Source organism: Osmerus eperlanus, chromosome 8, assembly GCF_963692335.1.
Source record: "Osmerus eperlanus chromosome 8, fOsmEpe2.1, whole genome shotgun sequence".
NCBI lineage: Eukaryota > Metazoa > Chordata > Actinopteri > Osmeriformes > Osmeridae > Osmerus > Osmerus eperlanus.
Window position 1 is genome coordinate 13,757,734 of NC_085025.1, and position 70,912 is coordinate 13,828,645.

The 70,912-nt window shown below is 46.6% G+C and overlaps 4 protein-coding genes across 5 annotated transcripts in view; 1 reads left to right on the top strand and 3 right to left on the bottom strand.

Moving 5' to 3' along the window:
- Positions 1-6,365: 6,365 nt before the first annotated feature.
- On the bottom strand, positions 6,366-11,336 carry vgll2a (vestigial-like family member 2a). Of its 2 annotated transcripts, none has more exons than XM_062468425.1 (4): positions 10,996-11,336; positions 9,218-9,488; positions 7,913-8,377; positions 6,366-7,438 (listed from the first exon to the last, which is right to left on the bottom strand). In XM_062468425.1, the coding sequence occupies exons 1-4, from the start codon at positions 11,080-11,082 to the stop codon at positions 7,398-7,400; spliced, it is 864 nt and encodes a 287-aa protein (XP_062324409.1). In that variant the 5' UTR covers positions 11,083-11,336; the 3' UTR covers positions 6,366-7,397. The 2 variants fall into 2 exon arrangements, with proteins under 2 accessions (XP_062324409.1, XP_062324408.1); XM_062468424.1 differs by having other exon boundaries at positions 6,366-7,698; positions 10,996-11,335.
- Positions 11,337-36,381: 25,045 nt separating this feature from the next.
- On the bottom strand, positions 36,382-44,101 carry rfx6 (regulatory factor X, 6). The gene is made up of 19 exons (XM_062468122.1): positions 43,635-44,101; positions 42,829-42,982; positions 42,555-42,678; positions 42,383-42,444; positions 42,087-42,164; positions 41,869-41,896; positions 41,672-41,779; positions 41,489-41,566; positions 41,283-41,396; positions 41,122-41,171; positions 40,818-40,977; positions 40,189-40,330; positions 39,975-40,084; positions 39,760-39,877; positions 38,870-38,992; positions 38,089-38,289; positions 37,215-37,769; positions 36,838-37,035; positions 36,382-36,566 (listed from the first exon to the last, which is right to left on the bottom strand). The coding sequence occupies exons 1-19, from the start codon at positions 43,849-43,851 to the stop codon at positions 36,382-36,384; spliced, it is 2,805 nt and encodes a 934-aa protein (XP_062324106.1). The 5' UTR covers positions 43,852-44,101.
- A 515-nt stretch (positions 44,102-44,616) lies between these two features.
- Positions 44,617-52,352, top strand: tdrd15 (tudor domain containing 15). Its single transcript, XM_062468373.1, has 5 exons — positions 44,617-44,710; positions 45,844-45,897; positions 46,229-46,379; positions 46,778-52,169; positions 52,248-52,352. Exons 2-5 carry the CDS (start codon positions 45,866-45,868, stop codon positions 52,259-52,261), a joined length of 5,589 nt encoding a protein of 1,862 aa, XP_062324357.1. The 5' UTR covers positions 44,617-44,710; positions 45,844-45,865; the 3' UTR covers positions 52,262-52,352.
- A 1,281-nt stretch (positions 52,353-53,633) lies between these two features.
- LOC134025225 (afadin-like) overlaps positions 53,634-70,912 on the bottom strand; it is a gene marked incomplete at its 5' end in the record, with an annotated part of 17,709 nt that continues 430 nt past the window's right edge. Inside the window, 14 exon segments of the mRNA XM_062468124.1 lie at positions 53,634-55,369; positions 55,492-55,576; positions 58,513-58,858; positions 58,860-59,039; positions 60,174-60,308; positions 61,356-61,397; positions 62,273-62,452; positions 63,027-63,156; positions 63,377-64,263; positions 66,859-67,053; positions 67,959-68,050; positions 69,155-69,352; positions 69,648-69,766; positions 70,902-70,912. The exon segment at positions 70,902-70,912 is cut by the window's right edge and continues 63 nt beyond it. Of these exon segments, the coding sequence (XP_062324108.1) occupies positions 55,210-55,369; positions 55,492-55,576; positions 58,513-58,858; positions 58,860-59,039; positions 60,174-60,308; positions 61,356-61,397; positions 62,273-62,452; positions 63,027-63,156; positions 63,377-64,263; positions 66,859-67,053; positions 67,959-68,050; positions 69,155-69,352; positions 69,648-69,766; positions 70,902-70,912 (2,760 nt within the window).

The window sequence follows — 70,912 nt, forward strand, 5'->3', positions numbered from 1 at the left end:
CAATGCAAGGACAAATTATGTTAAATCAACTGGTCTAGAACTGGATAGACTATTACTAGTCACGACATGCCTTTTTGTTGTTTTGTGTCTAATTCATCAATGCATCTGTTACACAAAACTATATCTGTATAGCTCTGCCACAGGTCTATAACAACCATACATTAATATTTAATTGACCTCAATTCAGTGCTTTACTGGCAAACGTGGCACACAATTTATTACATCTTTTTTCAACCTAGCAAAAAATGCTATAACCAGCTCATAATGTTGATAATTGGTTATTACATTATCAGCCTTACCCTATGAGAACTTAAACAGATTGCCATTGTCTGTGTCAGTATAAACAAGAAACACATGATTTGCAGTTTCACAAATCCAATTGAACAGATACAAATGTCTAGATAATGGATTCTCAGGCTCATTATGTTCCTATCAAATCCTGTCTCTGTGGCCTCCCTCTAAAGACCGCCCCTTCATTTTCTCTTTCGAGTTAACGTTGATCCATCACCTATCAAGCCCCACCCTGGCCCCCTCCACCTGGGGAGAGGCCTGCCCATACAGGTGAGGGGCTCTCAGCACACCTCCGCTTCACACCTCACCAATCTCTTCTCATCCCCTTCTCTTTCTTCCTTTCTCTCTTTCCCCTCTCTTTATCCTTTCCTCTCCGTTTTACCGCTTGGCCTGTTGAGAGCTCCATTAAGAACTTACTTGGCCACCCCCCTTTCCTACCCCCGCTCCGCTCCGCCCCCCCCTCCCCTCCCCCAGCCTCGTCTTGTCCTACTGCCCTGCACCACCCTTCTCACATCCTTCTAAAGCCCCCCTAGATCCCCTCATCCTCCCATCATCTCACCTTTTCTTTCTTTTAACCCCCCCCCCCATTCTACTCTGACCTCTTATCTCTCTTTTCTTTCAACCCGCCTATGTTCTAAATCTACATACAGCAACTAGCAACCAGCCCCCCCCTTCCCCCTCCCCCTCCCAAATGCCCTAGCCCCCCCTCCCCCCAGGCATCGCTCTAATGGTGGGGGCTTACAGTGTCATCGGTGGTCCGGCCTCTCAGGACTGCCGGAGCAGGGTGTGTAGTGGGTGTCCTGTTACCTCTGCAACTGTCAAGGTAAGACTGTGTTTGTTTACCTTTTCCTCATGTCCGGATCTCCCTGCAGGGAAGTGAGGGGAGAGACAGAGAGAAAGAGAGAAAGACAGAGAGAGGGAACGAGAGAGAGAGCTGGTGAGAGAGAGGGAGAGAGACAGAGACTGTTGACATTAGGTAAAACTGACACTTAATCCTGGGATTGCCCCCCCCCCTTCCCAAACACCCCCCTCCAATACCCACCCCTCCACCCCCCAACCCCCTAGCTCTCTACATTCCACACCCACCACGGATGGACAGCACAGGTCAAAAGCTGTGAGAGAGAGGCGCTCTGCTCAGCCTCTTTCCTCTCTCCCCCTGTCTCTCAATTACATACACATACATATACACCATCTCAATATCTTGTGATACAGACAATATATCACTTGGGGTCTATCAGTGCCAGTAAGGATCTCATACTACAGCTTAACCAGACTCCTCATGGTTTAAAAAACCTAGCAGCTGCCCATCATCTTATTAATAAAGTGGCTTATTATTAATGGCAGCTACTTGTCACGCATTTAACACCTGCTTCCAGCAAGCTGCCAGAGACAGGCCTAGAGGAGGCCAAGTTTGACTGCTTAACATCTGGCTGGGACTGGACTGGGCTGGGGCTGAACTTCAGGTACTGGATTTGAAGTTCTAGGGAGGGCTGTGATGGTGGGGGTGGTAGAAATTGTGGTGGTGTACTGTACGGTTCACATACCATATGCTACATTATACTGTACACAGTACACCTCATCTCAAACAACATCAGTGTGATTTATGTGACCAGTTGTTAGATCTGACAAAATGTGCATATTTCGATTGAAAGGCTGTAGTATTGTTCACATCATCATCGGACGGCTCTCGTCACACACAGAACCCCCCACCCACCAAGTCAGAGAAACGTCAACACAAATCTACAAATGCCACTTCACAAATTATTTTTCATCCAGATGTTTCATTCTGCTTCAGCTCGGTTTGGCAAGAGAGGCTTGTTTGACGACAATTACAGCAGATTTTCCACTGGCTCCCTCCTGCCTTCTCTTTGAAATGTAATCTCTCCTTTTTTCTTTTCCTTTTCTCTCCTTTAATCTCTCCCATGTTGCGCTCGGTAACCGTCGATTCCGACAACAACATCAACTCCTTCTGTGATTTGTTGATGTGAGATGTCAGGGGTTTTGTTGACCAATGTATGTCCACCAAGGGGCTCTGGGCCCTGTGTGTTTGTGTGTAAACTCACTTCCACTTAGAGAGCGTGGTGTAGTAAGATGCTTAACACACACCAGGAGGGAAGGTGATTGTGATGGGGGGCAGAGTTTCCATGGTAGCACTGTCATGGGAGTCGCAAACGTTTGGTTTTGGTTGATGTCTTGATGACTAAGTAGTTAAGAGAAATCTCAAGGCGCGTTGCAATGTCTTTTTTTCCAACCCCACCCCAAAGCAATGGTGTGCATGCCTTGAGGTGTGTTTGGACAAGTTACCCCTGTCAAAACCTTTCTTTTTATAATAGCGAAGCGACATCCATTTGACCAGCTATGAAACACACGCAACCTTCACCCAAGCCCCTCCCTAACCCCCCTCCCCCCCACACCCACCTGCACAGTCCCAGGTGAGGAGGCCGCCCACCCCCCCATCGCCGGCCTTCATATTTGACTCCCGAAAGCTTTTACCCGCCGTGTAGCAGTGGCAGTTTGAAGTGAGTTTACCCCTCGCTCTTCATTGCCCCGGCCCTCCGGTACCTTCTCCCCCATTGTCCTCCCGTCCTTCAGATCTCCGCCCGGCAACAAGCCGGACCAGCCCTCCCTGTCACCCATCCATCTCCCTGGGCTTTCACAGCCTTTACATCTCCTGTTACTTCCTCTGTGGTGTCCCTGACTTCGCTTGGAAACGCTGTCTGTGTATGTGTGTGTGTGTGTGTCGTCCACTGTCCGGAGGAAGCGTAGCAAAGCCACTTAGAAATGTGTGGAATCCTGTGAACACAGGTAAAGGATTGGGTCTCTATTGTGCCGAGTGTTCCAGCCGGGTTGATCTGCCGACAGAAATGACGAGAGGAGGGAACCCGATATCCTCACTTAACATCTCCACTCTGCAGGCCTCATATAATAGATCAACTCTGCAGGTATGGAGGTGGGCTGGAAAAGAGTAAAAGTGGACCGGGCAGACACCACCAGACTCTCCCAGACACCCTGTCCCACTGACAGATGTTCAGTCCTGGCTATTTGTTCTAACCTGGCGTCTGTGCTTCAGAACATCAGTGTATAGATGAAGCTCTACCTGGGACAAGGGAGATGCTAACATTACAGTTCTCCTATATTGGCCCAAATGGGTGAACTGTTTTTTTTCGCTTCCCTCTGGAAAATGTGTGTCAAACACAAGTGTCTGTATCCCTTCCCCGCAACGTTTTCCATCTGTGAAGCGCATTGTGTTGCCTCCTGATATGAAATCCTGGTATAACTCAAGTTTGATTGATTAGTTGATAATATACTTCTACCTCTTGTAGTCTTTTGTTTCAGCTTCTCTCAGGGCTCATAGCAAGCGTTTCCTTTGCTATTATGTCGACCAATGTGAAAAATGCCGGTGGCGCTGGTGTGAGAATCGCCAACCATGTGAGTGATCTGCATGTCATGTCCAGCTGCCTCAACGCCCAGACATTAACATGGCTGGAAGTAGATAGGAGAGTATGACAAAAGAACAGACGGGCGAAAAAGAAAAAGAGACAGAGACAGAGACAGAGACAGAGACAGAGAGAGAGAGAGAGAGAGAGAGAGAGAGAGAGAGAGAGAGAGAGAGAGAGAGAGAGAGAGAGAGAGAGAGAGAGAGAGAGAGAGAGAGAGAGAGAGAGAGAGAAAGCAAGGGAAGGAGGAAGGGACAGCGCAAGGCTGTCTCTCTCAGTGCCACAGACACAGAGACAGCAGGTGGACGAGCCAGCAAGGTCAGCCAGCAACAGACAAACACACCAACAAACCCAGCAACCGCAAAGGCCATCGTGCCATGGAGCTAGGCAGTCAGGTGTTTACAACCCCACATGTACCTCCCGGGGGTAGCTGACTAGCCAGCCACGCACCTTGTTGACTGGCCGGCATGTTTCAGCAGCATGTTGTAATTCTGGAAACCCTGGTGGAGCTGGACGAGGGACGCTAAGTGGCCACAAACAGGCAGTTGTTAACTTGGGAGGAGCGGTGTGGAAGTGCTTGCATTTGAGGCCAGCTATTAAAGGGGAATAATGCTATGGTCGCTCTGCTCGATTTTAGACTTCCCAGAGGTCAAAAGTAGCTAGGAAATCCACCATGGCTCCATGGTGTGTGTTTGCAGTTGTAGGCGTGCTTATGGGGTGTTGGCTGGGTGGAGCAGGGATGATGGCGAGCTTGATTGGTCATGGCTTGAAGGTCACTCCAGCAGACAACTGCCAGGATGGGTGTGTGTGTGTGTGTGTGTGAGGGGGTGTGTTTGAGGGTAGGAGGAGTCATGCAACAGCTCAAACATATTGCATAAGATAAGTGGAGTGAAATAAATCACAATTCTTCACAGTGAGGATGGCTTTGAAGTGGAGAAAGCCCGCTTGTGAAGGAACGTCATCAAGAAGGAGTCAGAGCCTCATTCTAGAAACTTCTAGTAGTCAGTCAGTAGAACTCGAGCTAGGATACCATAGAAGTGGCTTCAGTGTACTGTCACAAGAATGTCATAGCTAAATTGTCGTTCTTTTACTATTCTTGCTTATAAAATATCAGATATAGAGAAAATACCACACTGCTTTGTGTCCCTGAATTCCAGCTCGGGAGGTAAAATCCTTATATGTCCCCCCTCTAACAGCAAAACCTTTTAATTAAGGCCAACAAACACCTTCTGACCGACCTCAGCCCTCTGTTGAACACATCAATTAACCTAAACACATTTGTTGGATTTAGAGCTGAATGAAATCTCTCCATGGTTGATACTAAAAAGGCTTCCATGAAAAGAGTCCTTTGTTTCTGCTCCCCTCCCTCACCCCCTGTTACCCCCCCCTACACACACATGGTCTCTTCCTCCACTCTTTTCCCATCCTTCATCACTCCAGTCAGAAGCTGATATTAATCTACAGCTGTCCAGAGCTCAAGTGATGCACACACACATGCACACGCACACAACCACACACACAAAAACACAAGGCTATCTGAGAAAGAGAACATATGGCAGCATGACACTTTCCTTCTTTTGTTTGACTTTTGTTGTGGTTTTCTCTCCTTTTTTGTCCCCCCTTTCCCTTTGCTCCCCCGCTCCCTCTCCCCACCTCTACAGCCCTCAAAGACGACCCATTCTCTCTCCTCTCCTACACTGTCCTCTTCTCTCCTACCCATCTCTCCTCAATGTGAGCCACAGCTCAGACTTAACACTGCACAGTTGTCTTCATTGTCGTCTTTTACCAACAAGTGGGATTAAAGGTGCAACGGTACACACACACACACGAAAAGGTCACGTCTTAAAACATTAGTAGTTCTTTAACCGCTTGAGATAGTGAATGCTTTAAGTTCACGGCCGTTCGTGCCGTGTAGTGGAGACAGAGTCAACCTGAGCCAACGATGAATGGAAATGAGTGCAGTCGATTCAACCCCATTCAGTCTCCACTAAACCCACGTCTTTCTGCAGCCGACAACACCCAGCCCAGGAGCAGCTGTGGTGGTACAGGCAGAGGGTATGGTGGAACAGGAATGAGGTTCTCTTTAGTTTCAATTTGTCAAGTTGAAATATTTCAATTAAGTCAATTCCTAAGTTTAACGTGGCCTGACATTGTATTTTAATGCTAGATGTAACACTTGACCATGTATAGATCATGACTATATGACCGTGTCAACAAGTTGGGCACAGTTTGGGAGACCTGAAATAAGTGTTTACTTTCTTAATATTTGCGACAACGCTGAAATACTATGCTTTTTCCTGCCAACCCAGTATTTAATAAACATGCTCAGTGCAATAGAAAATGTAGGAGGAACCCATGTCAATAAGAATATTACACCAGATATCTTTGAGGGAGACAAATTATGTGAAACAATTCAAACACGTATTCCTTTTGTTTTTGGGAGAGAAAGACAATCTAAATCAATTGGAAGGGGTGTGTTTTATAGAACACTACCTCCTGAATTGACTGAATCGAAATGGTACTGAGCCTGTCCATGAGTTATCGTTTGTTGTCGATTAAGACACACGGAATCCAGCTGGACATCTGAGTAACAGACGAAGGCACACACATTTACAACACATTTATACCGGGACTGTATCAAGAGAAAAGTCAATATATTAATATATTCACATACATATACATATACAGTACATACTATATCAAGGCTGAGAGACAGGGGGAGGTGGAAAGGGGGATGGGGGGCGACTTCCTACAGAGATTCATCATTTTACATTTTCAGTGGGGTGACAACAAAAGTCAGAGATCTCTCACACACACACATCCACTTGTTCACCACACACACACACACACACACGCACACACACACACACACACACACACACATGCTCTGACACAACACACGTACAGTATGTATCACAGTTCACTGCTGTTTCCCTGATCTCAAGTCCCAGCATTTGTTCAACCTCAGACAGCCTCCACGTCTTACACAGGCTGCTTTTATGAAACACAGAGCTCTTGGTCAAGCCCTCTGCGGTGTGCGTGTCGGTGTGTGTGGGTGGGTGTGTGTGTTTGTATGTGTGTGTGTCCGCGTGTGTGTGTGCCCATTGAGTTGAGGTTAACAGTTGCTGCTGACAGCTGTTTTGGGAGCCGTATAGATGGAGTCAAGTGGCTTCAAATAGCTGCTTCTGGCCTCGGTCACGTCAGAAACGCTCCTTTCTCCCTGTCCGTCCTCTGCCTTCTCTAGAAAACGCTCGACGGCCCCGGCCCCAGGCCCCGTCGAGCGCGTTCGTCAGTCTACGAAAGGTGTTACGGAAAAATCGAACCAGTTTCGTACTTTCACCGTGAAAAAAATGATTTCCTTGAGTAAAAATCTTTTTTTGGAGTTCTCGCTGGAGTTGAAGGGGAGTTCAACACAGTTCAAAGGGGGGGCAGGACCGTCTGACAGCAACACACCACTGAGTGTCCAGCTGTCGGCTGCCTGGTCAGGCCCCGGCAAAACCTCCGTCCCTCGACGCTCCTCGCTTGGCTGCGTCTCCAAACAAGAAACCAGTCTATGCCGTCTTCCATTCTCTCTCTTTGTCTCTTTCTCTTCAGCAGAGTCCCCCTTCTCTCTCCCTCTCTCTCTCTCTCTCTTTCTCTCCGGGCTGTGGATGAGAGCAGTGCGTGTTCTCAGCTCAGGAGGCTCCTGCCACAGTGGCTGTAGCGACGAGCTGCAAGTCAGACCACAACCTGTTACAGTAAAGCACTGTCTGTCTCTCGGTCTTCCTGCAAGTCTACAAGCCAGTCTGTGTGTCTGCCTGTCTGTCAGTCAGTCAGTCTGTATCTCAGCCAGTGGCCACGCATGACAGAACACAACAGCCGCTAGTAAGCATGGTAGAGAGAGCGAGAGAGAGAGAGAAAAAAGGAGGGAGGACAGTGGCAGACTTCTAAAACCAGTATAGGTCCTTGCTTTTATCTTGGGCCTGAAGACCTGAGAGGGAGAGGAAACAGGCAAAAACAGAGAAGAAGAAGAGAAGCGGAAGATTAGAAAGAGGGAAACAAACGTCTCTAACTGTCGAGGCAGACAGGGAGCTGAAGCAGAACAGGAAGGATCTGTGTATTTTCCTACTAGCAGTGAGGGTGAGACAGATGTAGAGAGAGCTAAACTGATCCTAGACCAGCTCCTGGGGTCGGCTTGTTGTTACCTGCGTCCACATTCAGACCCATCTCCGGCCCCGCCGCTGCGAAGGCCCCGGTCCAGGTGGCCCCTGCCTCGCTCTTCCCCAGGTCGCATGGCGACGCGCTGGCCGCCGGGCCGGGCGCGGGGGGCAGGCGGTGAGGCCGTACGGAGGGCACCAGCAGTGAGCTGTAGCGGGGGTCAAAGGGCGTGCCGTAGACCTCGTGCATGCCTGACCTCGGGTAGGTGGAACTCTGGGTGGCGATGGTGCCCCCTAGCGAGTAGGGGTGGTGGTGGTGGTGGTGGTGCGAGGGGTGCCAGGAGTCGGGAGAGGGCTGGTGGAGGTGGCTGTGTAGGGAGGCAGAGGAGTAGGGGTCCCCGTGGAAGGGCAGCTCTGAGTGGGGGGGTCCCAGGGGGGAGGACAGGCTGGGCTGGTAGGCACTGTTCCAGAAGGAGGGGGGGAAACTTCTCTGGCTCATGGGGAAGGAGCCATCTGTGGAGGAATTGAAACATCATACTGTCATTAAATCATCATCGCATTATCGATTCATTAAATCATCATCGCATTATCAAATCATTAAATCAGGCACGGCCATTTGTCAGACTTCCCCTTCGAAATCCTTTCTCCCAGAGGATATGGAAAACGTGATATCCATGGGTAACTTTTTTAGATGATTACAAGCGATGTAGCTTGTGTGACTAAACAACTGACTATCACTGAAAGTCACAGAATACAGTAAAATTTGTAGAATAACTTCTTGTTATATGTCTCATTGTCATGTATAACTCACGTTTCAGACACCTCTGCCACTAACTGAATTAAAGTGACATTACAACGTGGATTCAATTGTTAAATGCATGTCGTATGGAGTGGCAAGAAATTAAAGAGAAGAAACCAGAAAGCTAAGTTTTTCCAGGAACGGAGGACTGTTAATGCAACACACATTATCAATGTTGTCAACTGTCAGTTATGATTGGCTTGATTGGTTTTGTTGCTGTTTTCGTGCGGGCGAGAAAAACCGACAGCCAAAATCAACAGAAAGTCGAACATAGTAATTTGTTGAGCTTTTGATAGACCCTAAATAAAACAACATATAGGCTACGTAAAATTTGTCTGCAGTAAATAATCCCAAATAAAACTCATTTTTAAAAGCGTGTTTTACATTTAAAAGCATTTAGCGAAAGCATAAAACACACATTTATATTTGCCTACTCTTCAATTACTTGACATATTGTGCAGTGTTGTGCATGTTTATCCCTGCTGTCTGGGTGTGTTCCAGTGAGATTGAGTTTGGTCCTCTCCCCCCAAAATCTGTGATAATAATGATCGTACCTCGTGCAGTCTTGGTGGCAGAACCGGGCGCGTAGCTGCTGGGCTGGCTGAGCGCGCGGCTGAAGTGCTCATCGACTACCGAACTGATGTCACCGTGGAAGTACGTGAATAAGACGCATCTCGAGCTCAGGTACTCAGCCTCGGGCGGGTGCTCCTTTTCACGCGCGCAGTCCTCTTCCTTAATCGACGTTTGCCCAGGGAGGTTAGAGAACGAGCTGCTCGCGCTGACACTCTCTTGAGCCTCTTGCATTTTGGAGTAAAATGCCAGTTTCTGAAAAGAAAAAGAAAATCGGTAAATGAAAATGAAACAAAAAGCTTGTCCCAATTATGTAGCATACGTTTAATAACAAAATGCTAAATTACCTATTTTAGTTTGAACCTGTGCATTTCTATGCACAGCCATATATTGTGGCATCATTCCCCTTAAATGTCAATTATTTAAGAAATATCGTGATTGATTTACACGAAAATATAAATAAAAGCACTATAGCCTAGTCGGGTAAAAAAAAAAAAAACTTTCAGACGATTAGCAATAGGCTACCCACTTGAAGGATTATTGTAAAATGTAATGTTTATGTTTTGGTCTATACAGAGGTAGGCTTATGTATTTATTATTTCCAAGTCAAAGTCTACACAATTTAAATATACATCCTATTGATGTTTATTTATTTTTTACAATGAAGAAGTGAATAGCGACAGTCTCCCTGGTTCGGCATACAAACCGGTTAAACAGAAACGTTCGCACTATGTGAAATATGAAAGTCCGCTCTGTGTTCAAACGTATATGTACGTCTGGATATTGACTGCGAGAGGTTTTAAGAAAGTGGCAAACCCTTTAAGAGGGCCTTAACACAGTCCACAGTAGGCCTATCTGGGCCCCGTGTTTGTTCGGACACACAGACAAGCTGTACAACTGACTGGCCGGCCTGGAATAACACATTGCACTCCCCTAGAAGCAAGTCATTTAAAGGATTTAAAACGACATGTCGCCCAGATTACTGAGTTATTAGTTATGTAATAAGTTAGCTATCGTAGGCTTACTATAAGAATATATGCGCAAGTCATAATCATATTGAATTAAAATAGTTGAAAAATAAATAATAGCTGTTTAATAAGTTTCACAAAGTTCAACAAAGTTGTGAAACTTGAAATGGTTATTGTTATCCATGTTATTTCCCGAATAGTCTCGTTTAAAGATATAGGCTAGGCCTACTACAATTGTAATTTCTTCCATTCAGATTTGACATTTAAACATTTAGATAGGATATATCTTATCTAAATGTTTAAATAGGTTATAGCCTAATGATCTCAACATTAGTTATTTTTGCTAACGAACCATTTGCTCGGCTATGGCGGTGACAAAGAAACATAAAAATAAAACAATATTTTGTGGCAGTCGATGTAACTAATAAGATAGCTTACGTTAGGCTACGTTTTTATAACGTTTGAAAACCAAGGACGTAAAAGGGATAGGCTATTAATGAAGATATAATTACCTAAAACTGTTTAGAGGATTTCATTCTCAAAAAGAAACATTTGTATGAAGTTGTGAATTGTTCTGGAACTTTGTATCCTAATTGACACATCTCACGACTAAAATATATGGTTGACTATACTGCAAGTACGATATGACTCGGTCTATAGGAATGTTTCACGTGAATCGCGTACACTATTTAGACCAGTTAGCCCAATAATAGGGTTATTTGCACACACAGGTCAAACTTAACGTAACTCACAACTATTACTTAATGAAGTGGCCATGCAGTCTCGTAGCCTACCTGATGGTGATAGGGGCTATATGCAGCGGCGAAGTATGGCTGAGGCGGAGGACCATATACTTGATACATAACATCCAAACAGCTCATGGCGAAACCTGCGGAATCTCACGAAAAATAACTTGACGGAGGAAACAGACGATTCATTGGAAACGATCGATGTCTTCAAATGCGTTGGTGTTCAATCTTTTTTCAATCTACAAATGCAGCGAGTGAATGTTCTATTTTCTCAGCAGCTGCCGGTGCGCGTCCTCTCCTTGGTCTTTACGCACCGTCAGTGCGCCAGCGAACGCGGAGTGGACTGAAGTGAAGACATGAAAGATTTTGACGTCTCTGGACATAGACTGTAGTCGACCAATGAGCCGCTCTGCTGCTTCGCTCACCTCATCTAAAGAACCGCGGTGATTTCAACACTGTCATGCGATGCCTACGTATCTACAGCGGACGCTTGCCAAACTGTATGCATAGATGATGTGCCAGGTTAGGGATAGGGTTGCCTGAATTTAGCCTACATGGTCATGTTGCTCTTGCATCAGCTTTTTAATTCTTATGATCTAATTTCACAACAACGTTTTACAACAAACAAACTGAATAGACCAATAATCTGTAACCTCTTTATCCTCCTTTGAGCACAATGAGTCTCCAGAGTATAAAGCCGGTGGGGTAACTGGGTGAGAGATGAGCTGTTAATTGAGTCTGTAAACAGATCAAACCAGCCAATGAGAGGAATGTGGAGATACGGAGTGCCACAATCCCACAGTGGCCTGCCAGATTCCCTTTGTCGCAGGTCAAATAGTTCGGTCACAATCTCTGGTTAAAGGTCTCTACCTCTACAACGTGTAACGACCAACACCCAGACACCTGTTGGCAAGCCCAGGACACAGCGGGGGCAGTAAAACAAGAAAACAGTCAAATAGGAAAAAAATATATAGTGGCGAGCAACGATAGGTTAGGCATAATGGGAATGGTGAAGAGATCGGTTTTGTTGGTAGGAAGAAGCAGGGAGAGGTGAAATAGTGTCCACATACCTAAAAGTTGCTGCCCTGCCAACATATGTCTGTCACTCATATGATCTGTTTCTAATTTAGCATCTGACCAAGCACGCCTTGCTTTTTATTCCATAAACATAGTCACCCAGTGTCATACCGTCTATGATTACATTTAGTTTGGCGAAGTTAAAATGAATGATTGGTCCAGTCAGTGTCTTCACCACCATCGGAATGTCAATAGCCTGTTTACCATGTCACCACTGAAACGTTTTTTGATCATTCATGTGTTTATATCTCATCCAGATGATAAATCGTTTTCTTTCTCTAATAGCCCATAGACATGGCAAGAGTGTGTGCAACCATATACACATGGTTAGTGTCTGATATAGCTTTACCATCTAAATAGGGTCACAGTCTCAAATCTCAAAACATTTATTTGATGATCCTAATCAGCAAGTTTCAAAATAAGAGCTCCTGTGTGCATATGTACCAACTTGTGATGTCATGGTTTGACCATTTTGTAACTTCACAACTATTTTTCGTTGTTCTTCCGTAAACCTAATTCATAGAGCATCTGTACATAGACTGCTGGTCAGATAATCAGATGTACGGGGTCAGATGGCTGAGCGGTTAGGGAATCGGGCTATTAATCAGAAGGTTGCCGGTTTGATTCCCGGCGTGCAAAATTACACTGTGTCCTTGCGCAAGGCACTTCACCCTACTTCCCTCGGGGAATGTCCCTGTACTTACTGTAAGTCGCTCTGGATAAGAGCGTCTGCTAAATGACTAAATGTAAATGTACAGTTCACAAGAAGATTTAGTGTTAACTTGGGCCAAAAAGGTCACATTCCAAATGTTGTAATGAGTGGAAGGCCAACCCTCCTGTCACACGGCTTCACCCTGGCCTCTTACTCAACACTTCATAACCAGTACCACGTCGCACAAGACTCAGAGAAAACAACCAACGCTGGTAGCACAGGCATGGAAATCCTCTACGGTTCAAGTTGAACTTTATTGTCATTAGTGTCAAATTACTTTGAAAAACATGTGCTCTGGTTCTCTCTGCCTTAACACAAAGGACACCTTTGACCCCCCCCCCACACACACACACACCTCCCCAAAAACGATCTACACCGGCCACACTAGTCACTTTGACTTTGTAGCAGTCTGCTGTCCTGAGCAGTCAAGTTGCCAAACCACACTGTGATGCAGCCAAACAGAACACTCTCAGTGAAGCAGCAAAGTTCATGAGGGCCTTAGTACTCATGCCAAAACTCCTGAGATTCCTCAGAATACAGTGAATGCTGAACCTTTTTGAGGATGCATAGACGCATGTGTATACCAAAAAACACATAACCATCAACAATTTCAACGGATGACCCGTTGATGGAAATGGGAATGTGTTTTTCTCTGATCTTTCTGAAGTCAACAATGATTTATTTTGTCTTCTGGACATTGAGAGGTTGTTGTCACAGCACCATATGGATCGATCTTCCACATTCCTCCTATAGGGCTCCTCGTCACTGTCGCTTATTGGTCCAATCACTGTTGTGTCATCTGTACATATGAAAGATGCTAATGTTTGTCATTGGCCACGAGAAATATTATCTGGCACCACAGCGGTGAGTTGACAGACTATAGAGGTCTGAGACAGCAATCCTGAGGCGCCCTGGTGCCTCTGTAAGATCTAATATGAATGAGAGGGTTTAACCTACTCTCACAGTCTGGGGCCGGCCTGTCAGGAAATCAAACAGTCAGTTACACATAGAGTTGCCCAGACCCAGACCTCTGTATTTCAACACCAGTTTGGATGGTTCAAACAGAGCTGTAATCAATAAACAGTATTCGGTCCTTGGTGTTTTTCCTTTCAAGGTGTACTAAAGCAGTGTGCAGCGTGAGATAGCTTCATCTACAGATCTATTGGAACAGTAGGCCAAGTGTAATAGGTCAAGGGTAGCAGGAATGTTACATTTCATGTATGACATGTAGTTCAGGCATACATTTCCAGGCATTTAATAATAACAGAAGTCAAGGCACCAGGGGTCTCATTTATAAAACTGTGCGTAGGATTCTTACTTAAAGTGTACGTACGCAAAAAAGCACTTAAAATGGCGTATGCACACAAACATTCAGATTTATAAAACCGTGCGTACACACACCTACATTTACATTTAGTCATTTAGCAGACGCTCTTATCCAGAGCGACTTACAAGTAAGTACAGGGACATTCCCCCGAGACAAGCAGGGTGAAGTGCCCAACGTGTCCTTAGGGAGTCAGGTGGCTGAGCGGTGAGGGAGTCGGGCTAGTAATCCGAAGGTTGCCAGTTCGATTCCCGGTCATGCCAACTGACGTTGTGTCCTTGGGCAAGGCACTTCACCCTACTTGCCTCGGGGGAATGTCCCTGTACTTACTGTAAGTCGCTCTGGATAAGAGCGTCTGCTAAATGAGTAAATGTAAATGTAAACGTCAGTTGGCATGACAGGGAATCGAACTGGCAACCTTCGGATTACTAGCCCGATTCCCTCGCCACCTGACACCTGTACGCAATGTTCCCTTTATAAATCACAGATTACCCACAAGTGTGCGTACGTGAATCAGCATTGTACCCCGCCCTGAACACAACCATTTTTAACCATAAATAGTCAATGCAAAGCACCTCATGAATGCTAATCTAGTATCTCATCATGACCCTGGCATGCGATTGTTCCATAGCGCATGACAACTTCTCAGACACTATTAACCTATTGGTGGAACCCGAAAACTCCGAAAATTTGGCGGCCGGTAGATCACCAATTAAAAAAAACTGTGCGAGTGGCGTCAACTGTGCCAGTGATACCGCGAGTCGAGGTACAATTTGAAAACAAATCGTTTTGTTATGAACAGTAATCTATTAAAGTCTGTCGGGACCTTAACGACTGTATTTCCAGTTTTTGACATATGATGATATATGCACAGTATTAAATAAATATATTTCGTTATACACTGTATTCTGCAGTTATTTAAAGGTAGGATATGTGATGTTATCTGCATTCCATGCAGTCGGGCATTTCCCCCTCCTGCACTCCGGTAGTGGACATTATGATGGTGAGACAGCGTTGAATTTTGATTTAAAATTTTAGTTGATTGTACAAGGTATTTATGGAACAATTATCACTCTGTACAAGCTAAAATAATACTGCTGGATTAAATCTTCATGATAATTATGAAATCGAGTGAAAAAAACGTTTCTGAGGAAAACAAAATGCATAAATATCCTTCTTCCCACATTTACTTTCTGCAGTATGACAACAGTACGGTCATCTGCGTCGCCAATTCCAAATGTTTCCAAAATGTGCGTAGGCCTACGGGAGGGTCAGCGTTTGCGTGGAGGACCGCACATTCTCCCGTCAAGTTAGTTTTTTATAAATCATAACTTTTGCGTGGAAAGTGGCGTATACGCACATTTTCAGCCCCGTTTTGTGCGTACTCAAGCTTTATAAATGAGACCCCAGATCGTTTATCAATAAGGCAAGAGTGGTGGTTTCCTTTCAACACAGTGGAACCCCAAACAATGCCAGGGACATGTGAAACCTGAGGTACCCAAGTGTAACATGTTTTGAGGACATGAGATGGGATGTCGTCTGTCCCGGTAGCTTCACAAGCCTCAACCCAATAAGCCTCTGCCACCTGTCGATTAGCTTCATTGGTTGGGCACTGTGCTGCTGTGACTGGATTCACATTTCAAAGCTTCAAAGCGGACATAATGGACAAGTTCGTCTGGGAGAGAGGCAGAGGTGTTGGTGGCCACACTGGGCATAGATTTGTGGCCCATCATTGCCTGCAGCCCCCTCCACATGCACCGTCAGTCAGTCACTGGAGTCATTTTCCAGGTTGGCCTTATATTGTCTATTAGCGCCTTTGATGGCTCTCCCTAAGTCATACCTGGATTTATAGGATACTGAAGCAGAGGTATAGATACCCTGCCAAAGGGCACTGGTAACATACATAGATACCCCACTATAGGACACTGGTAACAAGCATATACCCCACTAAAGGACACTGGTAACAAGCATAGATACCCCACCACAAGAGACTGGCAGCACAGCATGTTTTCATAAAGTGGTGTACTGTACAGAACCTGACACTGCAGAGAAGGCACTACTTTATGGAATTGGAAAGTCAAGTTAGAAGGTTGTATTGTATGGTGAAAAACAGTAATGTTTCCACAGCTTGTTGACCTTGTGACTGGTTCACTGTAGACTCAGACAGCCTCAGCAATATCTTCTATGCGATCTTACTGTTGTTCTGAAGTTTGCAGACAGAGAATGAATCTTTTAAAAAGCAGTTTTTCTGTATTTATTGTTAAATTATTTTTATTGACTTACCGATGCAAGTCATACAGTGTACAATTGAAGTAAAAAAATAAATAAAAATCTTCGATTTTTCTTTTCTTTAACAAACATCCCTACTCAATTCACACCACATGCCCTTACCTTGAAAGTCCATAACGATACAAGTTCAAAACACAATGACAGTAATTCCATATGTTGTCAGAAAAATAAAGCACATTGTAAAATAGAAAAGGTCTTTTAAATGAATAGCCTTAAGTAACAGTGCATGCGATTGAATACAGATATTGAAAGGTGACACAATATTCCTCTCCTATGCAAGAAGGAGTGTTCGAAGGCTGTTAAAACAATCTGTCAAGCCATGCCATTTTATAGACAAGGTATACTAAGCCCATCCATCCATCCATCATCTGCCGCTTTTCCGGGGGTCGGGTCGAGGGGGCAGCAACCTAAGCAGGGAGGCCCAGACTTCCCTCTCCCCGGCCACTTCCACCAGCTCTTCCTGGTGGACCCCGAGGCGTTCCCAGGCCAGCCGAGAGACATAGTCCCTCCAGCGTGTCCTGGGTCTTCCCCGGGGCATCTTCCCAGTGAGCTCTGAGAGCTACTGAGCCCCTGTGAGTGAATTTTATCTTCTCAAGTTTACAAAAAATTTGAGGACTTTGATCGCTCTCCTGCCAATGTCCCTGGCCAGGACCCAGGTGAGGGGCTGCTGTTGATGTAGCTGACCACGTTTCCTGGTAGCCATTGGAGAAAGGACAGCAGGATGGGATTCATGCAGAGCCAGAATGTCTTCAGCGGACACTTCCTGCATGTGTTTTCTAGCAAAAGGCTGATGCATGCACAGGATGTTGACAAATGAATCCTCTGAAACGTCACATCGCAGAAGTAATTGGTAAGTTTTGAGCCCAATTCAGCCATGATAACTTTGTTATAGAAACAGTCTGTGCATCCAGTGTCATAAGACCTCATGTAATTGTGAAGTTACAGACTTTTGGGCAGAATCTATAGACATTTGTAATTTGGGGGGGTGCATGTGAAAAATATGGAAAATGGGCATGAACAAAGTGTCTGACTTGAAAATACCATAAATGGTCATTTCCAGACAGGATATGTTATGAAAACACATTATGAAGCACTTCATACAAATTCTCAAGTTCATTCACTCAAATGAATGTTTTTAATCATTTTAATAATAGCAATTGTATTAAGGATCAACTAAAGCTCTGTCTACTTCCTCTGTCCACTTCTTATTACTTCTTGATTTCTCTCTCTCTCCTCCCCATTTCACTGACACAACCTGAGTTCAATTCGATTTTAGTGAGGTTTTTGTGTCGAGTGGAGCCTTGGTGAAGAACATTACATCGGACTGTTGGAGTTGTGTCCAACGGGATTCTATTCAAGCCCCTGACGTTGTAAGCAGTGTAAGGGGCTGTTTTTGAAGTAAAAGTCCAACTATTTCTGACATCTCTGAACTGCTCCTACTGGAATTAAAAAAACATATTCATACCACATAATGTAAAGCCTTGATTTTCCTCCTTTTTCACTCCCTCTCTCTCCCTCCCTGTCTTTGGCGCTCCCTCGCTCTCCCTCCCTCCTCTGCATCTCTCCCCTCTCTTTCACGCTCTTCCTCATAGAAAAATGAACCGAAACCACAAGGTCTGACACGGAGAAAGGATTGGAAGAAAGTGTTCCTCTCTATGTTCGTGAATATCTGGCAGACGATGTCTTAAGGTGGCATAAGGCTTTCATAGGCTTTCATAAAGAATCTCGTCCTGAACGTTCTTTATTAACTTCTTAGACTCCAAACACACGGGTTCCATCCAAACGCTCTCTAATACTGGAGCCACAAATGTCAAACACCATTATCTCCCTTCCAAGTTTATAGAAAGTATTATTTTTCTTCAAGGACTAATAGGTGTTGTATATAATGTATCGCAATGGTGTGAGGCATTCTTGCAGACTGTAGATCTAATTATCTCTTTCAGTCTCTCTCTCTCACATATACACAATCAGATGTGCTGTTTGGCATCTGCAGACTCGGTCATGTCTGCAGAGACAGGTGGACCTGAACTGGAGGAACCACCACACTAATCAGACCAAAATGTGATCATTGAATACACCTGAAATGGTCATAGTCTCACCTCATCATCTCCCACTCTACTCCATATCTGTGTCACTTTTCTATTGAGTGTTTTTTTTTTTAACTGAAAGTATATTATTAATTGCCGTGGCGCGAGGGTTTCTTGCAAATTGTAGATTTAAATTTCTCCTCTTCCTCCTCCTTTGTACAGTTCCAATTTGTTTTTCTATTGTAGTACTTCAAGGTTTTTTTTATAGATGGAGATGCCACTGGTGAGTAACAAACCTCAGAGAATGTTTCCTTGAACCTACAAGGACTGTTATTTTTGTTAAACCACTTAATGCATCGATAATTATTTCAACCAGTGGCAGCACAAATGGGTATTGAACTGTCCAAAAGAATGAAGGCACCACTCTCCAATCCTCAGGATCCTGTTAAACGCATTTTAACCGTTCACGAATACGATTTGTCATTGTTTGTCTTTGAGGAAACAATCCCATAGTTCAATGCCGGATCTTTCTCCGCCACCATTACGGAACTACAACACAAACTAGCGCACGACAGCCACTCCCTCTGTTCGCTGATTGGCCGGTAGAAAATTAACCGGAGACATCTGACTTACCGGTACTTACCTCATGGCCAGACCTAGTACAGAAGCAAAATCTAAATTGAGCGGAAGTACGTAGGAGAGCAGAGCCAGGCTAACTTGTCTCTTCAAGAGAGTACATTTTCAATAAAGTACTTCAGTCCGGGTTAAAGGCTTATCTTATAAACCATATTGGCTTTATTATCTAGATGATATGACAAGTTGGGGGGATGACATACATTCATTTCACAGTATGAATTGAAATTGCTCATGTTTTGCATTGCATGCAATGTTTTGGATTGGTTATCTGAAATCAAACCCACTTTTCAAACCCACTTTCCACTCGGCTATAGGCTACCTGCTGCAGACTCGCCCAAGATCCTGCCGTCCTCCTCATTCCGTTTCCTCAGCGCGTCTCTTCACTTCCCACCCTCCGTCTCGTTTACGTTTCACCTTCCGTGCCTCTACCTGCAGCCGTCGCACACGGACAAGGGGCCCCTCCACAACCCATCCACTACCTGCTGCCCTTGTCCACCCCCCCCCCCGTCCCCCCCGTCCTCTTCTCCCACCTCCTCTCATGACCTTCTATTCTAAGTTGCCTGGAGACTGCCTGGAACTGTGCGGCACACCGGGCCTTTGTGTTCTCCTGTATCTGCGAGGTCTTTTGTCTGCCTCCCCCAGACGCACATAAACCCAGGCAGGGCTGCTGGCTTCTTTTCTGCCATTACGCTGAGAGACAGCCCTGCTCTGCTTGGGGTGGATGGCCTCCTTGAAGCTTCGTTGATTGAGATGTTCCACTGTTCCATTGTTCTGGGGCCCCCTCTCCCCCCCCCCCCTTCTACTATTCAACACAAGACTCTGACCTTGGGGTAGCGGGAACTACTTTTTCTTCAAACATGGTCAAAGTCTCATAATTCACAACAGTCAGGTGTGTATTTGTGTGTGTGTGTGTGAACGTGTGTCGTGAGTGTGCTTCGGCATACATTTTGATTTACATTTAGTCGACAAATGGATCTGAGAGAGCTCATCGAACCAGATGGAGCTCCTGTGTGTCTCGTGTGCGTCCCACCCCGCACACCGTCACGGTGTTTTGATTGTTTCGCCACGTCCAGTTTGCTGTTTGCTCCTGAATGGGAGGGACACGCAGCCTGACATGCTGATGTGTGTGCCGTTAACGAGCCAATCTAGGTGTCGCGTCTGGGTGAAGGGGGGGGGGGGACGGACGACTGAGGGGCGAGGAGCTTTTCATCACTAGGCACCGCGTCCCGCTCCTCCCCTCTCCTCCCCTCTCCGCCCCATGCTCCACGCTCACCTAAAGGCAGTAGCATTATATGAGCATTCAATTAAAGTCTTTGGAGATGGCAAAAAATGCACCGCATCAAAGAAGAAAGAGATAGAGAGAGGAGGGAAACGAAGAAAGAGGAGGAAGGGGGGGGGTTGGAGGACAGTCTTTTTCTCTCCAGCTGGACAGTGAAAGAGCCCCAAAAACGATTCTTAATGAGGCCAGATATGACGATGTGTTTAATTAGCGAGGGGGCTGAGAGGGGGACATCGAGAACTCGAGGTAGGAGGAAACAAAAGCGCCCGCTTATCCCTCTAAAGCAGACAGGCTAAAATGTGAGAAATGTTTTTCAAATGCCGGGGTTTGGTTTGCATAATGACCTGGTTAGCGGCGCCTGAATGGCTGACCTGTGTGACTTCCTGCCCGTGAGTTCCTCCCCTGTTCCTCGGCAACAGACTTGAGATGTGGTCCTCAACAGGTGCCTTGCATCCCACCCCTGGCAACCGAGCATCGCCCCCCTGTCCGCCCCGGCAACCAGGACACACACCCCCACCCCACCTTCCCAGAGTGCCTCTCTTTCAGCCCACTGGGTGTTCTACACTGGAAGATGAATTTGATTGAACATATCTACTGTAATTAGAAAGTCAGCCAGGCTCATCTACTGATCCGGTCTGTGCATCAAGGCTATCTCGGCTTCAGTAAATGTATTTTCTTGTTTGAACGCAGGGTCAGACTAAAAAGCGTGGTCTGCCAAAGGCCAGGTTGTAAACACTCATTTCTATTTGAGGGAAGACCCTCCTGGTCATCTATCCCCTTCTTAGAAACACATGGTAGTTAAACAACTGCTCTCCCCTTCAAACACACACACACGCACACACACACACACACACACACACACACACACACACACACACACACACAACACCCTTGTCCCATCCCAGTCTTCTATTGGTTTCCCCTCCCAGCTGTCTCCTGGGTTTCATGGCCGTTCCTAACTTGGTGCCTGTCCCCGGCTGCCGGGATCTGACCACATGACCCGCTGATTCATGGGGACGCCCATAGAGCTGTCACATGGGAGGCAGGTGTGGAGAAACTGGCTGGCCGCCTGCGCTGAGAAACAGCCTCTGACCTCATCCTGAAACATCGCAAGATGGCGGCGGCCCGGCTCTCTCAGGGCCCGGTCAGAGACATACAAGGGCTTTTCTAAATATTGATATGAAACCCGAGCAGGTGGAAAGGTGGAATCATATGAAGAGTTACGGCCTGTCGCGGTGAAGGGTGGCAGGGAGATATCGGGACGTTGTGACATTTGTCACTCTTATTCCAGAGTGCCGCTGCACAGACTGGAAAAAAACGCACTGCTCTCACACCAGCAGGGTTTATGGGTGGCGGTTTGATACAAAGTACCATTAGCAAGTAGAAGACAAGAGACTGCAGTGCCAAGGGTTACGTAAACGAACATACCCGATAATTTTAGTTGAGCTCCTGTCACTCTGTAGAAGCAAGGCTATTTAGATGTCTCGGTTCATCCAGTTAGCGCGTTAAGTAGAACTGAAATATTATTGCCTACGAAATATGAGTTTATAATGTACATTTCGGCTCGTCTCTTCATTTAATAGGCACGCCGCGGTTAAACAGCGGATTGCATGTTTACAAGCTGCGTGTGTTTTATTGAGACAGGTTGGAGCAAAGGAATGTGAGCCACGCAGAATCTGATCCCGCCAATGCAACCGCGTTTTAGCACTCATAACCACATTACTGCTGCGGGAGGCCGGGGAGAGAGAGAGACAGAGAAACAATTATCCCTTCTTCCGTCATTCCTGCAGTTAAAGCGTTAAGTTCCACACTGACACTTTCTCATCCTCTTTAGTTACCCCGGCTTTCCAGCCCCACCGTAAGATGAATGTCGCAGATGAACGCCAGGCCCGGCGTGCCTCATACGGGTCGCGTTATCTGGAACGGAGGAAGGGAGAATTAAAGCCTACTGAGCCTGACGACCACACAGACCCTTACACCCTGCCTCTGTAACTGAGAGAGAGAGAGCATGAGAGTCTGTTTGTGTGTGTATGGGGGTGTATAGGTGTGTGTGTGTGTGTGTGTGTGAGAGAGAGAGAGAGAGAGAGAGAGAGAGGGAGAGAGAGAGAGAGAGAGAGAGAGGGAGAAAGAGAGGGAGAGAGAGAGAGAGAGAGAGAGAGAGATAGAGAGAGAGAGAGAGAGAGAGAGAGAGAGAGGGGAGGGGAGGTAGGGTGAACAGTATCTAGTTCCAAACCCCCTGTTCCTTCGACCCTAACCTGAATCTGGGGTTCAGGGGACGTTGTAGGATCGAAGATTTAGGCCGGGGGGTAGCGAGGATTCCACAGATTCCACCCCAGCATAGCGGCCATGCCTGGGGGAGGAGAAGCTGCCTGATATTAGGCATGCCGCGCATCGTTCCTCCAGTGTATATTTTCATTTAGTCTGAATGCTTGGCACCCTGTGTGGGTAAACGAAGTGCTAGGTAGACATACGCGGCATAGCTGCCCCTCTCATCCTGCGATGAGAGAACACGTTCATTAACATCGCTAATTTACATAGCTGGGAGGCAAAGCCGCACCTCCCCCAGTCAACGACTCCGGAGGGTTGATGATGATCGATGAGGATGATGAGCATGATACGTTGATAAGTTAATACGTAACACGAAAGTGACACACATTTAGCAATTGGAATTACCCCCCGAAATTATGCAATCAGATTTGATATTTTCCCAGTCACCTCTGACACTTTGGCTTTACCTCACCAACAAGTTTGGAAAACAGACCGAAACCAAAATCTCCCTCAATATCCCACTTCATATCCCTCGTACCCACATATCTGACTCTCTGACTTCACTATGAAAGTTCCTAACTTACCCGCGCGTGTCTGCATGCGAGTGAATATCGCCTTAGTATGTTCGTCGTTGCTTGTGTATGTCTGTTGTCTTGGTGTACATGTGTGCGCACCTGCGTGTGTTGAGGGGGTAGTCTTTGTATGTGTGTATGTGTGTGTGTGACAGGCTCATGTCTATGCCATTCTCCCCGTGTCTGTCGTGCACCTTGTTTCCAAGTATGGTCACTATGAGCGGACCTGTCACTGGGGGGCCTTTGGGGCCAAATTAATGACCGACGGCCAAGGGCAAAGAAGACAAGACAGCTGCTTCTGTCACCACCCAGAGACACATAGGACAGGGTCTGGCTCTGCTCGGCTCTCCTCTCGAAAGTAAATGTGTGTGCATGTTTTTATACGCATGTGTACACGGGCACCCGTGAATCCAAGTTGTCTGTGTGTGCACGTGCGTGCATTGCACAAAAGATCATGCGTGTGGCTGTGCGGATAGCGGACATGTATGTGTGTGTGTGTGTCCTGTCAGCAGAGCAGTCATGCGCGAGTAAGGAGGGAGCAGGCGGGACGCCTAGGTCTTGCCTCATCGGCTTGCTGCACTCTATAAATAAGACACAAGTAACCACACTGGTGGAGCCCAGCCCAAATAGCTCCTGATACCCCCCCCTTGATTTGACGAAAAATGCCTAGTGATTACGTTGCTAACCAATTTCCCCACAGGCACAAGAAAGTTATCTAAAGTTATCTATCAGCTGTTTACTGAATCACACTGACTGAGAAGAGTACTGATGGATGGGACATGATGATCACACTGGGCCTGACCACTCTTCCACACACACACACACACACACACACACACACACACACACACACACACACACACACACACACACACACACACACACACACACACCCACACACAATCCTCTATGAGTGGCTTTTGTTGGGAGTGAGCATGTGCTGTTGCAAGCGGACTGCCCTAATTTTAACTGCTAATGGGCGCTGTGTCCCCCAGACCCCACAGGTCCAAGCCAAAAATAGGAGAGAGGGAGAAAGAGACGGAGGGAGAGAGAGAGAGCGATAGAGAGAGAGAGAGCGAAGGGGGGCATCGGCAGCTGTAGTGAGAGATGAAAAGAAGAGAGACAGAACGGAAGGGTGAACAGGAGGGAGAAGCGGACGATGGAGGGGTAGACAGAGAGAGAAAGAGCAAGAGCAAAAAAGAGTGCCATGCTAACCGTGCAAAAACAGCCAAACACCTAAGGACTTGAAACCTTACGACTAAAGTGCTGACCTAGAGATCATACCAACAGCCTACCTACAGCCATACCGACAAACATACGTCAAACCATACAGTCTACCTGCAATAACACCTACAAACATACCTCCAGTACAATCCACATCATGTACTGTATGGGGTGATCTCAACAACTTTGCAGACAGTTAACTGTCTAATATCCAGCTGAGTTGCTTGATACGTTGCTGTCACCTCCGCCACCCCGGCCTTCATTTTAGGTTGCGTCCATACCTCTGTGTCGATGACTGTTATGCAGCAGTCTGCAGGTGGAGTTGATTCATTCACAGTGTTGACCTTCCTTGAAGCGGGAAAATGAAATGCTTTTGTTACAGGTGTAATTGTGTTGCTTCTCAGTATCACCTCCCCTCTCCCTTGTCCACTCCGGGGTTCAATCTCCAGTTCACTGACACACACACACATGCTTATACATTGCTTTGTCAACTACACCACCAAAAAGCAAACAATTTCATGGCAGAGGTGGGAGGTATTTATACTGAGGAGTTTAAACAGTTCAAGTCAGTTACATACTACATTGAAGAATCTTCTTTCAAGCAAATATTTAGAAGCTGCAATTCATGCATTTGTAACATCACGATTAGACTATTGCAACTCTCTTGATTGTGGTCTTTCTCATTCTACATTATCTCGATTACAAATTGTTCAAAATGCAGCTGCAAGACTTTTGACTGGGTCTAGAAAGAGGGGTCATATTTCTCCTGTTTTGGCATCCCTTCACTGGCTTCCCATTAAGTTTAGAGTTGATTTTAAGATCCTTATGTTTGTTTATAAGGCGTTGTCTGGCTGTGCACCAAGGTATATTTGTGATCTCATTGTGCCATACTGTCCTGCTAGGGCATTCAGATCTTCAAATCACTTGCTTTTAAATGTGTCCTGATGTCGCTACAAATTAAAGGGTGATCAGGCTTTTTCTGTGGCTGGGCCAAAGCTTTGGAATGCTCTCCCTTATCATGTAAGGTCTGCTCCTTCATTGGATATTTTTAAATCTACTCTAAAAACACATTTTTATTCTTTAGCTTTTGGAAACTTTTAATTGTAGTTTTATAGCGTAGTTCTGCTATGCACTATGTACAGCACTTTGGATCAGTTTGTATTGTGTTAAGTGTGCTTTATAAATACAGGTTGTCGTTGTTGTACATCTATATATACTTATACCAACCAGTGCTGGAGACTGATGCAGTACAGATAATAGATGTCTCATCATGGAGTCATATTGCACTAGCAGTCCATGGTCTGGAAGCTAACATAGTTGTTTTTACCATCAGGTTCTACGGTGAGCCATCTTGAAAACACGCTGTGCCACACGGTTCAGAGGTGTCATGCTGGACACCCCGGTCCTAGTCAGACATCGCACCCTCCTTCTCCACCCCAGTCATCATCCCCCCCGTACGCCCGCCCCCCTTTTCAAACTCATTCAGAACCGCTGGCCTTGCTTTTCTTGGCGGAATAATAACTCGAATTGAATGATTTGGAAATTAAATCTTTTTCATTTTTTTTTTAAAATCTTTTAGTTCCCACTCACGCGAAGGCGTGAGTGGGAACATCTCGTTGTGTCCGTGAGTCTGCCGTCGGTAACAGGGGAGAGGGGGAAGGAACAATGGGAGCGTTTGGTTAAAACACAACCGGACATACATAGACGCCAATATTGACAAAAGAGAAAAATTGCTTCCGCTAATTAGAATGAATTGCCAGACGAGGGAAGTGAAAGAGTGTCGGGAGGGGTGGTCAGGATTTTAATGACTATTCCTGCCGAAACTTTGTCCTTCACACAGAAAACATTGGAGAATGGTTTAATGGACGACACAATGGTAGCACAGTTGGGAGTCAGGTTCGAGTTAGGAGGTTGGAACAGTAGCAGGCAGCTTCAGTGAGGAACCGAGACAGAGAGACAGCTGTAGAAGACATATACCCAGCCCCTCCGCCCCCCAACACACACACACACACACATACACAGAGGAGGGCCAGGGGTCAGGGACATATCCTAGGTGGTATATGGCTTGTGATATTGATGGCGACCGGCAAGCACAGACCAGACAACTGCAACAATGAAGAAGAATCTCCACTGTAACTGCGACCTCCCTCAGTCACCTGTCGTCTTCTGAGAACATAACTAGACACCAACAACTCAAGTACTATTATACTCTGCTCAGTCAGTCTCTGTCCTCCTGGGTCCTGACTGAGTGTGTTTTAGAGTGTGTGACGGGCAGTGTGTCGGCGTGTGTTATGAAGGTATTGAGAAGGAGTGTGAGTGTGTGTGGTTGTATTCAGTACAGGGCAGAGAATTTGTGTGTACATGTTTGATATTGAGGTAGAACGTGTGTGTGTTCACTAAGCAGGGAAGTTGTGGGTTGGGGCCAATGAGTGAGTGAGTGCTTGCGTGTATGATCCGTGTGCGTGTCTCTGTGTGGGTGTGTGTGTGTGTGTCTGGGACAGGTGTCACAATACACCCCTCTCCAGAAACAGACACTCTCTGTTTTCACATTTCACACTGCCCCCTCCGCCTCAACCCCCATCCCCACCCCCCTCCCGACAGTTGCCGTGGTCACATGGCGTCCAGGGTTCATTCCCCAGTCATCCTACTGCTACAGGAACGGCACCCTAGCTCCTGTGACGTCACTGGACAAACACGGTCAAACCTCCACACAGAAACCCCCATGAACTCGAAGAAACTGTCAAGCCTCGACACGGGCTGGTGTCTAGTTCCTAATCGCCAATCCAATCAGGATCTGAGCTCAATACAAGAGCTCCCATTTTCACAACCTTCTTCACTGTCCTCACAGACAAAAACGTTTGATACTTTTTAATCATGTACTGCTCGTGAATAGAGCTAAAACTTTAATCATGACGTATTTATTCAGCCATAACAACACTGGCCTGGCAACCATACTTGATAAAGCACATCACATTAGTCTAGATGGGTGACATCGTCTGTTTCGCAAAGTCAGGAAAGAGGTTCCTCGAAGGTCAATCATTTTTATTTTGTCATTTCTTTTCATCAGTAAAACAGGCTCGGCTTTGTCCAACTGTAAATGGAACTTTTTATGCAGAGGACACAATTGTAGATTTCAGTTTCTCTTCAATCATATGTGACCTCCAAGCAGCGGGTTATTGTGCTCAAACTTCCATCACTAACCAGAGATTAGTCTTCAAGATATGTCTGCATTTGGATTATACAGTAGATACTCATTCAAGGGTAACTCATGGTACCTTTTGAAAGGATGACCCTAAAGTTAGTCTGTCTCTTAACAACAGGAAACACATGGACGTGCATGCACGTCGTATAGTCTACCATCACGTTGGTGTCCTTGTCAACTAGGAGGGCACAACATTGGTAGATAACAAGAACAACATAGCATCAAACTAGTTTAAAGAACAGTTTGATCATAAACATTCCTCCATGAGGCTACAGTCCTGGCCACGCCTGTAGTATTTGGGGGAATATATGCTTTTGAAACAGCAACCAGGGCTCTCTGTAACTGGAGTTCTTTATTCCCATGGGTCCTTAATGGAAAATTTGATGTCTAAGGATGCAGTTGAACAACGTACTGAGCGTACGATATATAAGTTACAACACAGAGGTATATCATTTATGCCCCTCAGCCGAAGTTAACATGAAACTGAAATGACTGATGAAACCATTTAAATGGTAACAAAAACATTTTTGTGTGTAGCTTAACCATGCAGCCGTCTGACCGGACCAGGGTTCAGTGTAGGGCACATCTTCAGTCTGAATGGGAAGCGTACACATGCCTCCCTTCTTTACTTTTTAAAGTCTTTTGTGTGCTGCTCCTTTCAACATATTTTTACAAACTGCCTCCATGCGCACATAAACAAATACACACGCTCGCAAGCACGCGCGCGTGCACGCACACCCACACACACATCTACGCCCATCCACACACAGTCATGCAGTCTCACACACACACACACACACACGTGCGCGCACACACCCTTTCCCTGTGTCCTTGAAGGGGCTATGTTGTATTATCGACACGTGTAAGGCCAGTTTTGTGGTTCCATCAGCAGACGAGTCAGCCAGAACCCCAACACCCCCCTGACATCCCCTGATGTCTCACAGGCAAAGTGTAGGACTGGCTCGCCATTCAAATCACAGCTTGAAAAGCTCTATGTGGGGTTCAGACACACACACAGCTAAACACACGCACCATTAGCTAGAGGCTAGCCCTCTCAGGGTGCCTGGCTAGAGCAGGAGCCGTGCTTGTGTGTGAGCCAGTGAGAGAGAGTGTGTGCGAGTGAGTGAGTGTGTGTGCGCATGAGTGTGTGTGGTCACGTCGCTAAGAAGCTGCTCATTGTGTCCGCGGAACAACCTCTGGAATGGGGCTAAAATCATGAGCAGATTTACAGCAGTCAAAATAAACAGAAACGAATTACAGCACTGTGTGTGTCTGTCCCTCTAATACAATTTAGGGTTCGGAATTTAAGTGTGTGACCGTGGAAAACCCAATGTTCCAGTAGAGCTGTTCTGAGTGTGTGTCACCAGGCCTGTTAGCTAGGAGGACCTGAGAGAGACCAGGCGCCCAGTAGACACAACAGTAGGATCAGCTCTGAGGGCGACAGACGCATTCCTGATCCCTGACTGGAAGGAGCAAACGGCTTGTTTTACTCTCCAAAACTAGAGCTGTTAATTGTGCATTAAAGAGGGCTGTGTTTGTGTGTGTGTGTGTCTGTGTGTTTGAGTTTATGTGTGCCCCAATCCCTTTCTGTGTTTTTACACAGACAATGTCAGTCTCTAAGTCTCTCTCTCTTTCTATTTCACACACACACACACCCTGACGGTCATATTTCTGCCAGTCTAAGATGTTAACAGGGTGCAAAGTCTTTGTATTATCCAATCAGCAACCGCAACACTAAAAACACGTTCACCTTCTCCCCAATCTTTAATTCATAATAACTTTAACAAATATCATGCTAATCCCTTCAAATTCACTTAAGAATTATTTATTAAATTATAATTTCACGTTGTTTTCATCCAAACAGGTGAATCTGTCAGACTCTGACTGGCACAGTGCTTTTAAAAGATACTTTTGACAGAGAGAGCAGAAGAGCAGAATGTATTCAAGATGCTGCCATTCAGTAGTGGCTCCTCTCTCAGAAACCCCTTCAGCCTGCAGCTTTGAACCAGGAGAGACGGATGCCATTCAAACCTCACAACACAACCTGTGTGCGGAGTTCTTTTGTGTATCAATGTGTGTGAGCGTGTTTCTAAGAGAATGCATGCTCGCGTTTGTGTGGCTGTGAGAGGATTCCTGTTTGTGTGTGTGCTCGGTTGATTGTCTAATGATTGTCTTATTTAAATGCTTGACTGCAGCTGTTTAGCCAGAGAGACCATCATTACAGACCAGCAGGAGAACCAGATGATGGCTGAACAGGGTAACTGGATCTCCGCTGGTGTGCTGCAACAACATGCTTGTCAACCCCGAAAGAGATGTTAGATTAGAGCAAGAATGTAAAGAGAAGGGACAAGGCCACAGTGCAAATCTATACACACACACAGAGACATACACAAACACACATAAACAAACACACACACATCCCTTAGCTTCACCACTGCTGCAGGTCTCCATGTACTGTCAGCTCCATCAAGTAGGGTATATGTGACAGACAGACAGGGGTACAGAAAGAGAGAAACAGACAGACAGAGACAGACAGATAGCAGACAGGCAGACAGGCAGACAGGTAGACAAGCAGACAGGCAGACAGGCAGACAGGCAGAGACAGGCAGACAGGCAGACAGGTAGAGACAGGCAGACAGGTAGCCAAGCAGACAGGCAGACAGAGACAGGCAGACAGAGACAGACAGACAGACAGACAGACAGACAGACAGACAGACAGACAGGCAGGCAGGCAGGCAGGCAGGCAGGCAGACAGGTAGACAGGAGACAGAGACAGACAGATAGCAGACAGATAGCAGACAGACAGATAGCAGACAGACAGATAGCAGACAGACAGTCAGGCAGCTACTTCAGCCTTTTGTTTAGAGGGTTCTATGAAAGGAGGAGGGGGATGGGCTGTCCCTGCTTTCATGTGCCTAAAAGACTGTATAGAGAGACGGATATGTGTGTGTATGTATGTGTGTGTGTGTGTGTGTAAGAGGTAGAGAGAACAGGGTGGGGATCAGTCCGTAGACGAACGAGAGAAAGAGATTGGGGTTGTATTTGTTAAGCAATAAAGAATAATAAGATCACAACACAGCAGACCTCCATTAATGAAAGCACACTGGCAATGAAACATGGCGTCGCCAACATCAGTCCATCTAACATCCATCATCCTTTCTCAGCTGTGTAGCCGTGGGAGGCCGGCATGCTCCTCATCTCTGCCTCCAGGAGGGATGTCCTTCAGTTGTCGGGACTTGCTGCCCCTCTCTACCTTCTTCCCCCTTTCTATCTCCCTCACTCTCCCTCCCTCTACCTTGCTCCCTCTGATTACAACTGAAATTGTACTCTTTGTTCATTTCGGATCAACTGTACTTTCATCCTAAACTAAAAAAGGCACAAAGATGCATTTAGCGCAGCACATTGTATTTTTGTTGTTATATGTGTCCTTTTCGGTTTCACTTGTTCATTGGCAAGTGAGGAAAACGCTTCTAGAACTTCAAAATGGGACCGTAAAGTGAGGAAAAAGAACTAGAAATCATAACTGAAATGAACCCTCTGCATTTCTTGCTTTCTCTGTCTTTTTTGACCTCTTTCCCTTGCTGTCTAACCCTTTCTTTCCGTCTCACTCCCTCGTCTTCAATCACTCCCCTCCCTCCTTTTACGACTCCCTCCTCTCCGTCTCTCTCTCTCTTCCTCTCCCTCCCTTTGGCTCCCCCCAGCCCAGTGCCAGGGTATGTAAGCTGTGAGATTCCCCCAGGTATTTACCACCAGTGAGAGAAATGCCTGCTGTGTCTATCCCAGCATTTCCAGCTCTCCCAAAGCCCACACAGGCCTGTGGCTCACTCAGCAGTTAGGATACACACACACATCTACATGCACGCATCAACACACACACACACATCTACACACTACACGCACGTCCAAACACACATATGCACACACACAAGCACACATGCCCCCATGCACACAGACACACACACAAGCACACGTCCACACATGTGCACGCGCACACACACACACACTCAGGGGTTAAGGCACACACACTTGTGGAATTCTTGGAGCTTGCGTTAGTCAAAACCCATAAGCTGACAGACAAGCTCTCTGTGCAGGACGGGACGAGTGTTTATGTGAAGGTGTTTGTGGGTTTGTGGAGCGAAGAGTGTGTTTGTGAATTCATAATTACAGATGTTGTGGTTTATAATAAAGTGATCATTTGCCGTGTATGAGCTCCTTGACTGAGGAGGGGTGAACGGGAAATATGACGATAACTTTCAAGGCAGAATGCAAGCTGACGCAGAGCTATCTGTGCGACGAACCATCAAAACAAAAATGTTTTCTCAAAAGATGGACCACTTGTGGCTCAGGGTCTGGCTAAGACAAACAATAGCTCTCCCTCTCTAGTCTCCTCTCTCTTCCTCCCCATTTTTTTTTTCAAGACCATACTTCCTGAGTAGCAGATATCTCATCCAGAGGTTAAGTCCCTGAGTGACCTGGGGACTGAGGTGCACGGTATATAGACAGCAGAGGTGGTTGGGTGAGTAACACCCACCCAGGAGAGCAGAGACCACCACCAGCAGAGAGAGGGGGTGGGGGGGGAGAGGAGGAGAAGGGCTCCAACAAGGAAGTGACAGGAGGGTTAGTCTTCAGATCCCAGGATTAGGCCCATAGTGGTCTGGGTTTATGGCACAACAAAAATGTCTTTTTTCCCTTGAGGAGCAATGGCTGCACTCACAGAACAACTCCTTAAAATGAGACTGTTAGCCGTCAACATGAAATACAAAGATTATATTCATACCGTATAATGCTGTGTATACATCTTTACATATAATACAAGTCTTTTCTCTATTTTGTGCATTCTAAAATAAATGCAAGAATGTGTTTTGTGCATTTTTTATTTCAGTATTAATTGCATATTTGTTTGCCACAATACTTAGAGACTTGATTAAAATGAGTTAAGATTAAATTATCCTTTATGAATGACCTTTCTTTGCAAATCACATTTTGATTGATAGTGTGCAAATGAGCATTTAAGAGCGGCTGTGATGTGGGTTTCTATGGATTTACTGCCCCCCAATGGACACTTAACAGCCTGCAATTCTGCCAGCCTGCCGTCACTAAATACTTCCTGTATGCAAAAAAACACAAAACATTTGAGACATTGAGAATAATATTTTGTTTGTATTGAAAGCTGCTATTCTATGTGTTGCTTCTAACCACATCATTTGGTTAGAATTGTAGTTCGTAAATTTGAACGAACCATTTATAGATTATATAAATAGATTAACTACATGGACACTTTCAACCTTCACTCAACCAGTATCTTTTGATTGTGCAAACGGAACATTAAATATTTATCATCTATCATGATCAACTATCATCTTTTTAAAACAATGCCTGTGTTGTTGTGGTGGTGTAAGGTTCAGGCTCTTAGTTTTTTTGCCCCCCAAACAATTGTTTGTCGTATAGAGTCATGGATGAGTGATGGAATTTGAAGTTTATTGAGCCCTTTATACAACCCTTCGTAAATCGTTTATTTATGATTTACTGCATTCAGTTGTCTGCCTCCACATTATCTAGTTACTTGTGCAGGTCATACAATTTCTCAATCTTTAGATGAATTGTCAATGCGTTGGTACATTCATTCAAATGATTATGTAAAATTGATGCTTTCTATATGATTCATTTCTTATGTCATGTTGATCCAAATGTATTATACTGGTGCTCTGTTGAATAGTTTCACCCGCCCAAAAGTCAATAAATGCCGAAGGTTTGAACCAGTTGTCAGAATTGTAATACCCCCAACAGCGCTGATGGTACAGTTCTGTCTAACAGGTTTTCCTATGTTTACATTAACAAAAAACAAATGGAAAAAAAATAGGAGTGTCTCCTGGTTTCTTGTCTTTTCCTTTCTGTATTACAATAAAATGGTATGTTGACAAATTACAGTAAAAAATAAATAAATAACTAAGTTTCAACCCTGTCCTCTTTTTATAATTCTCCCACATACAGTAATGTGTAACCATGTTCTGTTGAAACTGACATAAAGCCATGCAATGGATAGATTTTGACCAAGTTACAGGCTTTTGCAGGCAATCCATTGCGTGTTGCAATTTGTACTAATTGTTTCGAGACATGCACTTACTGTTTTACAAATGTTGAGAATGATCCGAGACAATTACCATAGCGACAAAACAACACATAAACGCATGCCTACTTACTGTATTCTTTACTTAATTCAGTTGGTATACTGATGGTATTATTCACCATCAGTAAATAATAGTTCATATTGTTACTTATAGATTATGGAAAAGGCCTTACAATATTACATATTTAATATACCACAAGTAAAGATACTGATTTAGAATAAAGAACGTTGAATATATATTAATGGTTAATTAAAATGAACCTGATTACCGTATTACACTGTAAAAATTCAACATACTATGTACACTGTAGGCCAGCACTTAAATTGCTAATTATATTACTAGAGGTCCTTAAAAACAACATAACAAAAACAATTCGACCAAAAGTTTAATCATTACAGGCATATAGGCTCCATCCCCCATCCCTACAGAATGTACATGTGGTCTCTGGCTGTGCACCCCAACCCTGCCATGTGGAGTGGCCAGGATACATTAGGCCTATCTGCAGCTGATAGCTAGCAAAGCAGCCTATATGAGCTGTAGAGAGGGGGAAATATGAGTCTCTATTGCTGATAGCCTTGCGTCCAGTATAGAGATGGGACGCGATAAGCACAGTGAAAGAAAGGCACTTGGGAGCTGTACCTTTATATGCACATTATATATAGTATAAATACATGTCTCTCTTTATGTACATAGTACTGTATCCATCACTTTCTGTCTGAATCTGTAGCGACCTCTAGTGGTCTGACTGTAGCACTACACCCCTAAGGCTACACGTACAGGCTTATTTGGACTGGCTGCATCTGCTTGTTAGTGTTCAGCCTTGCTTCAAATATACACTGAGATCTGCCATGTACAATTCTGCAACACAAGTGAATCTCTGTGTCATAGCACTATTAGTAACTGTCTACCTTATCATAACTCAGAGAAGTCAAAAGCCAATGCAGGACTGTAACGCACCCCTGTAGACTGTTTTACCACCCATTTTCCCTTCACTTCCCTCAAACACACATTTACATACACACAGCACTCATACATCAAACCACACACCCCCCCCTCCCCCCAACACACACACACTCAGGTCTCTTGATCTTTGCTCTTGCCCAGCTCAGCCACATATGTCGTCTATCCAGCAGCCCGGCCCTAATGCAGATCTCTGGTTAAACATTGGCCCAGAGTTTGCCTTGCGCCTTCTGCTGTTGTTTCACTAAAGGCCCCGCGATTGTTTCAGGCATTATTGACTTTGTAATTAAACTATTTTAACGTGGGGATTTTGTAATCATTACATTTCCTACCATCTGTTCCAGGGTCTTCCAGCCAAATGGAGTTTGCGTATGTGTGTTTGTATGTGTGTTTCTTCATGAGTTGATAAAACGGAAGGCTGATATGCCCAAGCCGGCATTATCTGTCATTCTGCTCCTGTTGATTCATGTTGTGGACAAGCTGCCATGGTTCACTGTTGTAATCTCCAGCATCATGTCACATCCACTGTTTTTAAAGCCTGTTGTCTTGAAAGGTGTATCATTTTAGCACACAAACGCTCCAGTCAATTTGATGTAACTGATTATAGTTTCATTAGCTCCCATCTGGCTGTAGGGTAACAAAGCTCCACAACAGGATTTGAATAAAACTGTGTTCCTCCAAGGGTCTCGCTGTGCAATCAGCTCACGTCGCGAGCTGCGTTCAACGCATCCGTTAGCCAGCGCTGTTTTTAGTCAACAGTTTTATCTGACCCTATCTTCCCCCATTGTATCTCATGGAAATCAAATAACGTTTGATAAAGCTTTGATCCAGTGATTCTCCCATTGTGCTGCTGGGCGGTAATCTTTTGCCTGTCCGGTTGAGGGTCCAGTTCAACCATTACAGAACCATGTGTTTAAGGGTCTTTGACAGGAGCTCTGAATGGACAGATAAGAACCTTTCTCTTTCATCCGGTTGTTGACTGTAGACCAAACAGTTGCGAAGGCGCACAAAAGCGACGGGAAAATCCATGCCTACTACCATTATCTCTCTCCCTCTCTCCCTCTCGATCGATTAAGGTTAAAACACAAACATTCGCAACAAACCAGTTGATTAATTTATGTTGATTAGTTTAGCTTAAACAATTTATCAAGAGCAAAATGAACATGTTTAAAAGAACATCATGAAAATGAAAAGCAGCAACCAGACAGATAAATAACATTGCGCGCTGACACTCAAATGATTATCAATCAATCAGTGAAAACATTAAGACTATTTACAATGACCACATCATTCTTTAATATTGTTGTACTGTAATATTGTTGTACTGCAACTGTACTTACGAAGGTAACCTTTCTATGTGTAGAAACGTTCACCACTGGCCGACTGATCGGGGCCTGTCGTTGCCCGTCAGCAGACATGCAGGGTCCAGTCACAAACGAGGCTCGACAACATCTGACTCACTCAAGTCTTTTCCATAACAACTGACATCACATGGGAAAGTGATCAACAAAAAATATGTTGTTTTCTTTTATCATTGAGGTGTTCCAAAAATACGTATTCATCACAAACATTCAGGGCTGTTGGGTGTGGACATGTCTTCAGGCTGTCTAGAGCCAGGTGAGGGGAGACACTGTCAGTCGACAGAAGTGCTGATTCTGGGATTGATATCCAACAGTAGTCTATCGTGCAGTAGCTCTTGGTAATGGCAGTTATTCGAAGTGGCGTCCGGCCTATCACCCCTGCCCACCCCCGGCCCCTCCCCCCCCAGCCCCCAGGAACACTGTGTTGATGGGAGGCAGTGAGGACATGCCCCCTACCTCGGACGTCATGCGATGGGGAAGCAGTGCATCCTGGGAGTGGAACTGGGCGGGGCCTCCGTATATGCAAGGGGTGGAGCTTGACGTCGAGAGGGGTGGGGCTACGAAGAAAATTAAAACCCCAAAACCCTTAGAAGGCTTCATTTAATAATAATGATAATAATAACAACAACAATAATAACAATGCTCATGTCATCCAAAGCAACATCCAGGGGGATTTGAACCTGCAACCTCTTGATCTGCAGTCTAATGCTCCACCACTGAGCTGCACCCACATTTTAAGCAACACAGAAGCCACAACACTTATCCTTGACACAACTACTGCTTGCTACACCTACTCTCCTGTGTCCCCCCCCATCCCCCCAGCCTCACCGTGTGGGTGCCCCCCCATGGGGTCGGCCTCGGGGTAGTACTGCGTGGCCGTCCTCCGTCCCTGCGGGGCCAGGAGGCTGAGCGGGTCGTGCAGCTGGCCGTAGGGCGGCAGGGGGCGGAGGCTGCTCACGCTGCTGATCACAGACACGTGCTGCTCCACCAGCCGCTGGCTGTCAAGGTAACCCCCGCCGTAGTAACCTGCGCAAACACAAAGGCGCTCCTGGTGTCTCCTGTGGTTTCAAAAAGCTGTGTACATGAACTGATAAACGACTTCTAGATCATCGTAGATGATAGACTACGGATTCTATAGACTTGGCATTTCATAGATATAATAGACGTTTGCCATTATCATTTTAACAGGCCTCATAAGTTCTTACCAGAGTGTCCAGCCCCAGAGTACTGTCCCTGACACCCCACACCATTCATCCCTGCCCCTACAAAGTTGTACCCCTCCGCCTCCAGCAGCTGGACCCCCCCAGCATCCATGCCTGGGTCTGCCAGCCCAGACCCGGTATTGTATCCCTGGACAGGCCGGGGCGAGTCGTAGGACGTCACGGAGCAGCTGCTGTTGAAGTACTCTTTCCCCAGGGCCTGGTCGCTGTAGGAGGGGTAGCGGGGCTGGCTGAGGTAGGTCTGGGTCTGGGTGTGAGGGTGGGGTCTGAACCCTGCCTGGTAGCTGGAGGTGGATGGGGGGTAGTAGGCGGGGCTGCCAGGGGCCAGGCTCTGGTACTGGGAGTCTAGGTAGGCTTGGCAGGAGGGAAGGGGGGCCTGGAGGGAGGCGGAGGAGGAGCAGGAGGAGGTGGGGGGGCAGGAGGTGGGGGCTCTGGTGGCCATGGGGCCCTGGTTGATGACACTGCCCCGATGGACCAGCGCCGGTGAGATGGGAGGTGTCATTAGAGGGCCGTTGGTCTGGGAGAAGTCCATCTGTCCTCCTGAGAGAGAGACACACACAGACAGAGAGAGAGAGAGAGAGAGAGAGAGAGAGAGAGAGAGAGAGAGAGAGAGAGAGAGAGAGAGAGAGAGAGAGAGAGAGAGAGAGAGAGAGAGAGAGAGAGAGAGAGAGATTTTGAACACACTTTCCTTTCAGTGTGAGGGCTGAGTGCAATAAGTTTGATTCCGTTGTGTAATTGATTCTCCTTTATCTGATTATTGATTGTTATAATGACGAACAGACATTGTTGTTTCGAGTACTTGACTACGGACATGTGCTTACTGGAAATCAGGAACAGACAATGACAAGAGAGATCTGACCTGCGAGAGAAAAGCCGTCTGACTCCGCCCCCTGGTACACCACCATGCTGGCCAGTCCCTGCTGCTGGTTGGCTGACAGGCTCATGTAGGCATGCTCTGGCAAAGACTCGTTCTTCACTGATGGGTCACTGGTCACAGCCTTGTTCCGATTGGCCAAAAAGCAGGAACTAGGGGAGGCGGTGAATGCAGCTTTACTGGCATCTGGAAGGTAAACAACATCACAACTCTTTTTTAATTTTATGTTTTATTATTATACCTGAAGGGGGACATCATATGGGCTGAGGCTCTAACACTGGGGTTTGATTTAGTCTTGGGTCATTTCCTACATATGTTGTCAATCTCTAACTGTCCCTGTCCAATAAAGCTGCAAAAGGTTAGAAATCATACATTTCAATAACACATACATAAAACATATACCTCAGCACGCCTTAACCTCAAATCTCAACCTTTAACCATACCACACCACATCTCGCAATATCGGGATTCTCCATGACATACTGTAGTGCATTCCTTCTTGATATACGTAGGTAAATGTCTTCACAACTCTCATGCTTGCTGTACTGAGTTGCACCAAAACACTGGATCCCTATTTACTGCTATTAAATGAGCCAGATCAGAGCAAAAACAACTGTAATACACATTTGGTCTGATCAAATTAGATAATGTAACTAATCAGAACCTGGCACAATGTGTTTAAGGGGACCGATATTACAGTCCCAAATGTACTCATACTGTAAACACATTACAAATTACACCGTTTCATCCATGTGTTCATCCATACCTGCGTTCCTCATGTACTTCTCCAGGAGATTCTGCAGGTCCTGCTCCTTGTCGTTGTTGAACTGGGTCTCTATGGCCAGCAGGATGTACTCATCCAGCAGCATCCGGATGAGGTGGAAGGAGCCTGGGAGAGACACGACACCCAGTTACGGACATCATCCGCTTGGACCTCCGCAAGAGGTTCCTTAATGCTGGTCATATTCAAACAGCACTGATTTCATCTCCTTTTAATCCGATGCTCTCATCTACATTTTGGGGGTTTTACTTTCGATGTATGCAAACCCACGTCATAAAATCACACAAACAATCCATCTTAACCCAAACAGATCGGCAGGCTTTATCTTATCAGTAAGCAGGTGTGGGATTGACCTGTCTTATCAAAACAATCCCCTCGTCTGACCTCTCGCCCCTGACCTGCTGTTTTACCAAGAAGGTCGTGCTGAAACTGTTTAGTGGTGGGGGTGGATAGGAGCGTAAGGTGAGGAGAGATGGACAGAACAGGAGGTGTCAGGGGAACTGGTGTGAGAGCAGAGGCCAGTCTCTAAACAGTGAGTACACGACTGAGATAAGAGAGTTTATTTCTTGGCCGGCCGGGCCTTTATGATGGATGAGCTCATTCTGTGAGCAGACCCGCACTACCTGAGTGTGGAGTTGGATCTAAAGTGACAGGCAGGCTACCGTTTTAAACTGTGATATGGTGGGGTTTGCATCGAGAAACATGCTGAAGATGTGATGTTGTGTAATGATCTATTCTTTTAAGTTGTGTATACGGTCACATACATAGGAAATGTAACTCTACTCTTGGCTGTTACATAAAAAGATTGAGTGTACACTGTACACCTTATGTAAAGTCTCTCAAATGTGTACCCAAATGGGGGATTTCTCTCCTACCGAAGCTGGACGCGTTGTTAAGTGTCAAGTTGTGCATGACCCTCGCGCCGAAGAAGCTCCATTTCAGCAGGAAGTCCTGCGCTCTCCTCTTCACAGACCGCCCACTCTGTTTCCCCGGCTGCCGGAGAGAAGAAGAAAAAAAGGATGTGATGTCACCGTCTGAACACGAACAAACACCAAAATGAATCATCAACGACATAAGCAGCTGGTGGCACCTTGATGACCTTCTGCTCCACCACCGAGTCAAGCCACTCGATGAACGACTCCACTGTGGCATTCTTCTTCAGAAGGTCCTTCAGCTCCTGGAACACGGCTATGGAGTCATCTGGAGGACACAGTTAGACGCCTGTCATGGTTGTGTTTTGTCTGACATTTATTTCCCAGCTACACTCAAACGACAGTGTCTCAAATGTTAATGGTCGTCCTCACATTCAGAGTAGAGGTCTTGGTCTTGGTCTCCCGGGGTGACAGTGAGGAGGGCCTGCGAGCCAATACTGTTCAGGTCCACCTTGTCGATGTCCACAACCATGGAGGTCACCACATTCTGGTCAAACAGAGCCGGGCGCGCAATCTGGTGGGGACAGACAACATAAACACCTGACCTTGGAGACAACAACATAACAGTTATCGCAGCCAGTTTATAGTCACCATAACCAGCTTAGTCACCTTTACCAGTTTATTCGCTATAACCAGCTTACAGTCACCATACTGTCAAGCTAGCTGTCAACACAGCCAGCTTAAAGTCACCATAACCACCATAATCACCACAACAACGGTGGTCACCATATTCTAACTAATTCTAAACACCAAAATCCATTTGCAGTTACAATAAACATCTTACATCACCAGCCATAGTTATTATGACAAGTGAGCTCAAGTCATTATTACTATTTAATACTCACCATAACCAGTTTAAATTCACCATCACCAGCTTATACTCACCTAAGAGCTAATATTCATCAACAAACACCACTCCCAATGCACACAAGAAGTTGAATAACATTCTGTAGACAGATGCAAATCCTCATCAGCTACTGTACATGCCAACGGGTCCTAACCTGTGCCAGATGCAGGAAAGAGGTCTGTCGTTTTAGTGAAGAGACAAAGCGCCGTGCAATAGGGAGCTTCTTTGCTGCAAGGTCTTCTGGGAGGTTCTCTAATGATGTCATCACCCAGTGTTCCCAGTGCTTGGCGAAGTTACGAATGTCTGCTAGGAGACTGGAGACAACACACGTGTGAATGCACCCATGCAGAACCTGACTAACACACACACACATACGCACACACACACGCACGCCACTTCAGGCAGATTATTTGGCGTAAGGAATGCATCCCGCTTGACAAAACCATTCAACAACTTACCTCTCAGGCATCTCCTGCATGGTGGCAGGGATCAGAACATCTGTGAGCACCTGAGAAACAGAAACACACACAGATCAGTCGGATCAATCACTCGGACTCTACCAGAAGCTCAGCGGTTATACGATGCCGTTCTGCTGCGTGTCGAACGTGATCCTCCACACCTTATAGAGGATGGAATCACACACACAGAAGATGTCCACTATCACAGGGTTCTCCAGCAGCGGGAGGAGGTGATCTGGCATGCCCTGCCAGAAGTGGAGGAGAAAGTTCTGGATCTGGAGAAGACACGTCAGACAGTCAGGAAGGCAATACAACAGAAGACAGTCCCAGTCGGATGGTAAAGAGACAGGGTCTAATGTAGGGCTACCTCCTCAAAGTTGACATTGATGGCGTTGTCCAGAATGCACTGACAGTGTGTTTTGTACATCATGATCAGGGTGTCGACCTGAAGTGGACATGATTTCAAACTGATCACAATACAGTAAATCTTGGGAGATGCATCCTACTTAAGAGTTAGAACCAAAGTCTAACGATGGGGTAGGAATCAAACCTTGTCTCTGGAGATGGGACCTTGGAGAACCAGGTGCTGTGCACTGGGGAAGTCTGGGAGCAACGTCCCAGTTTTAGAACTGAGGGAATATTTCCTGGTAAACCCTCCCTGTGAAGTCAAGAAACGTTTGACCTCTTTATTGTCACTTGTTTTCAATAATAAAAATAAATGTTTATTCTTTTTTTTGTACGTCTTACCTCATTCTTGAGCTTGCTGCCTGAAAATCTGTGACACAAACAACAAAATCAGTCGAAAGTGAAGTTACTTGTAATTAGACAAGTGAATAAAAGGTAAATAATATACTCTGAGTATCAGCTTTTAATGGCCCCTAGGGACAATGTTCACACAATGGGCTGATACTGATATTTACCATCTATACTTCTACCCATGCAGAGGTGATAAAGTCTGGTCTCACCTCGTCAAGCCCTTTCCTGAGTAAACAGAGTGGTAGTAGGCACTGCTCTCCTTGATCCCAATACCATAGTAGTGATACCTGATGAACACCAAGATAGAACATGTATGTTGTATGTCGCCATGTACTGTATACATGATACTGTATCACACCCAGTAGGATTAAGCCCAAACATATCATATCCATGCAGCAGTGGATATAATGGATATTCTGAATTTGTCAAACGTCAAAGTCCCAATGATGGGAACGCAGAGCCATTTGGATCCCAATGTATCCCCCTTCACTCTCACATCTCTTACTTTGAGTGACCTCTGGTGCCTAGTCGTCTGGTGGTGAGGAGAGGAAACTTCTGGCGGATTGTCTGGTGAACACAGGAGACACAGGAACGGTCGTGTTATTATCATGTCATGTTGTGGCCGTTACCCTTTTAGACCTTTTTTTCCCCCTTTTGTGCATGACTACTTTCAGTACCTTGCCGAAGGTGGCAGCGCAGGCCGGCTCCAGCTTCTCCTTCCTGCAGAAGTCGAGGTAGTGGGCGTACAGGATGCAGCGAGGCAGACACACACCCTCACACACTATGTAGTTTTCCTCCAGCCTGCAGGGAGACACAGCCAAGTCAAATGACCCATCCTCATCAAACCCTTGGTTTAACCTCGTCAGTTCCCATGACCGGGTTGTTCCACAGACCCCCGTCTATGCGGGTGTGCGTGGGTGTGTTAAGGGAGTAGGGAGAATGATTGTGTACCATTGCAGGGTGAGCTGTGTCTGTTTCTTCTTGTCCTTAATGACCTGCGTGATGCTCTTCCTGGCAGAGCTTTGCTTGAAGGGATGGTCCTGGGAATATTCCAGAAGCTCCTGCTCCTCCTCGGACGACGGAGTCTCGTTGCTGTCCTCTGCTTCTGAGGGGAAATACATTAGAGAGGCTTCTACAGGAGTGTTCTACCACAGCAGACACAGTCGTATGAGAAGCTCTGTACTCTGCTTTTCATTGGTGTCTTACATGATGGAACAGTAAAGACAGGAACCATCTTGAACAGTTTCTGCGCATAACTGGCATGGCATTCAAACTAGCAACAGTTTGGCTGCCCACTGAAGGCTTGTGTATGTGCAGAAGTAACAGTCATGAGGTAAGGCTATTTGTTTGTCATGGGTAGCAGCAGGGTCTGTTTCCACTTGAGTGGCTGGGCAAATGAACCAAGGCAGTTTCCAACACATACCACCCAGACTAAGAAACAGTGAAGGCCCACTATTTTGCTTTGAACTAAAGTCAAATACAAAACAAAGATTGTAAACAATAACCTCTAGAAAAAGCAACACATTTGTATCTAAACTAAATACAATTGTATTTTCGAACACACATACCTGTAAGTGCACTTGTAAGTGCCATATGGCTTTAAATTAGTATACTTGTAACCTATCCCAAAACTAAACGTTAGTTTAGACGACATACTGTAGGCTAAATAGGCTGTTCAATTAAGCTACAGACAATACTGTACGAGAAAAGTACGGATTTTTTATGTTCTATTGTTAAAGACAATTTCCATTCATCACCTGATTTAATTCCTGAATCATCCTCTTCGTCGAACTTTGAGAGCGTGTGTCCATGGAAAACACGCAGTAATTTCTCGTCCAGCAAGCTTCCATTGATGCCCTGTGAGGAGCTGCAGAACTTCTTACTTGCCGGAGGGCTAATGTGAAGGAAAGTTCCGTCTCTGACTGGACTGTCCATGTTCCGTTTCATTGGCATGTTTGATGAAACATAACACATTGGTAGAAATACTAAGAGTAATAAGAGGAATACATATCACACATTTGATATTGTTGAGACTTGGAGGCCAAGCTCAGAATTATGTCTACCAAAATGTATTTGTTCCATTTGTATCCTCTCAAAGACCCTGAAGACGGTGAGAAACAAAAATATAATTTCCATTCCATTCACCCATTTGCCATGGGAATAAGAAAATGAAAAAATATTATCCAATGATGTAAGAGGAAGCACACTAAAATTAAATGTTTTGCAGGGCAATCTGCCCGGACCTCCCAATGCCACTCTGATGGAGGCTGGTTGCCTTCTTCTAATTAAACCTGTGCCAAACCTATAGGACCACGTCACTTTCTGATTGCCCCGGGATTCATTTATCATATTTACCGAGGACGGGGAGTAGGTCTACCGGGTAATGATTAACTAAAAAACCATCATCTCTGTGTTTAGAGTGCTGCTCTGCACTGGGTTTAATGCGGCTCTCAGTGCGTCTTTGAATCAATCATAAACTGAGTTTGCCTCGCAGAAATTGAAAACGTAATATTATATTTAGACCTATATGAATTAGGCTACGTAACTTTGAGTCCCTGTACGCTTCTAGAGCCGAGCAATATATCCAATCAAACTTGAAATAAAATCTCTCAGATAGCATACAAGAACTCATATTCACAAGAAAATCAATTTGTTGACACAAATGGTGCACATTTCGACGTAGGCTTATTAACATCGCTCCATAAGTCGCAGGAAATGAAATCAGATGTTCTAGTTCTTTTAACAATTCAGCCAACCACAAGACAATAGACACAGCTGCTAAAGCACCGTCCGATAAAACCTCCTTTTTGTTTCTGATAACAGTTCTCACGAAGTAAGTTAACACAATGTTATATAACAGTTTATTTTGTATATGCAATTCATTTTCCACACAGTCAGACATCTTGAATCTTGATAGAAAGGTTCACAGCTCGAAAACTACATACGGCTAACAAATCATACACAGAAGTAGCCTACTGTAGCTAGCTAGCTAAGTTATCGAGCATAGCTAAACAAATGACTGGTAATTTTAACTATTAAATATTGTTTAAATTACATGTAAGAAATGGTGTACGAACGAAAATTGGATAGTCGTATCCCCATATCAATGTGAAATATCAATTTAGTTAGATTACCTCGCAGGCAAGTAGCCCATGCTCAGCAACATGTGCCACGTGACATCGCACGAAGGAAATTTGCTTCAGGCTTTGTGCTAATAACCAAGTAAACTTGAGTTGTCCTTAGAACCGCTAGCTAGAGTGTTTACCACGCCGGTAGGCCGCCTTTCTTAAAGCATCTTGGAACATTGTATTGCAGGATTTGTTTCCATTTAGCCAGTAGAGCATTAGAGGTCAGGGTTAGACGGTGGACCGTTAGGTGTGGCTCACAGATGGCGTAGAAAATATCCCCAATGTTTGGGGAAGGCTCTTTACTATTTCTGTTTGACAATAGTCCCATGTTCAAAAGTCCATACAGACATGTTTGAGTTAAATGTTGAAGAACTTGCATGGCCCGCATACCTGAACACAATCAAACATTGGAATAAATTCTAACATGTGAGCCAAGTCTAATCAGTGCCCGACCTTACTAATGCTCTGCGGTAAGGCAGCTAAGTTCCATGCTAATGCCCATGATTTTGGAATGAGTGGTTGGACCTGAAGGCGGCCACATGAGCAGGTGTCTACACACATTTGGTCATATATGGTATAATTTACACAAGCTATTATGTAAATGTTTAATAGAAGTGTACAGTACACTTGATGTATCATATATTATAATACATAGGGGGTCAGATGGCTGAATGGTTAGGGAATCGGGCTAGTAATCATAAGGTTGCCGGTTCAATTCCCCGGCTGTGAAAAATGACGTTGTGTCCCTGTACTTACTGTAAGTCACTCTGGATAAGAGCGTCTGCTAAATGACAAAATGTAAAATGTAATTATAAAGTTATTGTCATCTTCCCCTCAGGAATGCTCCACTCTCAACAGCCATGTTGTCTAGGCTGGCTTTAGATAAGAAAAAGTAAGTATTACCAAAACAACAGCCCTGTATTTCTTTTGTAACCTGAATTTTGGGGAATTAATCAAAATTAATGTGGACACAGGGTACTGTATTTTGCATGTCATATGCCAACATAATCAGTAATAGTTTGATTAAAGAGTCCATTCAGATTTTGCTTTTCATTTCATTCCATACATGTTAAACAGTAGCTACAGTATGTGACATTGTAGTTGTTATACACATAGAGCTTGAGTAAGTACGAAAAAGAGAGCTTTCAAAAGCTGCTTAAAACTAGCAGAGAAGATTATTATGGTTTTTGGAATCCAGAATAATGCACTTTTGTTTATACCAGACCTGTACAAGAAATAGGCCTCCCTGCACCATGTGCCTTGTGGCCAGTGGACCTGAAACTGACCCATGTGGACTGCAACCCAGATACAACACTCGTGCACTTCCAGGGCCAGTACCTCACCATCTCTGAACTGGATTACAACATCCTGCAGGTCAGTTATGGGCTGATTTTGTGTCAGGAAATAAACTAACTATTAGTCCACAACAGTTGCATCAAACCATATGTTAAGCAATTGTATTACTTAACCCTTGTGCTGCCTTCGGGTCACATGACCCAAAGGTTCATAACAAACCATCATTGTGTTTACCCAATTTTACCCAATACAAAAACAAATAAAAATTATTTTCTTTTAACCTTTGCAATGTCTGAGGCAGCCCAACGGTTAAAAGAAAATGCTTCACTTTGTTTTTGTATGCGGTAAATTTGTCGCAATACGACGGTGGGTCACAATGACTGATGGGTAAGAATGACCCGAAGATAACACAAGGGTTAATTGAAGGCTTCCTGAGGCTCAAAAGTTGTCCTTAACTGGCCCCACCTCTGTTGCAGCTGGAGATACAGAATGCCCAGAAGACAAGAGGGGTGGGGGAGATGGGAGAGTTGTGTCTGGTGGAGGATGTCCTGTCTGACCGCTGGTACAGGGGACGGGTCCAGAACAAACAGGAAGACATGTTTGACGTGTTCCTAATAGACCATGGAAATGTCCTGAGTGTTGACAAGAGCCACTTGGCTTTAGGATCAGATGAGATATTCATGCTTCCACCTAAGATAGTATGTGGCTTCTTTGCAAACGTGTTGCCACTGAGAGAAAACTGGGATGATCAATCTGAGGGGTACTTCTCCTCATTGGTAGGAAGCAGTGTGAAAGGATACATTCAGGCCCTGTTGCCACATAAAGTCCTTATACTAGAAGCCCCTGACATCAACAAGCATCTAAAACAAATGGGCTTTGGAAAACACGTTGACACAGACACATTCCTGCTTCTGGTGGAGATATTGACGGAGGTCCCCCTAAAACAGAGCAGGGAACCTGTCCCTGACCTTCTAATAGACAAGCCTAGTGGACAGGAATTCTCTTTTAAGCCATCCAGCTTGCAAGGCTTTGAAGACATCCTGTCTTTCTGTGGTCCCAAGCTAACAGCTGGCAAGAAAGTGAAGGTGAGAATCACTGCTGCCGTGAGTCCTAGTACGTTTTATTGTCAAATGACAAGCATGGCAAAAGATCTTCAGGTGATGTCAGAGGAGCTAGCGGTGAGCTGTGAGAACAAGAGCAAAGACTCCACGCAGAAAACCTTGGATAACTTGGGTTTGCTCTGCTCAGTCAGGGGAAAGGATGAGAAGTGGCACAGAGGGTTCGTGCAGTTCCTCCCCGTCAACTCTCGAGTCCGAGTCTTGTTTGTCGATTACGGGTTTTGTGAGTCTGTCAAAGTGGAGCATGTGCTTCAGCTCCCGAGTCGCTTTCTCTCCACGCCTATCGTGGCTTTCCCTTGCGCTCTCTCCTGCCTGGGGGAAGACAATGAGGCGGTGAAGACGGAGCAGCTGAGTTTGCTCAAGAAAGGACTGCTAGGTGAAGAACTGGAGGCCCATATTGACAGTTTTGATGAGGAAAATCATATATTTTCTGTCACGATGTTCAGCACTGAGGGTGACATCATTACACAGGAAGAGCCAGTGCAGGATGTTATTGACCTTCAAAACAGCTACATGTACTTTGAGAGCACGTTAATGGATATGTTGGATGACTCGGTCCAGGCTGAGGAGATGACAGAGGACATTGTTTTTGAAGGTTACGTGGAACACGTCCTCAACCCCAGTCAGTTCTGGATGAGAACTGAAAAACGCAACACTGACTTCGAAGCAATGATGGACTGCCTGGACAAACACTTCAGCCAGATTCAATTGGGTGAGGATATTCTGGCGAATCCGGTGCCTGGTACTATTTGCTGTGCCATGTATGAGAAGGATATGCACTATTATAGAGCAATAGTGACAGACACTCTGAAACATGGGGCCGAAGTATTTTTTATGGACTTCGGTAATACTGAGAAAGTACCACACATGTTGTTGAAGATCATCCCTGAGAAGCTTGCCAGTGTGCCAGCTTTTGCCTTCAGTTGCTCACTAGTAAATGTCATGCCTATCGACGATGACCTGTGGACCACCACAACCACAAACTACTTTCGATGTGCAGCAAGGAACAAGGCTCTCCTGGTCCATGTTGTTCACGTCCAGAAGGACAGGTTTGTTGTCGACCTCTTTGAGATAGGCACTCAAAACAACACAAGCATCTCAGAGCTCCTAACCAGGACAAATCATGCAACATTCTGGAAGTACACTCCCTCTGGGCCTGCCGTATCAGCGGTCATATCAAAGAAGAGCAACGGGAAACTCAAGTTAAGAAAAACTGAACCAGTCCAGGGAAAGGAAGTAAGTGGTACTACCACGCGGGATATTTGTGCAGAGTCAGCTCAGGTCACAGTCACTAATAGAGCTGAAAAGAAGAACTCTACTTTAGTTTTCAAAAAACTGACATTGCGGCCCGGAAGTGAGCTAGCAGTCTGCTGCTCTCACATCAAATCTCCTTCAGATTTCTGGTGTCAGATCAAGTGCAAGATACCTGTCCTGGACAGACTAATGAACGAGCTCCAGCAAGTTTACGAGACACGCGCAACTCCTCTGCAGTCAGGTGACTCCTGCTGTATGGTCAAGTGTAAACGTGATGGAAGGTGGTACAGGGCCTGTATCATTGGAAAGTCAAAGAAGGATGACTATGAAGTTATCTGTGTGGACTATGGCATCACGGTGAGAGAAAAAGTGCATCTTCTACAAGCTATATTGCCAAAGCACTTAGAGATTGAAGGTCAGGCTTTTAGATGCAGCCTATATAACCTCATTGAGCCTGCTGATGCTGACAGTGAAAACTGGCATCCAGAAGCACAGGTCTTACTGAAGGACTTTATACAAGACCAGTCGCTGATGTGTAGCATCAGATCTCAACTCTATGTGAAAAACCACGGCTTGTACAACGTTGTCGACCTCCTCAACGGTAATCACAGTGCAGCTGAGACCCTTGTGGAACGAGGTCTGGCCCGAGAAGTGAAAACCTCGGTAAAGCTTGCTCAAGAAGTCGTCCCATACTCTTTTGTGCACTCCTCGTTCAACCTGAACACGGGTAGTGTCGAACAGGTTTATACGACTCATTTGGTTAGTCCCTGGGAGATGTACTGCCAGCTAGACAGGAACACAGACATCATAGAAGACCTGATGGAGAGAGTTTCAAAAGAAAGTGAAAAGATGCAAAGTGACAAAACAAGAGCTGTGAACTGCAAGCTATGCCTTGCGAAATACTATGGTGATGGCCGATGGTACAGAGGTGTGGTTCGGCCTGTCCCCCAGTCCAGTCTCCTCAACGTTTTTTTCGTGGACTATGGAAACAGAAATATGGTTGAGAAAAGCAACATCATATCTATCTCCAGTGAGTCAACTGATTTGCTGTTCACACCGATGCAGGCCCTGAGATGCAGCCTTGCTCATATTCCAAAGGAGGAAGACTTTATCGTGGTCCATCAGTGGCTGGAGAAATCGGTTCTCAACCAACCACTACGAGCTGTAGTGGTTGGAAAGGCTGAGGATGGGACCTTTGAAATCGATCTGTTTGATGGCGATGTTCACATTAACGAGAAAGTCAAGGAACTCATTGCCAGTCAAGTACCAAAATCAGAGAAAAAGGTTGTTTGCCTCAAAACAGACAGCACTCCGAAAAAAAATTATGGAAAGAACCAGAAGACACCAACAAAGAAAGCTATGTGCCATAAGCGCCAATGTGAGAAGAAGAAATCTTCACCATATTCCAAATCGACCGCCTCAAACTGTTCAGATAGAAAGCAGAAACCGCGGGGTACAGAAGGGTCGTGTTTGAAGTCTGAGAACAGTCCCAGAGGAGATCAGCATGATGCAAACAGTCCATCCAAAAAGCCTCTACACACCATTGAATTTCCCACACTATCAAGTCTACCCAAGGATAAAATTACAGCAGGATTCAGGGGCCCTGGATTTATTTCTCACGCCAATCACGTCAGAAGCTTCTTCATCCAAATGCAGGATGATGAACCATCCATACTGAAAATGGGGGAAGATATTAACTCTGAGCTGTTAAAGGACACCTTGAAGAACAATTCAGTGGAGTTAAAAATCAATGACTTAGTGGTGGCAGAGTATGAGGAGGACGGGGCTCTCTATAGGGCTGTAGTAAAGGACTTTGAGGCTAATAGTCAGTACAAATTGGAGTTTGTAGATTATGGAAACACAGCTGTGATGGGGAAAGAAAAAACATACTGCATGATAAGTGCCTGGCTGTCTCAGCCTCGACTAAGCATTCCTTGCTCACTGCTAGACGCTAGGTGTTTTGACAGTGACGCGTTGTTCATGGACACGGTTATGGGAAAACCTCTCATGGTTGAGTTTGTAAGTTGCTTTGGAGTTCAGTGGGAGGTCAATATCGAGATCATGGGACAGGTAGACAAACCAACACTTGCGGTGTGGCCTGAAGCTGTAAGCAGCAAAGTGAGCCAGTCAAATGATGAGCTGCTTGCTGTCACAGACGAAAATAAACCTCCCTGTCACCTAAGCCCATCACCTGTCACCAAGAGGCCATCCACGGAAAGGTTCACGTTTTCAGCCAGCGGTGAGAAAATTGTGTTCAAAGTGTGTCATAGAGCTTATGCTACCGAGAGATTAAGGAAGACAAGAAGACAACGCCACAACAGAAAAGCTAAGACCTCTAAGTCTGACAGAGGGACTGTTTCAGAGGGAGTCTCCTCTAAGACTGACAGAGGGACTGTTTCAGAGGGAGTCTCCTCTAAGACTGACAGAGGGACTGTTTCAGAGGGAGTCTCCTCTAAGACTGACACTGTTTCAGAGGGAGTCTCTAAGACTGACAGACAGACCGTCTCAGAGGGTGTCTCCTCTAAGACTGACAGACAGACTGTTTCAGAGGGAGTCTCCTTTAAGACTGACAGCAGCCCCCTCCAGAGGCTGTTTCTGGCCCCCGTAAACACAGACCAGACCTACTCTGGCTTTGCTGCTGCTGTGACGACTCCCTACGATTTCTACATTGTCCTGGAGGATCTTCTGCTCATCATGAACGCTGTATCCACCATCCTGGAGGAACTCCCATCAGAGCTACCCTCTCTGCCCGAGGCTGACCTCAACCCCCTGACCTGCTGCCTGGTCCGATGCGATACCAAGTGGTGCCGGGCAGAGGTGGTGCACACAGACAGAGCTACCACAGTGGTTGTCAACCTAGTGGACTACGGTCACTGTGTGGATACCCCGTACCAAGAGCACTCTATGCTGAAAAGGCTGCCTGAGCAACTGACCAGACTGCCCAAGGTCACATACCCCTGTGCCTTGAGGGGTGTGAGACCAGCTACAGGCGAGTGGACCGACCAGGCCGCTCTGTTCTTTCAGGAATCCATCTGCCAGCGGAACCTCGAGATCCACTTTAGGCAGTTGATCTCAGAAGAACGATTGGAGGTTGACCTAGTGACGGACGGGACCTACATTGCCAAGGAGCTGGTGGACGCAGGCCATGCCTCCTACATCGATACCATGCTGGGGCTCCGGTTCCAAGAGCGAAGCCCCATCAAAACCCCACCTGGACTGGGAAGAGCTGAAGGCAGAGTTGCCCCTGATCAAAGATCAGCCCTGGACCGACCTGAGAGCCTGCTGAATACATCAGAAGTGTACACATATGATGCTGAGGAGTCAACCAGGACAAACGAGCTGCTAAGCATCATGGATGGAAGTTGTAACGCAGAGGGCTGTCCATCAAGTGCCAAGACAACACCTGAAGAATCACAGTCTTGCACACTCACTGAAACCCTGAAAGATGACCAAGCAGAAAGGATGAGATTCCCAAGCTTGTCTGAGACACGGCAATGTGAGTAGTTTACATCAAATTACATTTGTCTTATGTGAGCAACAGATGTCTTTTATTAAAATATGGGTATTTCCACAGGTTCCCTTATGTAAAGACTGAGCCGGAAACTGAAGACCCCCTCTTGACTTCACCTGTAATGATTACTGACCATTGATACTATGCTTTTAAAAACATGTAAATCTAAAGTGAGCTGTGAAGAATGCTGCTTCATATAAACAAAAATACTTGATTTTCTTATATGACCATGTCTTAATATGTGACTAGCTACCAAGCCTATATATCCTTTATTTTTTACAAAGCATGGTATAAAGATGTGCATGTGCAGCAAAATCCCTACTTCTAAAAGTTCTTCCCCCATTCAATTTTTCTTTTTTTTTTATGTATCAAGAGCAATTGGCTCTTCACTCATGAACATTTTAATTTCTCCTTTGTCAAAATCAAGTTGTGGTCTGTAATTAATATCTTAATTATTCTACCCATGCTTGTATTTATCATTGGGCCACGTTTGTAACATATTCTATGTCATCTAAATTAAGATGCATGGAGTATGAAGCATCTTGAGTAGTATGAAAAATGTGTACCTCATTCATTGAGAGGCTTTGAGATGCATCTTAATACGTTCATTTGCACTCAAATGGTAGTGATGAAGTAACATATTATCTGGAAACTTGGCACTTCAAAATGGTTCACATGGTTTGATCTGAATAATTGTTTTATTGTAGGGGAAAAGTTGTACTTTACCAAGGGTATATGGAAGATACTGTACTACAATATTGATGTGTTCGTTAGAAACCATTCACATTTTGATTGTTACATGGTTACAAGGTTGTAATCCAAACCTTGTATCAGTATTGTATTCATTTCATTTTCATAATTTGGTGGGATGTATACTTTTGTTCAACCTCAACAATTGTGAATGCTTTGATTCAATAGCATTGTTCAAAAATTCTGCGACATAGTCAGTGTTTGACTAACATTTCAATGTGGTTTTCACAATGGTTTTGGGCCATGCAAATAAACGTTCACTTTTAAAATCTTGGGTTTGTTCGTACTTTCGTGTAATAAGTAACAGACTGTCCCAAAAATATATGGATTACTACTGGATAATTTAGTATGTAATTTTAAGTTTGCCATTTTCCTGCTATAGACATGGGTACTGCTGCTACAGGTCTTAGTGAAAGCACAAGCATGCACTGCTTGTGCTTTCAATAACCATCTTAGCATTTTTAAATCTGTATAAATGGTTTCTGGTCCACTGATAGTGTAATTGTGAATAATGGAATTGTTTCTGGTCCTTAAGATCAGAGCTCAATCCCAAGCACCTTCCATTTAAAGTTTGATCAAATCGTATGAGACAGGAAATACATCATGAAACCCCATCCCTTTAAATACAAACTCCTACAATGAAAATGTAAACCACAAATGTTTTAACCTTTTTATACAAAACTGTACCAAGTACCAGCATGTTGTAAAATCTGTATTTATTAATGATTTACAAAAGGCTAACATGAACCCATTGAAATGATTCAGTTTGTAACCTAAAAGGTGGTGGGAACACAAGTGTGTACACATCAGGTAATACCTTGAGAGCAGAGAACAGAAGCTATTGACTGTTGTCCTATCAGTAAGAGTCTGGTCCACACTCTCCTGGAAGAAAGAATATTTACACACAAAATGGAGTCACGCAGACAGAGAGGAGATGCAAGTGATCCAGGTTCATGACAAACACCAGATCATTGATAAAGAACAGTTATTACAGTTATTTTACCTTACAGTATAGGTCCCAAATCTAAGTTCTTTATTATAATCATTTATACATTGTAGATAATTGAACAGAATCTGCGCAAGACATTTAGATAAGGTTCAAAATAAATACCTGCAATTCACGTGAAGATTCTTCCGTAATTAAAATTGTATTTATAATTTGAACTGAGATTGAAGTCATCTCCTCTTATTAACAAAGGATGTAATTTGTCATCATTCTGGCAAAATGTATACAACCGCTCAAATTTCACACAACTCTGCAAATGACTATTAATTTCTTCAAACAAAGAAAACCAGTACTAAAAGTTAGAGGATGGGCGTAGGGTGGGGGGGTAGAAAACATTATAAAACTGATGAGCCCGCTCCAGACTGCTGACATGTAGAGGGGTGAGGGTGGAGGGTCTGGGTGTCAGTGAGCTCCTACAACACGCGTGTATAAAATGTGCTGCTGGAGGCAGTAGCTCTGGGCAGTCTGGTCCATCATCTCTGACCTGGGGCGCTCTGAAGATCAAACTGTGGCCTAAGAAGCTGCTACTAACAGCAGCAGAAAGTGAAAACCAGAGATTTATTTACAAGGTGACTGTGCACTTAGGAAGATCCACCAGGACTCAGTAAACCAGTTTATACAGGAGGAAGTGATGTCATAGAACCTTCTAGAGTTAAAACCCCCCACACTCTCTAAGGAATGAAGAAACAGTGTATGGCAAACCAGAATGGACAAAATTACTCATCAATCACCGAGAATCGTCAGAAAAAGTTAACTAAAAAAAGATTGGTCTGGTACACTTGGGCATTTATTTAAACAAGAAGAAATTAAAAGTGAAAATATGTAATGCAGAAAAGAGCATAAAATAACACCATAAAATAGTCCACATTACAGTAAGCTATTTTAAAAAATTTAAATGAGCAAAAATCTTATCCCGAACCCAAGAGCCATTTTACAAACAAAAATATATCCCCCTTCATTGTAATGTCAAATTTGTCTCACTAGAAGAAATTAAAACATTTTTACAGTGCTTCATCATAATATATCTTTGATAGTTTAAAGAGGGAAAATTTAAGCCATAGAGGTCTCTCCTATTGCCACGATACATCAAAATTGTACGTAAAGGGTCCAGTTATTCAAGAATATAAAAAAAAAGAATGCACACGCACAGATGAGACCGGTTAGTGAAGAAGAACGTCAGGTTTCTCCATCCTGTCACTCGAGAGGGGGAGAGGGAAGGTGATGGGGGTTTCTAGGCCCTCTGGCTCTTCCTCCGGAGGGGTCCGGTCTCTACTGTTTGGTGTTGAGTTCGTTCTCCAGCTCCATAAGTTTGCGTGAAGCCTTGACCTTGTTGGAGATCTCCTTGCCCTGGGAGAAGAGCCGCTGGCGCTCCTTAAAGGTCAGGCTCTCCGGGGCTCCGCCAGGGTTAGCGTTCTCCTGCTCCTGACCACTGGAATGACCAAAAAACACACACTAACCATCACCAGAGGGCCAACAAACTACAGATAACCCACAACGCCAAAAGCCAGAAGAGAGGAGGAGGACAGACAAAAAATAAACGTCAGGCCGCACCTTTTCGTCCATTTCTCCCGCGGGTCTTTGTAGAGCTCTCCCGCTCCTACAACTCCTGCTGGGTTTCCAGTGTATGAGTTAAATCCTGCAATCGCGCCACGGTCAGGAGAGACAGTTAGATGGGCATCACAGCAGGTGAGGACTAGCAACAGCTACAGCACCAGAAAGCTGCTGGGTCACTCAAGGTCACCACCAATTCCCACAGCTTCCCATTAAAAACGGGCTCAGACTCTACTATTTAGGATTAGGTCAGCATGTCCTGTCTAAATGGCATCACTGAGCCAGTTCGGGACAGCCCCGACTTGACCCTCGATCGTACCCAGCAGCTTTGAGGCAACATCCCAGAACGTTCTACACCCCGAGTGTTCCCACAGAGAGGATACGAGCGTTAGGTAGGCAGGAGCCAGAGCGTGGGCGAGTTGAGCAGTGCGAGTTAGAAGCGTTCACCCGAAAAAAAGCAGCAGGCTGTGGAACTAGAGAGAGCGGGGGAGGGGGCCACAGGACGAGGTCAACCGCTGTGTCGTCTGACCCTTGACCCTAGGTGGTGACCTCCACCTGTGACACACCGTGTTCATCGTTGGGCTCACCGGTCCCTGTGTCAGTCACAACCTGTACCACACCAGACCAGTATAGACAAAATCCAGCCAGGATAGACCAGGGCAAGGTTAGACAAGGCCTAGCTGGGCTAGCATGTGAGCCGCATGGCATCTCTGGTCGTACGTAGCCATTCTAACAGCTGTCCATCCTCTGGTTGTGCTCCAGCCCAGTTTGAGGGACGGAAGCACAACCAGAGCCCAGACACATGTCGGCTCACGATGAGGGAGAGGTCGTGGTAGACGCTGACACAAGGACGAGCGAGAACCCTGTCAGGGTTCTACTGGCAGGGTCAGCGCTCTCTGGAACCAGACACTAGTCTACACTTCCACTGGTTAGACTGACCCCAGTGACCTCTGGGCCAGAACAACAGGAACCAGCCACTTTCTCAGACATAACAGACTACATGGGGGTCTGGTGTTCTCTCAGATGAGAATATAATAGTGACTAGCTGTCTCATTGGCTGGAGCCAGACAAGCCTGGTCCTATCAGAGAGCTGCGTTGACCCGACAGTGCCAGTAAAGTCACCTGAAGGTGATGTAACAAGGTTAGAAGCCAGGGAGGCCGGGGATCCAGGTGCCGATTGGTCACCTGAACCACCGAAGAGCCTTCTGGGAATGTTAAACTGTGTAAGAAGATAAGGCATCATACAGAGTCAGGCAGACAAAGACAATACTCAAGACAACGGCCATACTTGAGACAACTAAAGGCACGGACAGACAGAAACAGACAGTTAAACAAAGCAGTGAGAGAGACAGACAAATCAACAGACGGACAGATCAGGCAGGGACATTGACGGCTACAGCAGAGGGACAGACAGACAAGTCAAGACAACCAGACAGACAGACAGAGACAGAGACAGAGAGAGAGAAAGAGAGCAGATAAAGGAGCTAAAGCTTAGCCAAGGCAGTTAAAGCAATGGATATCAGGCTGACTGACAAGCCGTTCGGCAGTGCTTCGCGTAGTGAGGGTCGGGAGGGGGGTGCAGAATAAATGAATACAAAATGATGGTGATGTGACTGGGGAAGGGGTGGTGGGGAAGGGAGGGAGGGGGGGGGGCAGGGTTAATGATTATCCCCTCAAACGTTGAGCGATGGAATGCAACACCTGCTCCCAGTAGGCCCAGACAACATCATTCATACTGGGGTGTCTCTGTGGGTATGTGCGCGTGGGAGTGTGTGTGTGTGTGTGTGTTACATGCAGGCAGTCAGTCACGTGGCCTGTGGTACAGGGCAGTGTTAGGTTGTGTTGCATTGCGAGCGCCCTCTGGTCTATGGCTGTGTCAAGCATCCACTGGGTCTCAGTATAGATCCTCTAGACTTCTAAGGCTGTGGACCTAACTGTTCTCTCTGGGGAGCATGTGGTCAGCCGTAGCAGACTCAACGATGCCTCGAAACTAGGATTTGGGAAGTGAACTTAACACACTTTCCAGTTTGCTAGACACTTTCATAAATCTCTCTCAGCGAGGTTGCTGAACATTAAGTTGCAATACTTGACAAATAATCTCTTGGCAAAGCATCTGAAATGCCTCATAGGATTGAAATGTGCAAGATTGATTATAATAATTGAGTTCTATCACTGTCCAGCAGAGGGTGCTATAAACTTCATCGTAGACAGCATGAGATGGTCTGTACCTATCAAGTGTTGAGGACCCAGACAGACCTAACAGCCACTAACCAGTAGGGGGCGCCCCTCAACAGATCCGCTACCCAGAATGCCAAGAGTGTATGAGTGGGAGGGGGCGTGGCAGAGGAGGTGCTCCTCGATGATTGGTTCGTCGTCTGTATGAAGCCAGTGTGTCCCTCCCTAAGCCAACCAACCGGCAAGCAGGGCCAGAGGCCGCAGGGTGGGGGGAGGGGGCGGGACGGCGGGCGACCACACCCCCAGACAGCACAACCAAACACACACGGAGGCGGACCAGCTACAACACCAACAGTACTATGATTGGTTCTCGGGCCTTAGTGCACAGCGAATCACAGGTCTTTATCGATTGCTTTTACTCCGCTAGGGTGATTCGTTGGAGGCAGAGGGGACGGGGTGAACGAACGGACAAATATAAACGAGACAAAAATGGAAAATGGAAATAAAAACGGAATCTGATTTGCTAGAAGAGGGAGAATTTCTAAAACGATCAAACTAGAAGGGAAACGGATGAAAAATGGGAGGAGTCAAATTTCGACTTGATTGACGGACAGAGTATTGAACTAATGGAACACACACAAAAGGAGAGAGAGAAAACGACAAAAGAGAGCGAGAGAGAGAGAAAAGGAGGAACAACGAAGGCAGAAAGCCTCCCTACTGAAAAAAAAAACTAACGAAAATGACAACATGAACGAGAGGAGGAACAAATTAAATGAATGAAAGGGAGGGGGGGAGGGGTGGAGCGAGACGTGCGCCCCTCTCCGCTCCCGCTCCGTGCGTCTCTACCTTTGGGGGCGTAGCCGGGTTTGGCGGGGATAGGGGGGGTGTGGCCAGTACTGTTGGCATTGAACGAGCTGGACAGGAAGATCCCGTCCGAGACTGGGCGGGGCTTGCGCGCAGTGGGCGGCGGCTTGCGAGCGGGCGGGAGGTCGCCGTACGACTTCCTGGTGGCGGCCATCTTAACCTGACCTGCTAGGCCCATCCCCGCGGCAACCACCGTTGCGGAATCTTCCTCCTCCTCCTCCTCCTCTTCCTCTTCGCCCCCGTAGGAGACAAACTTGGCGGTGTACAGGGTGTCGGGGGAGACCACCTGCGTTTTGAGGTAGGAGGTGTTCCTCTGGGGCGGGGGGGGGCGGGGGCTGGGACAGGGGGGTGTTAGTGGGGGAGGCGGGGGAGGGGAGCTGGTAGTCCTGGGGGAGGGGTGGCCGGTACAGACCCGGCTCGTCTGGCGTCAGCAGCCGGCGCTCCGCCTCCTCGTGCTGTCTCCGACGCCCCGCCTCCAGGCGGGTGTAATACTCCTCCTCCTGCCTCCTCTACGGGGGGGGGGGGAGAATCGGCCTGTTAGAATGCCTACAATTGGCTGACACCTGTTTCTGGGCCTGCTCTCATTGGGCTCGCAATGCCTGACTGGATTAAACTACGGGCGTGGCTGCCTTGAGGCCTGATGAGCCATCCTCCACCCTGGAAGTGTGTGTGTGTGTGTGAGCGAGTAAGCGTGAGTGTGTGAGAGAGAGAGAGAGAGAGAGAGAGAGAGAGAGAGAGAGAGAGAGAGAGAGAGAGAGAGAGAGAGAGAGAGAGAGAGAGAGAGAGAGAGAGAGAGAGAGAGAGAACCTTAAGGGCAGACTGCTTTGTGTCTGTGGGTGTGTAACACTTCTACAGGTGTCTAGAGAGAGGGGGCTGTCCAGGCCTGCTTCTCTAGGGGGGTTCTGGGGCTGCTGCTGGTGCTCTGGCTAGGCTCCGAGGGTCTGCAGGACAGAGGGCTCCTCCAGGGCGGGGGACCTCTCTCTGGGACGGGCTCTGCTTCAGGACCGGCCTGGGCTGGCCCTGGGGTTAGAGTGTGCTGGCGGAGTAGGGGGGAGGGGGGTCTTGAGGGGTGTATGATGAGAGGGTGGTTGGGCTAAGGGAGGGTCACAGATGGTGTGTGCGTGTGTGTGTGTGTGTGCATGGTAGGGTAGGGACAGGGAGGCATTCCGACAGCATTCTGAAGCAATGCCGGATGGGATGAGGATGACCTTCCCAACAAACTGAAGATTCCGTAAATAAATGAACGAAAACCTGACACTGACGACAACAATAATAACCATAACAACAACAACAACCGTGACAAAATGGGAGTCCCATGCTTTAAATGGGGGTGTTGGGGGGGTCCATAACAAACTTACATCACCATAACAAAGGGAGGGTGGGGGGTCATGACAACATGCAGTTGGACATCATCTTCAAGGTCATTGTAATGGTTATCAGCATCATCAACATCATCATCATCAATCAGGTTATGAGTGGTTTGACAGCTGCCTGACAGCGACAGCGTAAGACTGCAGCCATCACTGTAGGCCTCACACACACACTCCCCATGACATGACAGGTGAGTGTGTGAGTGAGCGTGTGTGCGAGTGAGCGTGTGTGAGTGAGCGTGTGTGTGTGTGCGTGAGTGCGAGTGTGTGTACCTTCTCGTCCGTCTCCCGTCTGACCCGCTCCTCCTCCCTCCACCTCCTCTCCTCCTCCTGCTTGGAGCGCTCCTCGGCCTCGCGCTGACGCAGCTCCTCCAGCTGCTGCTTACGCCGCCTCTCCTCGTCCTGCAACTGTGGCCGCACACACACACACGCACACACAGGCATGCACGCACAAACACACCACACAGATGCACATACACACCACACACACACACATTATATTTAGTACCACACTGCCATACTGTAGTGAACCTAAACATTCTATAAGTTGGTAGCTTGATAGACAATTTGAGCTTTGAACCCTGAACTAGACCTCGTCTCTGGTTACTTTAGGCGCAATTGATTTACGCCACCAAGGCAGACAGAGCTAGTCACTTTACTCAAGTCCACCCGAGTTGGACAGGCAATAAAACATAATGAGACACAAACATTGAAGTCCGGCACAGTGGAACACAGTAGAACACAGATGTCCAGCACAGTAAAACACAGATGTCCAGCACAGTAGAACACAGATGTCCAGCACAGTAGAACACAGCCATGCTAGCCAGGCTGTCCATCAACCACCACACACAGCCAAGATGAGAGGAAGAGATGGATGGATGGATGGTCACCACAGCACCACGATGAACCCCTCATGCAGGCAACGCCCCCTTCGGCAGAGGAGGAGGAGGGAGGTGGCAGTGAAGCATGCACAGGCCCCTCCCTCTCCATGCATAGGCCCCACCCCCCCTTCCCACAGCCCAGAGCCACGCCTCTGCCTGCCCTGAAACAGCCCTGCTGCTGGGGGGACTCTGGGACGCTGCTTCCTCTGGTGGAGGGGGTGGGACGGACATGTGAATGAAGACGTTCCACAGCAGCAGAGTTTCCACCACAGACAGACAGACCTAACAGCCAACCAGCATCAAGCACCCCAGGATAGCCCACCCCCCCGCACTCCCTTCATCCCAATAGCCCTTTCAGCCCCAGTGACTGGCTGCTCTGCTCCCAGCTCTGCACCCCCCCCATCACACACACCCAGATGAGAGGCGCAGTCCCAACCCCCAGGTTAGATGGAGGGTAGAGAGGGGGGGGTGGTGAGTATGAGCAAACAGGAAACACGGGTGTAGCCAAAACAGGAAGTAGACAGGAAGTAGTGGAGGGGGAAGAGTTACGTGTGTGTTAAGAAGAAGAACGTACCAAGTCTAGAACAGAGATAGCTGCTGGCACAGCAGTCTGCTGCTGGAGAAGAAACCAAACAGAGTGAAAAACAGAGAGGAGGAGGAGGAGGAGAGAGTGAGGGAGGGAGTAAATAAAGAGAAATCAAAACAGGAGGAGGGAGGGAGGAAGGAGGGAGGAAAGGAGGGGTCAGAGAGAAGATAAAAGTGAAAACATTGCTGTGGTTTAAAACGGCAGTGAAGTGTTGCCACGGGAACATTCCCTCCGTCAGTGTGGCTTTGATTAACGTCAGTGGGTTGCCCCGCCCCGTCCTGGCATAGCTCCTCTGGTGGAGCCAGCCCCAGCCCCTCCTCAGAGCTCCGGATGAAGAAATGTCCGTCTTTCTCCCATTAGACATACATACACACACACACAAACAGAGAGAAGCATACACCCCCCACCCCCACACACACACACACACGCACCCTCCCTCCCTCCCCTGGGCATGAGCCGGGCCTGGCCACAACAATGCGTGGTAACGCCAGCTACTTCCTCTGTTGACGGTGTCAGAGCGGCCAGCCGAGAGGCCCCACTCTGGGAGGAGAGCCCGGGTAGCAGGAGGGCGTGGCAGGGAGACTGGCTCTCACACAACCACACTCCCTGCGGAATGGACCAATCGTGAGGGTTTCACCCTCGCCCCCCACCTACGCGGCCAACCAGGCATCAGCAGCTTAGCAGCATGGCAAAGCGATGAGGTAAAGCAATGTAGCAGCCAGCCAGACGCAGCCCAGTCAGAGTGCCAGTCAGAACGCTCGAGGGTCGTAGCATTTGCGAGGGTGACGGCACCGGATTCCTCTCTCCTGTAAACACCCAGCCTTGCGGCTACCTTGTGGACACACAGTACCGTACTAGCCCTACCTCCCAACCCCAACCCCACACCCCCCAGCCCCCGGCCTTACCCGTGCCCTCTTCTCAGCCTCCAGCCTCTGCATGATCATCATGGTGTCCACGTCCTCGTCGTCCTCCTCCTCTTCGTCCTCGTCGCTCTGCTTGGACTCCTGCAGACGCTTCTGGAACTGCCACTCCAGCATCAGCTTCCTCAGGCGGTCGCTCTCCTCCGCTGTGCGCTCCGGCTTGGCCTGGACACACACACACACACACACACAACCAGGGGTCAGGGTCGGCAAGCGCTGGGGGAAACCACTTTGTGCATCTGTTAGGCGCTGGTCTACTCTGCGGTGTCTACTCTCCTCTATTGTGTGTCTACTCTAGAGCGCAACCGATAAAGGATTTTTAAGGCCGATACCAATAAAAATATTTGGTATTTAAAAAATCCGATATATATATATTTTAAAAAACAACAACATAAAAACATCCAGAACTGCGTAACAAAACATAAACAGATTTCCCTAACACTCTGCCCGACTGACTGGATCAGCTGGTTGTAGGGTTTGTGGCGTTCTAAACACGAGTGTTGCCAATAGGGACGTTGTAGAATGACCTCTGGTGGACAAACTATGCAACGCCAATACTCATAACATGGTTGAAGGGTGTTTTGTCAGTAATTCTTTCTTTTTTTAATCAATATTCATTTATCGGACATTATAAATGCCGATACCGATAGTTTGGAAAATGCCTAATATCGGCCGATAATATCGGTCGGGCTCTAGTCTACTCTACTGTATATGCACTTTACTGGGAATCTACTCCTACCTGTAGATCCTGGATCTCCTTGTCCAGCAGGTCTACTATGTGGAGCTGCTGTTGTTTCTCCAGCTTCTCCCTGGCGTCTCTCTTCCAGGGGTCGGGTGACAGGCTGTCGCTGGACGACAGCTCCTCCTTGCTGTGGAGGGGGGCGGAGAGGAGGGGGGGGGGGGGTCAGTCACCTGGCTGGCTCCCGAGTGCCATCACAAAAATCTCACAGAGAACAAAGAACCATCGCTGACACCACACTACAATGACGGCACGTCCTCTGCCGTCCGCTAATTGGAGCGGCGTTCAGGGATTCAAACTAGCCATCCGGATGCCCCACCAACTGTGGTTTGGTTCCGAACTCCGCCCACCTGATGGTGATGTACTGGAGGTCTCGTCTCTCGATGGTGCGTGGCTGCTGCTGGGGGAGGAGCTCCCTGATCACCGTGTCCTGGGGGGGGCCGGGAGCCACGGCCGTGCGGGGCAGGCTGGATACTTTTTCCGCCGGCCTGGGGGGCTGGGGGGGGAGGTAGGGCTGGGGCTGGGGGGGCAGGTAGGCCTGGGGCATGGAGGGGGGCGGGGCTTGGTGCTGCGGCGGGGGCTGGCTGGCGTTGTTGTTGTTCAGGGGCACGGCGGGGTTGCGGATCTGGCCCAGCTTCCTCTCCTGCTCCCTCCTCTTCCTCTCCCTCTCGTCCTCCAGCCGGGCCTTCTCCTTCTCGTACCAGCGCTGCTGCTCCTCCCGCTTCCTGCGCTCGGCCGCCAGGGCCGCCTGGGAGGGGCCCGCGGACGGAGGCGGGGGCGGGGGGAGGTCGGGCTGGGCCTCGAAGTCCGGATAGTGGACGGGGGGAGGAGGCGGCGGGGGAGGGGGTAGGTCGGAGCGCGAGGGCTGGGGGGCGGCGGGTCCGGGGTGGGGGGCGTTGGGGGTCTTCCAGCGGCCGGGGCCACTCTTGTGGTTGCCGGGGGTCTTGGAGGAGGAGGAGTAGTTGAGGTGCTCCTGGCTGGAGGTGGACGACTCCACCGACGACGACACCTGACCGTGGTTGCCGTGGTTCCCCCAGTGGTCGCCCCCCCCTCGCTGGAATTCAGCCTCTCTCTGGAACTCTGCCTCCCGTTGAAACTCCGCCTCCCGCTGGAACTCTGCCTCCCGCTGGAACTCCGCCTCCCTGTGGTGCTGCAGGTGCACCAGGTCCTCTGGCCTCAGCCCCCCTGGAGGGGGGTAGCCCCCTCCTTGCAGGTCCTCCTGAGACTGGGCCACTCGCTGGGGAGGGGAGGGCACACAAGCACACAACATGCATTTAAAGTAGGGCTGGGAATCGATTAACAAAAAATGTACTAATTATTCGCACCATATGCTGTGATTAATCTAAATTAATCGCATTGTTCCCGAGCTCGTTATCATCATGTAAAACAAGTTTACATACATGTACATTAAGTATATTTTAAATTGAACATTTTATGACATCTTGTGAACTGTAAACAGCATCTCCTGGGAACTACAGAATAGTCATTCCCATCAAATACAGTTAGGTCCATAAATATTTGGACATTGACACAATTTTCATCATTTTGGCTCTGTATACCACCACAATGGATTTGAAATGAAACAATCAAGATGTGCTTTAAGTGCAGACTTTCAGCTTTAATTTCAGGGTATTTACATCCAAATCAGATGAACGGGGTAGGAATTACAACACATTTTATATGTCCCCCCCCCCTTTTTAAGGGACCAAAAATAATTGGACAAACTAACATAATCATAAATCTAATTGTCACTTTTAATACTTGGTTGCAAATCCTTTGCAGTCAATGACAGCCTGAAGTCTGGAACCCATAGACATCACCAGACGCTGGGTTTCGTCCCTGGTGATGCTCTGCCAGGCCTCTACTGCAACTGTCTTCAGTTCCTGCTTGTTCTTGGGGCATTTTCCCTTCAGTTTTGTCTTTAGCAAGTGAAATGCATGCTCAATTGGATATAGGTCAGGTGATTGACTTGGCCATTGCAGAACATTCCACTTCTTTGCCTTAAAAAACTCTTTGGTTGCTTTCGCAGTATGCTTCGGGTCATTGTCCATCTGCACTGTGAAGCGCCGTCCTATGAGTTCTGAAGCATTTGGCTGAATCTGAGCAGATAATATTGCCAGAAACACTTCAGAATTCATCCTACTGCTTTTGTCAGCTGTCACATCATCGATAAATACAAGGGAACCAGTTCCATTGGCAGCCATACATGCCCACGCCATAACACTACCTCCACCATGCTTCACTGATGAGGTGGTATGCTTTGGATCATGAGCAGTTCCTTCCCTTCTCCATACTCTTCCCATCATTCTGGTACAAGTTGATCTTGGTCTCATCTGTCCATAGGATGTTGTTCCAGAACTGTACAGGCTCTTTTAGATGTTTTTTGGCAAACTCTAATCTGGTCTTCCTGTTTTTGAGACTCACCAATGGTTTACATCTTGTGGTGAACCCTCTGTATTTACTCTGGTGAAGTCTTCTCTTAATTTTTGACTTTGACACAGATACGCCTACCTCCTGGAGAGTGTTCTTGATCTGGCCAACTGTTGTGAAGGGGTTTTTCTTCACCAGGGAAAGAATTCTTCTGTCATCCACCACAGTTGTTTTCCATGGTCTTCCGGGTCTTTTGGTGTTGCTGAGCTCACCAGTGCGTTCTTTCTTTTTAAGAATGTACCAAACAGTTGATTGAGCCACACCTAATGTTTTTGCTATCTCTCTGATAGGTTTGTTTAGATTTTTCAGCCTAACGATGGCTTGCTTCACTGATGGTGACAGCTCTTTGGACTTCATATTGAGAGTTGACAGCAACAGATTCCAAACACAAATACCATACTTGAAATGAACTCTAGACCTTTTTTCTGCTCCTTGTCAATGAAATAACGAACTCCCATGAGGGAATAACATACACCTGGCCATGGAACAGCTGAGCAGCCAATTGTCCAATTACTTTAGGTCCCTTAAAAAGGGGGTGGCCACATATAAAATGTATTGTAATTCCTACACCGTTCACCTGATTTGGATGTAAATACCCTGAAATTAAAGCTGAAAGTCTGCACTTAAAGCACATCTTGATTGTTTCATTTCAAATCCATTGTGGTGGTATACAGAGCCAAAATGATGAAAATTGTGTCAATGTCCAAATATTTATGGACCTAACTGTATATACAGCAACTTTAAACAACAAAGTGTTTAAGTGCACGGTGAATATTTGAAGTTTAAACCCTGAAGGTTATCAAAAATACTGGATCAGCTTAGAACTTCAGGCAAAAGTCCAAAAGAAGTAACGTAGATAGGCAAGGCTGTCTTGTTGCCTCGCTAGTAACGTCAATAATTCCTGGGTGTTTTGCTTTTATATGATAAACTGAAGACGAATTGCTTCTATGCTATTTGAATTTGACTTTGCAAATTGTACAGACCACTTTTGTTTTGTCCAAAATACCATCCGGATACTTTTTAAATGTAAACTTTCCTCCTAAAGCTCCACCGTTGTCTTTCTCCATCATGCCAGGGGGACTTGGCTCCGCCACTCACAACAGCCGCCATAACAGGAAGTGGTTAAAACTGAGGCTTATCGTGTTTGTAATAGACGCAAAAAAGGTATTGCGTTAATAGCGCTACATTATTTTGAATGCGTTAAACATGTCAAATGAATTCCAAAGATTAATGCGTTAACATTCAGCCCTAATTTAAAGCACAGGGACTAAACACAACCAAGCATCGAGTCATAATGAATTCGGCTTTAATAGACATTAAGCACAGAGAAAGAAGAGCAACATAAGTCTTCAGAAGCCTAGAAGAGGGCAACAACAGAACTCAGACTCCTCTCTCCTCTGACCTGCATGGCCATGCTGTTGTTGAGGTGCTCCTCCATGGCGACGGGGTGGCCCCTGTCGTCGGGGCCGTGCCAGTGCTGGCCTGGCCCGGGCCCCACGCGGTCCTGGCTCTTGGAGGCTGGGATGGTGAAGTACTCCCTGGGGTAGGTCTGGGTGGGGATGGGGTAGGCCTCTGGGCGAGGGGGGGAGGGCTCATCCTAGGATTGGGATGGGAGTTGGTAGTGGGGGGGGGGGGGGGGGGGGGGATTGCAAATTATAATCCAAGGTTAGAAATGCTTACAGCTGGGGAGTTTGCGTTCAACAGTGTGTGTGTGTGTGTGTTTGTGTGTGTGTGTGTGTGTCTCACACAGAGGGAATAGTAATGTGTGTGCAATCAGGGCAATCACTGGATTTTTCAAAATGTTGCTGATAGGCTAATAGTATGTATAGAATGTCAGTGACAGGTTAATAGTGTTATGTGAATAGCAAGCTGATTAAGACGTTTATAAGATAGAGATCAGTAGAGCCAGCGGTTTGCGAGCTAATTAGATTGCATTATGCATAGTTATGGGCTAATGAGAGCTAGCGGTTAGCGGCTCTCCAACTGATTAGGATGTATTACAGGGAGTAATGAGAAACAGGATAGCGTGACAGTGTTGTTGTGGCCATGTCAGGGATCCCCCGGAACATTCTGTCCTGTCCTGCTAAGTCCTCCACACTGGCTGGTCTTTATACAATGAGCAGACTAGCAGGCCTGCAAGTCCTGCCTATTGCAATCCAAGAAACACACTCTTCAATCCCAGAAACACACTGTCACAGTGAAACACACTACCACTAGCACACTGGGGATGGGTATAGCTCAGTGGTTAGAGCATTTGACTGCAGATCCAGGTTTGTATCCCCTTCTGTATGTCCATTAGATACAAGTGTCTAAATGAACCCATAACATTAGCTTCAGTATCAGTATGTGATTCCAGCAGTACCACACTACCATATGTGTCAGACAGAAGTGAGTGTATTAACAGGCTTGTATGTTGGTGATATCTTCAGGCCTTAGACACACACACAAATGCGACACATTCCACACTGGGGTGATGTGGCGGCGGTTGCCGTGGTTACTCACATCGGCGCAGAGGTTGCCAGTGGAGACGGAGGTGATCTTGGTCCCGGGGCCGCCGGGGTACACAGCCTTGCCAGCAGGACTCTGGCTCTGGTCTGGAACACACAGAGCATGGTGGGTAGGATGGGACAGTGTTGGATAGGATGGGGAGGGTGTTGGGTACGATAGGGATAGTGTTGGGTATGATATATAGTGTTGGGTAAAATAGAGTGTTGGGTATGAGAGAGTGTTGGGTATGATATAGAGTGTTGGGTATGGTAGAGAGGGTGTTGGGTATGATAGGGAGAGTGTTGGGTATGATAAGGAGTGTTGGGTATGAGAGTGTTGGGTATGATAGGGAGAGCTTTGGGTATGATAGAGAGTGTTGGGTATGATAGAGAGTGTTGGGTATGATAGGGAGAGTGTTGGGTATGATATAGAGAGTGTTGGGTATAATAGTGTTGGGTAGACTAGAGTGTTGGGTATGAGAGAGTGTTGGTTATGATAGGGAGAGAGTGTTGGGTATAATAGAGAGTGTTGGGTATGATAGAGAGTGTTGGGTATGATAGGGAGAGTGTTGGGTATGATATAGAGAGTGTTGGGTATAATAGTGTTGGGTATACTAGAGTGTTGGGTATGAGAGAGTGTTGGTTATGATAGGGAGAGAGTGTTGGGTATAATAGAGAGTGTTGGGTATGATAGAGAGTGTTGGGTATGATAGGGAGAGTGTTGGGTATGATATAGAGAGTGTTGAGTATACTAGAGTGTTGGGTATGATAGGGAGCGTGTTGGGTATGATAGAGTGTTGGGTATAATAGAGTGTTGGGTATAATAGAGTGTTGGGTATGATAGGGAGAGTGTTGGGTATGATATAGAGAGTGTTGGGTATAATAGAGTGTTGGGTATGATATAGTGTTGGGTATACTAGAGTGTTGGGTATGATAGGGAGCGTGTTGGGTATGATATAGAGTGTTGGGTATAATAGAGAGTGTTGGGTATGATATAGTGTTGGTATGATAGGGAGAGTGTTGGGTATACTAGAGTGTTGGGTATGAGAGAGTGTTGGGTATGATAGGGAGAGAGTGTTGGGTATGACAGAGAGGGTGTTGGGTATAATAGAGAGTGTTGGGTATGATAGACAGGGTGTTGGGTATAATAGAGTGTTGGGTATGAGAGAGAGAGAGTGTGTTGTGTATGACAGAGAGAGTGGAGATGCTCACTGGCGACGTTGGGGCTGGAGCGGTGGTCCACCCGGTTCTTCAGCAGCCTCTCCTCGTTGGTCTTCTTTGGTTCAGGGTAGGAGTCCCAGCCCGCCTGGGGGCTCTCAGGGGAGCCGTTCTGGACAGAGTTGTTGTAGAGCTCGAAGCCCTCGCTCTTTGGTCTCAACTTCCCGTTCTTGTCACGCCCTCTGTCCGAGGCTGGAGGGGAGGGGGGGGGGGGGGACCAGGGGTCAGAGGTTAGAGTTAGGCTCTGGTAGAGTAGAGATGATGGAGAATCATCAGATTGTCACGTCTCTCACGAGATGTTTCCGAGTCCAACACAGCTGCTGGGTTGTGTGGGACACGGACTTTGGTCTGTATTGGTCACGTGACCGCTCAAAGGGGATTGCACGCCACGCGGAAGTCCACACTAATCCTCCCCCCTCCCCTCCCCCGTCTCCCCTGTCCCCATGCATCTGGCCCTGTCCTCTCCTACCCTGGTGTGTCTCCTTACCCCTGGGCATCATAGGAGAGGGCTGGTTGAGCAGCGTGGCCAGGCCGTGGTAGATGGCGCCCTGCTTGGCGACCTCCAGAGTCACCACCGAGCCTGTCCTGGTCATCAGCTCTGCCGCCCTGGTGGGGGGAGGGAGGGAGGGAGAGAGAGAGGGAGAGAGGGAGAGAGGGAGAGAGGGAGAGAGAGAGAGAGAGAGAGAGAGAGAGAGAGAGAGAGAGAGAGAGAGAGAGAGGGTGGGGGGTCATTAAAGGAACAGCGTCACAACATCATAGTTGTTTTTGCTTAGGCAGTGGGTTGGTTACTCTTTAGCCAGGCAAGTCCACTGCACCGCAGCTCCCAGAATTCACAGTCCACACAGGGAACATTATGCTTGTTTCCAAACCGTTCTAAATAAGTCTGTTTGGAAGCTAGAAGAGACGTGGTTTATACACATGTGCACGCATCCGCCCCCTTTCCCGCTTCCCATTCCTCTCTCCCCCCCCCACCCCTCCCCCTCTCGTTCCCCAGCCTGGCCTGCTGTCAGTGTAGCAGGAATTGTAAAGCTGGAACTAGACAGATGGTTGTGATTAAAACGGGCTGGAACACCCTTCCACTAACTGACCCCCCCTTCCCTCCACCCCTTTAAAAACACACACACACGCACACACACGCACACACACACACTAGGAATCCTAACTCAGTGATGGGAGCCCAGTCACAGTGGTTAAACAGCAGCTCCTGTCCAGAACAAACACACACACACACACACACACACACACACAGCAGTATATGACTGGATGAACGAGTGTGAACCAGAGATGACCCTAAGTGGGTGTGGCTGGGCTTCACTTCCATGACTTTAACACTAGAGGGGGAACATTTGGGGTGTTTGTGTGTGCGCGTATGCGTGGGTGTAACTATTTCCGTGTGTTCAACTTTGTTTGCCATTTGTAACATGCACAGGTACAATGGAATGTGTTAGGGCTTCTGTTTGTGAGTGCATGTGTGTGTGATGGTTCCGTATGTGTATGTGTGTGTGTGTGTGTGTGTATGCGTAAAGGCGTGTATGAATACAGCATCACACCCAATGTGTGTGTATACTTGCGAGAGTCTGTATGGGTGTTTAATTCCAACTCCACGCTGGCTCACAAAGAGCACAAGGACATTTTGCTAGGCCCAGTAGGCTAGGTGCTGGGCTGGGTCGCAGGCTAGGTGCTGGGCTGGGTTGGGTATTAGACTGAGCTGGGTGCTGGGATGGGGTACTGGGCATCTTACCTCTCCTGTGA

Bases quoted from the DNA above. Each gene is read 5' to 3' on its own strand.
- vgll2a (XM_062468424.1), bottom strand. From the start codon at position 11,082: ATGAGCTGTTTGGATGTTATGTATCAAGTATATGGTCCTCCGCCTCAG. The intron at 8,378-9,217 runs GTACGATCATTA...ATTCCTCCACAG, and splicing joins TGCCACCAAGACTGCACGAG to ATGGCTCCTTCCCCATGAGC. The intron at 7,699-7,912 runs GTAACAACAAGC...TCTCCCTCTCAG, and splicing joins GGGTCTGAATGTGGACGCAG to GTCTTCAGGCCCAAGATAAA.
- rfx6 (XM_062468122.1), bottom strand. From the start codon at position 43,851: ATGTGTTATGTTTCATCAAACATGCCAATGAAACGGAACATGGACAGT. The intron at 41,567-41,671 runs GTTTGATTCCTA...TGTCCACTTCAG, and splicing joins GTCCCATCTCCAGAGACAAG to GTCGACACCCTGATCATGAT. The intron at 37,036-37,214 runs GTAAGAACTTAT...GTGTTTGCGCAG, and splicing joins CTCTGGGGCTGGACACTCTG to GTTACTACGGCGGGGGTTAC.
- tdrd15 (XM_062468373.1), top strand. From the start codon at position 45,866: ATGTTGTCTAGGCTGGCTTTAGATAAGAAAAA. The intron at 45,898-46,228 runs GTAAGTATTACC...TGTTTATACCAG, and splicing joins CTGGCTTTAGATAAGAAAAA to ACCTGTACAAGAAATAGGCC. The intron at 46,380-46,777 runs GTCAGTTATGGG...CCTCTGTTGCAG, and splicing joins TGGATTACAACATCCTGCAG to CTGGAGATACAGAATGCCCA.